The sequence below is a fragment of the Magnolia sinica genome, chromosome 13 (genome assembly GCF_029962835.1).
Source record: "Magnolia sinica isolate HGM2019 chromosome 13, MsV1, whole genome shotgun sequence".
Classification (NCBI taxonomy): Eukaryota; Viridiplantae; Streptophyta; class Magnoliopsida; order Magnoliales; family Magnoliaceae; genus Magnolia; species Magnolia sinica.
Window position 1 is genome coordinate 42,157,363 of NC_080585.1, and position 72,089 is coordinate 42,229,451.

The following is a 72,089-nucleotide window of genomic DNA, read 5'->3' on the forward strand; positions in this document are numbered from 1 at the left end:
ACTTCTTTTAGGCTCCATGGACTCCTTAGCTCCTAGGCTTTCCCTTTGATGGAGGAAGATGAAGATTAAATGGTAGAGATGGGCGATAGAGTGGTAGGGAGTGGGCCACACTTGGCTCCTCTCATGGACGTTTTCTGTCCTCATGGTTGCTTTGAAAAAATGATAAGGAAGAGAGAGAGAGAGAGAGAGAGAGAGAGAGAGAGAGTGGTTGTAAGGGAGAGGGATGGGTGTGATGGGTGAGAGATGGGTGATGGGTGAGAATGTGTACTTGACTCGAGAGTTAACTTTAGCTGAGAGAGGGATGGGTGTTGGTACTTGACTTGATTAATTGATTGATTTAAGATTAGGTTGAGATTCTCTCAGAATCCGCAACGCGATACGTTTCTTCAGAAAATATGTAAGCCCACAATTCCTGGCCTGGTTATCGCATTGGCACGAAAGACATGACATTAGAACCACGGCGATGGCACGATCGCAAGGGTATAAGTCTCGGGTCAAGTCGACTCAGATTGACATGACGCAACTCAGGGTCGCACGCAAATGCTATCTACGCGTCGGGTTACCAAAATTCGACCGGGAGGACTGCGGGAGTCTACGGAATGGTACGATCTAGGATATAGGCATGACACACGACATGGTTTCTCCATGGGGAACAATGTCTTGAAATAGGTGCGAGTAAATCTATTGATAATTGTAACGAACATGTGTTACCTAGAATGGTCAATTTGGTGAATGATGCTTTCGGTCGTTTTCAACCCGATGAGTTAGATGGATGTATAGATGAGGTTAATAATGAAGATGATATTGAACCTCATGATGACTTAGGCGATGAGGCTCAGTATAGGAATTAATGCCATCCATTTACATGCACCCATTTGTTTGTTTTAAAATTTCTTTATGTCGGATGTAACAATCTATAAATTAAAAATGGGTGTATGTAAATCAATGAGAGTGTGCAGAGTTGTTAAACTTGCTCAAGAAAATTTTGCCAAACGAGAACTCTTTTCCAGATAGTACTTATAATGCAAAGAGGTTGATCAGTTCATTGGGTATGAACTATGAGACAATACATGCGTGCCCTAATGATTGTATTTTGTACTGGAAGGACCATGTTGAGAAGCAGTGTTGTCCAAAATGTGGAATAAGCAAATGAAAATTTTGATAGTGTTGTAAGGTCAACCATCCCACGTGTACCTTGTAAGGTGCTAAGGTACTTCCCATTAACGTCGAGATTAAAAAGACTTTATACTATACCAGAGATTGCAAAGAATATGATATGGCATTCAAAGTCGGCTCAAGATGATATACATGCGTCATCCTATGGATTCATCCATGTGGAAGATTATAGATGAAAAGTATGCTAATTTTGCTGCGGAGCCACGTAACGTTCGTTTGGGACTTGCAACGGATGGGAGCAATTCATATAGTTGCTGGCCTATTATGATTGTTACATATAATCTCCTGCCTCATTTATGCATGCGAAAGGAGTTTACCATGTTAACACTTTTGATCCCTGGAAAAAAAGGTCTAGGACATGACATTGACGTTTACTTGCAACCGTTGATTGCAGAGTTGCTTGAATTGTGTGAAGGATCTGTGATATATGACTCACACTGTAAGAATATGTTCACAATGAGGGCAATTTTATTATGGGCAATACACAAATAACATTACTGCCTGAACGAAGAGATCAATCCTTTTTGACTTGCCATACTAGGAGCATTTGCCCATTCGTCACAATTTGGATGTGATGCATGTTGAGAAAAATGTCACCGAGAACCTCATTGCAACAATCATGGATACAAAAGATAAGACTAAGGATGGTTTACAAGCCCGTCAAGATTTTTAAGCTATGAAGATAAAAAAGTTTATGTGGCCTGAAGAAAGGAACAACAGGTTATTCTTACCCAAAGCTCCTTTCACGTTGTCCACATCTGAAAGAAACTTGTTTTGTCTGACACTGAACGATTTGAAAGTCCCGAAAGGATATTATGCAAACTGGACACATCGTGTCAATTTAGAGGATTGTCAGCTAAAGGCCCTCAAGTCGGATGATTATCACATTGTGATGCAACAATTGCTACCAGTTTTATTGATGCACTCGTTTTTAGGAAAGAAGAAGACATTATGCACCGCCATTTGTGAAATGTCAAGATTCCTCAATGTTATATGTTCAAAAGTTATTAATCATGAAGAGCTTCAAAATATAAAAAATAAAATAGTGGAAACATTATGTGTATTTGAAAAATATTTTCCACCATCTTTTTTTTTTTGGTTCTTATGACACAACTAGTGGTGTACTTAGCAAAGGAGGTACAACTTTGTGGACCTATCAGATATCTGTGGATGTATCCTTTTAAGAGGTAACATTAATTAGCAGAATTTATCAACTTTCTTTTTTCCAATTTTTTCTATCGATATCGATATCTAATTTTAATGTGAACAGGATGATGAGAACATACAAAAATTATGTGATGAATCAAACTTATCCAGAGGATTGTATTGCTGAACGCTACATACTAGAAGAATCCATGATGTACTGCATAGACTACATGCCTGATAAGATGTTAGGAAGCCATAAGAGAGTACAAAAGATATTTTATGATGAGGGTGATGAGAATGCCGATAATTTCCAAATTGATAAGAAAGGGAAACGTTATCTTCTTACTAATGTGTAATATCAACAAGCACGTAGATGGGTATTACAATATCACGCTAAAAATGCTCAATGGCTGGGGTATGTTGATAAAAGTCTATGTTTCTATCCTTAATGTTTTTAGATTGTAGCATGTAAAGTAAAATTTTAATTTACATATTATATTATATGTGAATTGTAGAAAGTACAATGCATACATTCATGGCTAAACACGCAGGGGACGAAATCGGAGGGGCAATCTCTCAGTACAAAAAGAAGTAGACTACAATGCTTGGTTAAGGGATCAACTAGAGAATGAAGAATTGTCACAATTTAAGCGAATCGCTACTAGTCCTAGCTATAGTGCCACATCATACAGTACATACTCAGTAAATGGATATGTTTTTTGCACATCAGACTCTGTAAAAAACTTGACAACACAAAATAACGGGGTCTCTATGAAAGCCTTAACTATGTCCAGGGCGAGTGCCAGGGATAAGAACTTGGTAGAATAGGAAGCCACCTACTATGGCATCATTAAACAAATTCTTGAATTAAACTACTTCACCTTCAAGATAATATTGGTCTACTATGATTGGGTGCATATCGAAGATACTTCAAATGGATGTTATGTAGATCCTGAAACAAATTTGATATTTGTTAACCTAGGAAGGTTTAGAAGGAATATTAAGGAAGAGGATGAGCCATTTATTCATGCATCTCAGGCAGGTTAGGTCTTTTATTGCAAGGATCCGACAAGAGATGAATGGCATGTTGTATTAGATGTTCCGAAGCGACTGACAAAAGATGCATATGCATTTAAGGATCCACTAGTGTTTAAGGCCAGGTTGACTATAGGTTCCTTGAGCCCTTCCTTAATAGACGATCTATATGACACAACTAGTGAAGATATACAAGAAGGGTCACATGTAGAAATTGAATCAAGTAACCCACGTCTTCAGAAGTGGATGAGAAACTGATCAAGTTTCATATCAGGTTGGAAGTAAATTTAATATGAGAATTTTTTCTTTTTCAATTTTTTTTCGAATTCAGCAAAAAAATATGTATGTGTATAGTGTCATCTCTTTATAATGTATAACAACGCATTTAATGACTATTAATCTTAATTTTTTTTGTAGGAATTATGTCACATGCAGGGCCTTCTTCTAATTCTGCCCTAGGAAGCACCACAAAGATAAAACTTTTAATCAATTTAAATGGAGAGATTATTGGAGAAAATAAAAATTAATTCTCTTCATTTTTAGGAAATGTGGTCAGAACACACTGTCAAATTTCATACAAAGACTGGCAACTTATACTAAATACCATTAAGGATCATGTTTGGTCTACCGTTTTGGTAAGCATTGAAATACATTATTTTTACTTTCTAATGTTTATAATATAATTGTTGTTGAATAGTTGCCCCATGTAATGAAATATGTAGGCCAAATATGATGTCGATGATAATCAGAGATCTAAAAACTGTATAATTAAGAATGTTAATGATATATAGAAAGATTGGAAGAATAAATTGCGAGTAAATATCTTGGATAAGTATGATCATGATGCAGACAGGCAAAAAATTGTCCTAATGGTGCGAAGCTAGAAGATTGGGTCATATTCGTTGATTACTAATCTATAAAAGGGGCAAAGTCTCGTCGTGGAAAGGGAAAGGTATCCGGAAGAGAGATGAAGTTCTCTCACACGACTGGTAGACGGGGATCTGATAGGACGACAAAGTTGATGGTAAGCTTTTAACATAACTTGAATTTCTTTTAATCCAATTTAAGAATATAGAATAATATTAACATGATTTCTCATTGTAAATTACATCAACCAAAAAATCTAGATACTCCTATCACGAGAACAGAATTGTTTGTGGCAACTCATACTAGATCCGATGGGTCTCACCTTTCATAGGAGCTGAGCATCACAACGAAAAAAATAAAAGAAATAGTTGCCAATGACCCGATTAGTATACATAATGATTTAAATCACTACCCGGTTGCACAAGTTTTTCATTCATCCTCTTCACTTTGACATACTTAGCTTTCTGTACCTTTTTTGTTACTAATATACATGCATTACTATTAATGGTGGATTATCATTTAGGTTTGTGGTTGTGATAAAAGAGGACGTGTTAGGGGGTTGGGTCATATTTCAAAAACTACCATTATTGCTTTAACCCCTTACATTAATGAAATTAGAGAAGGAAAGAGCGAAATTGTTGAGGTTAAAGCATCGATGAATGAACTCAAACAACAAATGGATAACAGGATGAACGAGCAAATCAACATGTGCCAGAACATTTTATCCAACATTGGAGAACGTATGGTTGATTTTCCTAATCAATTAAATAGTCTAGTTCAACCAATGCAATGATCTCCTGGCACTACTAGATCTCAGGTATTTTATCAATTAAAGAAGAATAGATAGTCACTATTTTATCCATGACAATAATAAAAATGATTTCTTGTAGGGGTTTTATCGATCTGGCGATACCGCTACCTCAAGTCATCGTGATGAGTCAGCTCCACCTCCACCTCCACTTCTATGAGTGGAACAAATCTGTCATTTGACAGGTACTTATAGTCGGGTTGTTGCACGTGGGCGTATGATTAGAGATAATGCAGGCATCCCTCTGGATTGCATCAAAGTTATATTGGATGTTGTTGAAGTTCCTAGTGCGAATGTGTTTGGTGACATTGAGAAGACGTTAGCCAATTGCGATGTGGGTGATGTTCTCGTTTGGCCTAGGGTGCTGACGAAAACATAAATATTAAAGGGGTTTACTTAAAACTTTTCTTAAGTTAAGAACATACTTTTTATATTTGGTCCGGACATGTGGATTGTGTTTAAGGTTATTTTAGATATTATTTGACTAAATCTTTATCTTGAATTATTTAATGGTTTTGCTTGACTAATCTATAGAGATTTATGTTGTGATTTGTTTTAGCTTTTCATCTTCTTATGCGTAACATAAGGTACACATATTTCTATTAAGATTTATTTTGACTTTTTCTCTGCTTATGTGTAAAATGTTCTGATTTAAATATTAAGAACTACGTAGTGGCTTAATCCCAATCTTCCGAACATTGGGTAGGTAGGTAGCCGTTCATACTAGACCATATTGGTGCAGCCAAAAATTCTTTTTTTTTTCTCTTCTTGTAGTGTGGATGTATTTTCATTAGGACTACTTGGCAGTAAGAGTGAGGTGGATGTAAGTTCTCGAAACCTTAAATTAATCTTAAATCATTTATATCTTTATCGGTTCATTTATATGCTATTGTCAGGGTGAACTTGTAACTCCTTAGAACCCACTCTGCCGTAAGACATTATGGTGCATGACGGTTCCCAGTAGGTTAAGTTGCAAATTATTATTAAGAGTTGGTTGGATATCTTTTATTTTTTGTAAATGTTGTGAATAGGTGGATGGATGATGAATGTATTTGTGAATGTAAATGAAAATAAAGAACTTATAATATATATGTGTTATCAATGGAGGATACCTTGTTTAGGGGGACATGAAATTCTTGTAGCTTATGGCATGGTGCCCCAATATTGGTTGTATGTTATTAGTATGTAGTAGATAATACTAGGTTCATCTTGGTGTGAAGAATCCTTTGAATGAATTAGATGGTAATATAAATTTGCAAAATGGGCATGCTTCAGGGTTTGCGATTTTGATGGTGGGTCCCACCATTCACATGGCTTGGATGTCCCACGGAAGTGATACTTTTTGGTGAGAGATGGGGTTGCATGCTTGGCATAAAGCCAGCTGTAGGTGGTCAATTCCCATGGAAAATGTTGTTATGTGTATGGAATTAATCAAAGCTCCACTTTTCTTGTTTGTGGGATCGTCTACAAACCTTTCTACATTAAGCTCAAGGTACAAATTGGCGTGTGGGGCCCACCATAATGTTTTAATGTCCATCCATCATTAGTGCCTCCTAATTTTCTACTTGGTTCCTAAAAATCAAGCTGAACCAAAACTCAAGTGGTCCACACCACATGGAATAGTTGCAATGCGGACGTCCCCCCTTAAACAGATTCTAGACTGTATGTGGGGCCTAAGTTCTTTCATACATTTACATTTAAATCCATTTAAAAGATGTATCCTTATAGGATGATAAAAATCAGGCCATTCCAAAACTCATGTTTGCTACTTAAAGGTCTTAGTTATGATTTTATATTATTTAGTGATGTCAGTAAAACATCATGGTGGGCCTCACATATCAATTTGTATCTAAATCTCAATTTAGAATTATTTGAATTGGATCAGGCCCCTTCTTGTTTTCCCAAGATTGCACTCATCTTGATGGGTTGTAAGATCATTATATGGAAATTTCAATGCAGGCATGGTATGGGATCTTTTGTCAGTATGCCCACTTTTAGTGATCCAGGTTCATCATATGGTAGGCCCCATGGTCGATGGATATGCCCTAGAGGTTTTCCCCATCAAATGATCCTACCATCCCATTGAGCCCCTTCAACTTTTGACTGTCGGTTGTAGTTCTCCATCTTTCATCATTAGATGGATAGGATCATCTGATCACCTAGATATAAGAGCATGGTCCATCAGATAATAGGACAACCAGATGAGCAGCATTGAATACGAACATGTCTGCCCAAAGTTATTACTCTGGTTCCTTTGCAAGTGATTCACTTGCATGTAAAAAGTTATTCATCCAGTTGTAAAAAGTTGCTCATCTGCCATCCACCTTGCTTATTTCATTGTAGTGGCATCTACTTTTGCAAAATGTCACTTAGATATTGTATTGGATTCTCGTTGTAGGAGCTATAGGATACAAGCTCCATTAGTGCATTCTTTGACATTACCTAAGTTGAATCATTCCAGTGATTCATGGTTTGTTCATATACTACAATTTGAGCATTGTATCATGGGTATTTCATTTAGGCCATGTTTGGATAAGTGGAATCCAATGCAAGAGAAGGGAAAAATAAATAAATAATTATCCGATGATGATTTCCATGAGAACCATTGAAACATGGATTCCTGCTTTGAGTTCTTGTTTGTGTAGCAAGTGGAAATCCCATATTCCTCTCACAAAATTCATCTAGTTTTTGTGCTAAGAATCCAAATAATGGAAGTGTAATGATTTCTTGGTAGAATCCCACCCTTTTCTTTGCTATTTAAACAACATGAATAGTCACTTCAAAGGAAAATCCGTTTCCACTGTTTGGCATGGAATCCATGGTTTCCAAACATAGCCTTACTCATTCTCTTCATGTTCATCATGATGTTATTGTACTTCGTATTATAACAAAATATAATTTAACGATCTGTCCTTAACTTTCATGCTTCTAGAGTAACAACCTCTTTGCGTTGTTCTTAGATGAAACAATGACCTATTCATGCGCTATATATAAGGTGTGTATCACTACCTTATGAAACCATCTTTATTCAATTTAATCCTTTATTTCTAGTATGTGATTGGTGCAGTTTATAGGATTCTAACTTCCATGTTTGAACCATCTGAAAGAGCGAGGATGAAGATTTAAAGGTCGCACAGCTACGGAAAATCTCTCCTGATTGAAAAGGTGAGGCCCTTAATTATCAGCAACTATTCTATTTAAATAGTATTTGGATGGGTTTCCATCTATTACTTTCTTTTCTGACTTTGTCTGTACTTTTAAAATGATCCAAGCTAGAATCAATGACAGGCATGAAATTCTTGAGATTGGTTGTGGTTGGGGAAGTCTAGCTATAGAGGTTGTCAAGAGAACTGGTTGTAAATACACAAGCATCACATTGTCTGATGAGCAGCTAAAATATGCAGAAAGGAAAGTGACAAAAGCTAGCCTCCAGGTAGTTTATTTTATTCAAAATTCTATTTACAAAATTGTGATCTCAGTGAAAATGGATTACTAACCAAATGCTCAAAGATTTATTAATCCCTTTATTTTTATTTTTTTAGTTGTATTTAAGTGGAATCTAGAGATGAAGAATACTCATGGATACTGTTTTCTTGAAAATCAATCTTCCAAGACTGTAAAACATTTAAAAGTTGGTTTTATAATACATGTTTGGTTAACATTCTAATTTTAATTAATTGTGTTTCCAAGACAAGATAAAATTCCTTCTATGTAACTATCGCCAACTGCCAAGCTTTCAGAAATATGACAGGATTATATCATGTGATTTCCCGGCAACTGCTGAAACTCCATCATCTTTTAATAGGCATAATTAAATTGCATTTCCCAACAAGTGAATTTTTCTTTATTTATTTCTTTATTTATTGCAGTGAGATGATAGGAGTTAGCCATGAATACATGGAAGAGTTCTTTGGTTGTTGTGAGATGATAGGAGTTGGCTGAAGATGGTTTATTTGTCTTACAGGTTACATATTGTCTATTATAATTTTTCTTAATTATGGTTTGATTTAAATTATCTGATCAATTAAAAATCATAAATTAATCATAAATGTCTTAAAACAGCCAATCTAACCCCATTAGCTGAATGGTTCCCAAACATGAACATGCCCTATCTCAAGTCCAAGCCAATCCATTCATTGGGTGGGCCACACATGTTGAATATAGACTACTCATATATTATCTAACTGTCAATCTTTCTCATGCAAGTGTTGGCATGTTGGCATGGTGCCCCTTCCACTCCTTCCAATCTCACTCCTCTTTTAACAAATGACAAATTTAGAATAATGAAAAGAAAGGTGTACCGGTAGTAGTCCATTCAAATGGCCTCACTTAGCCGTTTCCTCTTTATTGAATTGAGTTGTTACCAATTTTGTGAATGGGATTCTTATTAAACAATCATGTGAATTATTTTTTGAATGACTATCAGGTGTAAGATTCAAAAAATAATAATAATAATAAAAATAAAATAAAATCTAACGATATTTTAAAAAAAAATTTACAGATACTTTAGCGACGGGCCAAATTCGTCGTAATTTCTGAACAAGTGGAAAAATCAACGACAGATTTAGTCCGTCGCTCACCTCATATCGACGACGGACCTTATCCATCGGTACTATTTTAATGACGAATTATTCGGGTGGTTTTTTTAGAATTTCAGCGACGGATGAAGATTAAACGACAGATTTTATCCGTTGGGAAAAAATGACCCAGTAAACAGCAATGGACCAATCGACGGACGAAATCCGTCGTTTATTTGGTTTTACGACGGATTTGGTCCGTCGCAAATTCGTGATTTTGGCGTAGTGTGAATGCTCCTCTATTGTTGTGCACTTCTTACATTATGCCTTTGAACTCACCCCCTTGTGATGTTTTGTAGTTCATTCCATAATCGGTGCAACTACTTCTCATGGTACCAGGAGTTTGTGTTGGTTGCCTTTTAGAGTCTCCGTATAAACCTAATAGGAAGCACAAATATGTCGTCAAGTACATTTTGGCATCTCAGGTTAAGAAGCATCACCAGTAGCCTGATGAAGATGATGAAGATCATGACATGGTGTAGACACCCCACCCTAGGTTGATAAACTAATTGAGTTTAAACTGATGAATGGTTAATCAAATTCCAATTCTAAATCTTAAACCCTAGAAGCCTAAACCATAGGAACCCTAATCCCATAACCCAGTCAATCTAATTAGCCTAAACCTAAACCCTAGGAACCTAAAATCATAAAACCTTAAGTCAACTCGATGAGTCGACTCGTTGAGTCGACTCACCTGGTCAGCCTACCCAATCCAACAACCCACTCAACTCACCTAGTTAAGCCCAAAAGCAAACCCAATCGAAGAAATATGCAAAACCTCAAAACAACAACCTTTATAGCAGAACCTCTAAGCGCTCAGAGGAGATTGCCTGCCAAAGTAGGGAGTTCAAGTGGGGACCGGCGACAACAAGCTTGCCGTCGGCCATATGGCACTCCCCTTCTTTGGGGTGGCATCTCTCAAATATGTGGACTCTCCCTTTTTTAGACCCTAAGTGTACAGTTAAGGTATATTTACTCTGATGCTTATTTCCTTACCTAAAATTACCCTTTTACCATATCATCCAACTCATGAGATGATGCCGTGTGGCAATCTCCAATCCTAATCCTTCAAACACCTTTTGCTCATAAGATTACCAACAATTATCAGAAAACTGGGTTTTGAGGCTATAAATACCCCCCTCTCCTTTACTAGTAAATACACCTTAACCGTACACTTCGAGATTATTTTAGTGCATTATCCAAAAAATGAATCATATCCAAAGATCATCCGGACCACACCATAAATAGCAACAATGATAGTGATTTTCACCGTTAAAAAGTTTGTAGGGCCCACCATGACGTTTAGTTTACATCCAATATGTTCATTTGATCCACAAAGACCTGAGTGAAGAGGAATAACAAATTTCTTAATGATCCAATACCTCTGTGACCCCAAAAAGCGTCTCAATGGTAGACGTTCAATCCCCCACTGGCTTTTGTAGTGTGGTCCACTTGATCGTTAGTTCTATGTTATTTCTTGTCTCAAGCCATACGACGAGCACTGCGAAATGGATGGACAGTTTGGATATAACATATACCTCATGATCAGACCCACAGAACTGGCTGACGTCAATAAAGCAGGTACATATGTGGTACACCAACCAATCCACTTCTGTTGTACCTATTAACACCCAAAGATAACGCGCCCATTTCCAAATGCGCGGTGCAGCAATGCATCAGCATTTTCAACCCTACCCGATAATTTCAAATGGATGAAATTCGTAATGATGCCTTCTGACATTACAAAGCATTTCCTTGAGCAAATAATAAATGCTCAGGGAAAAAGCATTTACTAAGGAAATGTAAAAACAAATAGCCCCTAAATGTCAGTGGGCTATAAGATGCAAATCGGTCTATGGGAAGAAAGAAGCATTAACAAAAAAAGTAAGGTGAAAAGTACAAAGCAAGGCTTATAGGGAAGAGGCACTTGCAGAAGGATGGAGTAGATTACAATGAAGTTTTCTATCCGATCGTGAAAATTACCTTAATCAGGGTGCTACTGGTGATGGTAGTAGAATCCAATTTGAAATTGGAGCAGCTCGATATAAAGACGACATTCCTTCATGGGAACTTGGAGGAAGTCATTTACATGAGGTTGCTTGAAGGTTTCTAGTAACTTGGTAAGGAAGGTCACCTATGTAGGCTAAAGAAGTCATCGTATGGGCTTAAGCAGTATCTGAGGCAATGGTACAAGTGGTTTAATTCTTACATGGTTGAGATTGGGTATAACATGTATGAGTATGATTGTTGTGTATAGTACAAGGTACTTGAGGATGGGTCCCACATTCTATTGATACTTTATGTAGATAATATGTTGATTGATGCAAAGGGCAAGATGGAGGTACACTTGCTTAAGTCTCTATTAAGGAGTTTCACATGAAGGATTTAGATGCTGTGAAGAAGATCCTAGGCATAGAGATTAGCATATACAGAGAATCTGAGAAACCGTGGCTTTCTCTTAAGGATTATGTACAGAAGGTGCTAGAGAAGTTCCACATGGAAAGTGTTAATCCAGTTAGCACACCTCTTGTGGGTCATTTTAAGTTGTCAGCCAGGTCATGTCCAAGTACAAAAGAAGAGGTTTTAGAAATGTCACGGGTGTCATACGCTAGTACAATTGAGAGTCTAATGTATGCAATGATTTGCACGAAGCCGGACATCTCACTGGCAGTCAGTGTGGTCAGCAGATACACGACGAATCTAGGGAATGAGCATTGGAATGTTGTTAAGTGGATTCTCAGGTATATCTGAGGGGCATAGTTGACATTGGAATCATGTTTAGTGGACACAGAGCTTCAGGTGGAGTTGTAGGATACGTTGATTTAGATTATGCAGGTGATTTAGACAACCAGAGGTCCACTACGTGATACGTTTTCACATTAGCGGGTAGATCGGTATGTCAGAGATCAATGTTATAATATACGATAGCATTGTATACAACCAAAGCGGAATACATGGCTACGACAGAGGCATCAAAGGAGGCATTATGGCTAAAAGGTCTGATAGGTGAACTCGGGTTGAATTAAGAGGCAATTTGGTTGCATTGTGATAGTCAGAGTGCTATCCATATGGCGATGAATCAAGTGTATCACGCAATCCTAAGCCAAGTCCTACATACCGAAGACGGCTCGACCCGAAACTTGTATCTTAACGATCGCGCCATCGCCACAGTTCCAACACTGCAACTTGTGCACCGAACCGATACCCAGGTCAGAAGATGTGGGCCTGCGTTCAATTCGAAGAAAACGCCGCGCGTTGCAAATATCGAGAGAATCTCTGCGATATGTTCCATCAATCAATGTTAAATACAAGCCTTACCCAAAGTACAACAACTCATCCCCACATTTACAAAAGTCCACTCTCTCTCTCCCCTCACCATTCCTCCTTTTTACAATTTTCAAACATAACCATACTCCTTTTACAAATTTTCAAAACTCACCCATACCCATCCATCTCCCATCCTTACAACACCACTCCATTCATCCTTACACCCATTATTTCTATCTCCCTCTCTCATTCTCTAGCAAATATCAAATCACATGAGAAATTCCACATGTCTAACACTCTCAACTCCAAGTGTGGCCCACCCTCTCATCTCTCATCTCTACCATCAAAACCCCATCAACCACCGTTAAAACTTGAGCATAGGAGCTTAGGAGCCTAGGGGAGTAAGAAGGAGGCCTAGAGGTGGGTGATTCATCGTTTATTTCAACTTTAAGGGCCCACTTGTTGTGGAACGCACTTGATGTATGTGTTGTATCAATAGAGGGCTCATAGTGGCGGGGTCCCTCCTCTCTCTCTCTCTCTCTCTCTCTCTCTCTCTCTCTCTCTCTCTCTCTCTCTCTCTCTCTCTCTCTCTCTCTCTTTGAATGGTGATGATGATAAAGGGGTAAGTGTGGCCCACCATGAATCATATAGTTCATGTGGGACCCATTGGATGAATGTGTTGGATCTACACCATCCAGCCCATTAGCGGGCCAAGATGAAAGAAAAAACCAATATCATGGTGGTCCAAACAGGTGGGCCACGTGCTTGTGGGACCCACCTTAATGTGTGGGCCATGTCCATGTGGGACCCACCACAATGTTGTATAACCATGTCGTCCGGCGTCCTGGACGCTGGACAACAGCTAACAAAAAAATAGGTTCTTTTTTTAAAGTTGGGGTGGACCGCCCATATAGGCCCCACCATGATGCATGTACTTAATCCAAGCCATCTACCCCGTCTCCAAGATCATTTTAGGCGTTGAGCCGAAAAATGAGGTTGATCCATCTTCCTGGCGGGCCATAGTTTGGGTAATAGGAGTTTTCACCAATGAAATACCGTCTGATGTTTCGGTATGCCAAAACCCATCCAATGTTGGGCTCGATTCGTTTGTATTGAGCTATAAAATCCAATGGCTAGGTTGGATTTGTTTGAGGTGGGCCCCACCTACCAAAAACCACTGGACCTACCATTTTCAAAAAAAAAAAGAAAAGGAAGCAAGGCAGCACCTACTGCTGCCGCTGTCAGTGGGCGAGCGGACGGACGGGCTGGCCCTCACGGCCCCAGCTGTGGGCCCCACCGTGATGCGTTTTGAACATCAACACTGTGCATTTAAAGTGTCCCCTTTAAATTATGGGATATCCCAAAAATCAGCCGTATACGGAACTCAGGTGGGCCACACCATCTAAAATCATGTGAAGACATGCCTAAAACATATAAAATCACTTGGTGGGGCCTACCTGAAATTTGGATGCGGCTGAAACTTGGTCTGAACCCTCAGCCAAGTGGGACACACATAATGGGTGGGCTGGATTTGCGAACCACATTACGGTGGGCCCCTGACCGTGACCCTATGAACAGTTTAGGTGGCAAATAAACATTCCAGTGGGCCCCAGTTTTCCCAGGTCCACGTGACCTTTTAAATAGGTTGGATGTCAGATAAATATCACGGTGGGCCTAGGTCACGTGTGACGTTATCAAAGGGTTGGATGGAAAAATAAATATTACGGTGGGCCCCTGGATCCCTGTGACGTATCAACAATTAGATGACGAATTAAAAATTATAGTGGTCCTTGGTGATTTATATATGTATTATATTATAATATGGTATATTATAGTATATTACAGTATATATATACGAAGGGTGGACCACGTGCATGGGACCCACCGCTGATGTATGTGATCCTGTTCCACCATCCAGATGGAACGATGGCTCACCATGATATGTGAGTAACTCCACCATGTACATGTATTTCATCAATGTCGTCCATATGTTTTATATCCACGTTGTCCATCTTATGTGAGGTCTACCTTGATTTGTTTAAGGCCCATCATTGAGGCCCACCTTGATATATATACGAGACCCATGTATGAGGCCCATTTGATGTACTGGGGGCCCATGGGTCAAGGCTCAATATGACGTACATAAGGCCCATTGTAGTGTGATTCCACCATGGTATATGTGTCGACCCTCATAGCGGGCTATGCCTTGGGAGCAATGATGGTTTGATGTCCACATTGCAAGGATGATGTTGGTTAAATGTCCGCATTGTCACTCTCCCTAGGGCCCCTTAATAAGCCCATACCTGTAATGTATAGGCCGTCTAGACCCATCTTCGTTTTGATTAGAGCCCATAACCATATAACATGCTTAGTATAGATCCATGATTCATGATCATACGCATCATATGTATGCCTGATGTGAGGATTGACTGATCATTGCACATGCCTTCGGGTAGATTGTTTATGGACTCCCTGATAGGCGGAGTTGCCCTACATAAGCGCACGGTACGCGCAAGATTGTTGCATGTCTGATAGTATGATTCGTTCACTTGCATTTGTGTGATTGTGATTATTGTATGCCCTAGCGATATCAGGGCCATAGCCTCCACAGACACATCGTGGGTGGCTAGATTGGATACCGAAAATATTGTTACTAAGTATCGGGACGCCATAGATGTCCCTGGGTGAAAATCCCTAAACCCGATGGTAAAAGAGGATGACTCCAACGTCGAGACCGAGTGGATATATGAGCGCACGAGGGCCGAATACCATGAGGCCGCGTCTCCCACTGTGTTAGGGTCGGTTGGAAAGGGGTGTGGCCTTACTCGCCTAAGGGTAGGGGCAATACTAGGCTGAGTTTGACCAGCTAGCGAATGGGTCTGCTATTGGCGTGCCGAATAGGTATTGGCAGACTATTGGCTAAGTGGATAGTGAGGTTTCTTACGCTTACTTGGACTGTGCGGCTGGGAGAGCGACAGTCCCATTTGGAGTGTACTAAACCCCGGTGATTATCCAGAATGAGAACTGTACTGATATATGATGAGGATTGGCATGCTTGAGTTGCATCTCAAATCGCATGGCCGTGTTATGGTCGATAGCATTCATATCTTACACCACATAGCCTTCGTATGGTTGATTACATTCATGTACTCATCACCATGATTCCGCATTACTCTGACCTTGCATTCTGAGCACGCTTATATTACGCACTCACTTACACCACCCTCTAAGCTTTCTATAAGCTTATGCACGATTGATGCGTGCAGGTGATTCTAGGATGCAGCCGTAGCCTCGTCAGAGTTGGAGCGTGCAGTCGAGCTTTTGGTGTTTTTGTTATTATCATCACCTTGTATTTTCCTTTTACATGCATTGTACTTAAAAGTTTTTTTTTATTATAGTGGATTTTGTGATGGTGTTCTTGTGGTTATTGTTCGTGGGTTATGCTTGGTTATGCTCATTACAAATCAAATTGATGATTAGAAATCCTCCTTGTAGTATTCCAGGATCGGAACATGGCGTTTGGGTGCCGAGAGCCGAGAATGACGATAGCATTGTATACAACCAAAGCGGAATACATGGCTACGACAGAGGCATCAAAGGAGGCATTATGGCTAAAAGGTCTGATAGGTGAACTCGGGTTGAATTAAGAGGCAATTTGGTTGCATTGTGATAGTCAGAGTGCTATCCATATGGCGATGAATCAAGTGTATCACGCTCAAACCAAGCATGTCGATGTGGGATTCCACAAGATACGTGAGCTCATTACTTCAGGGGAGATTCTGTTTCAAAAGATTCATACGGACGAGAATGTTGTTGATATGTTGATAAAGCCAGTAACCATAGAGAAGTTCAAGCATTGTGTGGACATGATCAATCTTACTAGCCATTAATGAGATCGGGCATCCTTGAATAAGGGTATAGATGTAGCTCCGTTCTAGGTGGTGGGATGCAGGGAGTGGTCTACGCTCAAGGTAGAGGTTGCATTGGAGGTCTTCGGGTGACTTAGCAGAATGCAAGTCAAGTTGGAGATTGTTGTGCAGATGTCTTGCATTTTATAGGGCACGTTCGATGGTGACTCATTGTGATGTTCACAATCAATTGTGAAATTCCACAGTCAACTGTGACTCGCTGTAATGTTCATGGTCGACTATAGTACAACCATCGGATTTCACGATTCTATGCGAACGGGGTATTTAAGCCGAGAGAGAGAGCGAGAGAGAGAGAAAGAGAGAGAGAGAGAGATTTGGCTTAAGAAGGATTTCTCAAGGGATCTAAGGGTTTCCTAGATGTGCACATCGTAAGGGGCGATCAGGTGTATCTGTAAATGAAGAAAGTGAATCGGTACAACTCTAAGGTTTTGATTATATTGGATCTGTGTCACTTTATGCCATAATTTTTTCCCACAAGAGTTTTTCCACGTAAAATATCATTGTATTTGTGATTGTTTGCTTTTGGTTTAGTTATACTATATTATTATATTGTTTTATTTTTGTTTATTGTGCTTCCGCAAAGCACATAGATTGACAGTAGTGTTAGATATGAATTTCTAACATTTAGGGTATGATCCTGGTGTCTAGTGGCTCAAGTTTACATCATTGCGGTATGATATAGAGCGAGTGGATAAACTATGTCACGCCCCGAACTCGGAAACCGGGCTCACAAAATTCCCGATCGCCGAATCCGGCGCCGACAGCCTCCGTAGAACCCCATTTTCGGATCCCGGCACCCATTCACCAGGTTCCGATCCTGGGATACTACAAGGAGGATTTCAAATCATCAGTCTGATTCATAATGAGCATAACAAAAGCATAACCCACAAATAATAACCACAAGAACACCACCACAAAATCCACTATGATCAAAAACTTTTGAGTACAATGCGACTGAAAGGGAAAATACAATGTAACAAAAGAAACAAAACTCCAGAAGCTCGGCTGCAGGCTCTAACTACAGCGAGACTATGGCTGCGGCTGCGTCCTGGCGTCACTTGCACGCATCAATCGTGCATAAGCTTATAGGAAGCTTAGAGGGTGGTGTAAGTGTGTGCGCAATATAAGCGTGCTCAGAACGCAAGGTCAGAGTAATGCGGAATCATGGTGATGAGTACATGAATGCAATCAGCCGTACCAAGGCTATGCGGTGCAAGATATGAATGCTATCGGCCATAACACGGCCATGCGATGCGAGATGCAACTCAAGCATGCCAAACCTCATCATATATCAGTACAGTTCTCATTCTGGATAATCACCGGGGTTCAATACACTCCAAATGGCACTGTCGCTCTCCTAGCCGCACAGTCCAAGTGAGCGTAAGAAACCTCACTATTCGCCTGACCAATACTCTGCCAATATCTACCAAGCACGTCGATAGCGGACCGATTCCTCAAGCTGGTCAAACTCAACCTAGAAATTGCCCCCTCACTCAGGCGGGTAAGGTCACACCCCTTTCCAACAGACCACAACACAGTGGGAGACGCGGCCTATTGGTATACGGCCCTCGCGTGCTCGTGTATTCACTCGGTCTCCACGTTGGAGTCATCCTCTGGTACCATTAGGTTTAGAGATTTTCACCCAGGGATATCTATGGCGTCCGTATGCTAGAACTAAATATTTTCGGTATCCAATCCTGCCATCCATGATGTGTCTGTGGAGGCATGGCCCTAATGTTGCTAGGGCATAAAGTAGCTACAATCACACAAATGCAAGTGCATGAGTCACACCATCAGTCTTGCAACAGTCCTGCATGTACCATGCACTTATATGGGACAACTCCGCCTATCAGGGAGCCCATAAAGAGTCCGCCCGAAGGCATATGCTATGATCGGTCACTCCTCACATCAGGCATACATATGATGTGAATGATCATGAATCATGGATCTATACTAAACATGTATAAAGAGATGGGCTCTAGACGGCCTACTTACCACAATTATGGGCCTATCAGTGGGCCTTAGAGAGAGTTATAATGCGGACATTTGACCAACATTATCCATTCAATGTGGACATCAAACCAACATTGCTCCCAAGGGATGGCCTTCCATGAATCACACATTGTAATGAGCCTTTTGTACATCTAATTGGGCCTTGACCCAAGGACCCAAATACATCAAATGGGCTACATAACATGAGCCCCGTATCTATATCAAGGTGGGCCTCAATGGGCCTCATAATATGGGCCTAATACAAATCAAGGTGGGCCTCAACAAGGACCACTAATGCATGAAGATGGGCCTCCATAATGGGCCTTAAATTATCTCCAAAACAGTTGGACAGTGGGATGAAACACATACATTATGATGGAGCCCACACTAATAGAGGGTGTGGTTTACAATACTTACATAAGTGGGGCCCACCAAAATGCTCATTTTCCACCCAGCCTAAGGCCCAATATGATGTTTATTTTCCACCCAACTTAAGGCCCATTATAATGTTTATTTTCCAACCAACTGTGCATAGGGTCATGTGGACCAGGGTAGAGCCCACTGTAGTTTTTATTTATCATCCAATCTATCCATAAGGTCACGTGGGCCTGGATAGGGCCCACTGTAATATTTATTTTCCATCCAAAATGGGCCCACTGCTATTTTTATTTTCTGTCCAAAATGGGCCCACAGTAATATTTATTTTCACCCAACCTGTTGATAGGGTGGTGTGGACCAAGGGCCCACTGGGATGTTTAGGTGCACCCAACCCGTTCACAGGGCCATGCAGCCAGGGAGGGGGCCCACCGTAAAATTTATTTGCCATCCAACCTACGTGGGCAGGGAGCCCACCGTGAGGCTGGCAGGGAGCCCACCGTGATGTTCGTTTGACGTCCAACCTGTTTATAAGGTTACCAGAACCTGGGGTGGATGTGGGGCCCACTGAAATGTGGTTCACAAATCCAGCCCATCCATTATGTGGGTCCCACTTAGCTGTCCGTTCAGACTAATTTTCAGCTGCATCCAAAATTCATGTGGGCCCCACCAGCTGGTTTTATATGTTCAGCATGTCTTTACATGATTTTAAATGGTATGGCCTACCTGAGTTCCGTATATGGCTGATTTTTGGGATGGACGGCTGGTCCGTGGGGACCCAGCAAATGCACGGTGCTGATGGTCTAAACACATCAAGGTGGGGCCCAAAGCTGGGGCCGTGAGCCCAGCTCGTCCGTCCGTCAGGCAGCCCAGCGCAGGCGCTGCCTGCCAGTGGCAGCGGCTGCTGCTGCTGGCTTTTCTTTTTTTTTGAAAAGGTTTTTCTGCGGTTTTTCCCAGGCGGGATGAATCCATCCCAGTCATTGGTCCTGTGGCTCGATACAAACCCATAGAGTCCAATATTGGGCTGTTTCAGATATACAGGAGCATCAGGGAGTAAATCAAAGGTAGGAAACTTGTTCGCCATGCTATGGCCCACCAAAAGTTCAGATTGAGATCATTTTTCGGCTCAACGCCTAAAATGATCTGGGAAATAGGATGGTCGGCTTGGATTACATAAAAACATCAAGGTGGGGCCTGCATGAGTCATAAGTTTAAGTTTTTTTTTGTTAGCTTGTCAGTACACACCCATTGCCAGTGCACACACTTCACTCGCCAACGTCCAGCGTCCCCTGGACGCTGGACGACATGCCTAAACACATTGCTATGGTGAGTCCCACGTAGATGTGGCCCACCATCATATATGCATATAATATATATTATATTATATATAGAATATAACATATAAATATATATGTATTATAAAAAAAATGCATTGGGCCATCCAAACAATGGATGGTGTGGATCATCACTTGCAATAGAGTGGGCCACACCGTCTGATGTAGATGGACGGGGTAGATGTAGCACATATTGGTGGGATCCACACCATTTCAAAAAAAGAGAGAGAGATAGAGAGAGATATACGGTGAGATAGAGGAACCCCGCCACTATGGGCCCTCTTGATTAAATCACATACATCCAAATGGGTCCCACCAACAAGTGGGCCCTAAAATTTAAAATAATGGAAAATCACCCACCTTATCTTCCTTCTTCTTGGTCTCTTAGACTCCAATGCTCCTTAGCTTCAACTTTGATGGAGGTTGATGGGGTTTAGATGGTGGGGATGAGAGATGAGAGGGTGGACCACACTTGGGAGGTGGGCCACACTTGAGAGGGAGAGGAAGCTTGGACGTTTGAGGCTTGGGGTTGCTTGGAGATTTTGAGAAATGAGGGAGAGAGAAGATATGGATGGGTGAGGTGAGGTGATGGAGTGATGGGTTGGGTTGAAAAATTGTAAAAGGTGTATGGTTGTTGTTGAAATTTAGAAAAGAGGAGTGGTGAGGTGGAAAGGAGGTGGACTTTTGAAAAAAAGAGAGAATGAGTTGTTGTACTTAAGGTATGGATACATTTAATGGTTGATTGATGGGACTAATTGTAGAGATTCCCTCGAAATCCGTAACGCGCGGTGTTTCTTCGGAATGAACGCAGATCGGCATCTTCTTGCCTGGGTATCGGTTCGGTGCGCAAGTCACGGCATTGGAACCGTGGCGACGACACGATCGCCAAGGCCTAAGTTTCGGATCGAGCCGACGTCGGTGTGCGGGACCTGGCTTAAGATCGCGCGCAAACGTCGGATATGGTGCGAAGGTTGCCGAAATTTGACCGGAAGAACCGCGGAAGCCAACGGAATGGTACGGATTAGGACACGGGTCTTACAGCTCTCCCCTCCAAATAAAAATTTCATCCTCGAAATTTAAACAATCATCACAAGAAAACATAAATCATAATAGAAGAGGAAGTAAGGCATCGCCATATAAATATCAGAGACAACATACAACATAATCTTACAATCAATCATCAAAGAGATGAGGATAGTACTCTCGAATCTCAGCCTCGCGCTCCCAAGATGCCTCATTCACAGAATGGTGACCCCACTGAACCTTCACCAAGGGAATGACCTTGGTTCGGAGGACCTGCTCCTTCCGATCAAGGATACGAACTGGCTGCTCAATGTAAGAAGCGTCCTCACGAACCTCCAACGGCTGCCAATCGATAACAGGAACGATGTCTGACCCACACTTCCTTAACATAGAGACGTGGAAAACGTTGTGGACGCCAGACAACTGAGATGGTAAGGCAAGCCGATAGGCCACAGCGCCAATGCGCTCAGTGATCTCGAAAGGTCCTATGAATCTCGGGGCAAGCTTGCCCTTCGCTCCAAATCGAACTACGCCCTTCATGGGCGAGACCTTGAGATACACATGGTCCCCTACATCAAACTCCAAGGGACGACGCCGGCGATCAGCAACACTCTTCTGCCGGCTCTGAGCTGTGCGCATCCTCTGCCTGATGATATCAATAACCTCTGATGTCTCCTGCACAAGCTCGGGACCTAGGAGACGCCGCTCTCCAACCTCGGTCCAACAACTCGGAGATCTGCACGGTCTGCCATACAATGCCTCAAAAGGAGTCATGCCAATGGTCGCCTGAACTGTTGTTATATGCGAACTCGGCCAATCGCAGATGCTCATCCCACTACCACCGAAGTCAATCACGCAGCTCGAAGCATATCCTCAAGGATCTCGATTGACCCTTTCGATCCGCATCGGCTCTGCGGATGATACGCTGATCGAGCCGCAAATCGTGCCCATAGCTCTCAAAGCTCCTCCGAATCGAGACGTGAACCTCGGGTCTCGGTCGAAATGATCGAGACAGTACGCCGTGCAACCTCACAATCTCCTCAATGAATAACCTCGCAAGCCGGTCCAAAGGCTAAGTCGCACGAATCGTAAGAAAATGTGCCGACTTCTTCGACGATCCACGACAACCCGGATGGCGTCATGACCGCTCCCTGAGTCCTTAGCAAACCCATAATAAAATCGTAGATACGTGCTCCCACTTCCACGTCGGGACACTCAACTGCTGCAATAGACAAGGGGTCTCCGATGATCGGCCTTGACACGCCGGCATGTGTCACACTCGCCACAAAACTGTATCCGGTGCTTCATCCCCACCCAAAAATACCGCCTCCTCATATCACGGTACATCTTTGTCGAGCCGGGTGGATAGAAAACCGCGATCGATGTGCCTCGGTCCATAAGATCTCTACGCAACTCAGGAATATCCGGACACACAATCGGCCTCTAAGCGAAATTCACCATCAGAACCAATCTGCTAATCTGCCCGACTCTGGATGCCGCATCTGCTCGGTAATCCTGTAACGACTCATCTGTCTGCTGAGCCTCAATCACCCTTGCGACAAGAGAGGGTTGAATCGACAGGCTTGATAACTGAACGATAGAAGACTGCAGACCAAAATCAAAGTCGTACTCTGCTATATCCTCAAGCATCTTCCACTCCTGAATCATCATATGTGCCACCAGGCCTCGTGGCTAACGGCTGAAGGCATCTGCCACCACATTCGCCTTGCCTGGGTGGTACTGGAGGTCAAAATCATAATCCTTCAGAAGATCCATCTACCTCTTGTTCAGTTCAGACCGAGAAAATAGATACTTCAAGCTCTTGTAGTCGAGAGAAGAGCTCGAACCTAACCCCATAGAGATAGTGTCTCCACACCTTCGGTGCGAAGAAGCTGCCAACTCTAAGTCATGCGTGGGGTAGTTCAGCTCATGAACCTTGAGCCGGCGCGAGGCATACGCCACTGGTTTCCCGTGCTGCATCAGGACAACACCCAATCCAATACGCGAAGCATCGGTAAATACCACGAATCCATCACTCCCGAGGGAAGAGTGAGGACAGGAGCGGACGTCGACGGTCCTTAAGCTCCATAAATGCTCGCTCACAGCGTCACTCCAAATAAACTCGCGCCCTTCCGAGTCAACCTGGTCAACGGGCCGCAACACGGGAGAAGCCCTCAATGAAACGTCGGTAATATCCCGCTAAACCAAGGAAATTGAGATCTCGACACGTTCGTGGGTTGGCCCCACCGACGCACCGCCTCAACCTTCGAGGGGTCTCTGCGACACCCTCCCTGGTCACCACGTGACCGAGGAATCTCACCTCCTCCCGCCAAAACTCACACTTCTCCGGCTTTGCATATAGCTGATGGGCATGGAGGGTCTGCAAGGCGATCTCTAGATGCGCATATGGTCCTCATGGGTCCTCGAATATATCGAATGTTGTCAATGAATACCACAACAAACTGATCAAGATATGGACGGAAGACCTCGTTTATCAACTGCATGAATACTGCGGGAGCATTGGTCAGTCTGAGGGACGTGACCTGAAACTCAAAATGAACATAACGTGTCTTGAAAGCCGTCTTCGGAATGTCCTCTTCTCAGACCAGAATCTGATGATAACCGGGACGCAGGTTATTCTTCGAAAGAACTGTGAACCCTGCAGCTGATCAAATAAGTCGTCTATCCTTGGGAGCGGGTACTTATTCTTGATCGTGACCCGGTTGAGCTCGCGATAATCTACGCAGAGCCTCAACGAGCCATCCTTCTTCCTGACGAAGAGTACCGGCGCTCCCCAAAGTGAACTGCTTGGACGAATGAATCCCAACTCATGTAACTCGTCCAACTGTCGTTGTAGCTCCCTCAACTCCATCGGTGTCATACAATACGGGGCCTTTGAAATAGGCATTGTACTGGGCATGAGATCAATCTGGAACTCAATATGCCGACGCGGAGGCAATCCCGGAATCTCCTGGAATACATCAGGAAAATCATAAACCACCAGTAACTGATCGATACATGAAGCAACAGGCTCCTTGACTGCGCAGGACATCAAGCAAGACAACGGCTCTCCTCTGGGCTCGGCGATGAACTGGAACTGCGGCAAGCCTGGTATGCAGAATGTGACTGTCCTCGCAGAACAGTCCAAGATAGCGTGGTACTCGGCAAGCCAATCCATGCCCAAGATAACGTCGAAATCTGTCATCGGCAGCACAAACAAGTCAGCAGGCAAAAAGATATCACCGACAAGAACCGGGCAAGATGGACAGAAACGGCCCAATACTGCGGTCCTCCCCAAGGGCGTCGATACGGTCAATCCCTCACTAGTAGACTCTGTCTGCAATCCAGTCGATCGGCAGAAACCCTCGGACATGAATGAGTGAGAAGCGCCAGAATCAAATAATACTCGAGCGATGCATGAAGAGACGGGAAGTATACCCTCGACAACTCCTCCGGATGACTGCGGGTCCTGCTGAGCCGCGTAGAATCTAGCCTGAGCTGGCTGGGGAGGTGCCTGTCCTCTCTGAGGTCCCTGGTGCTGCTGCTGCCTCTGCGGCGGCCTATACTGCTGCCTCTGCTGCTGCTGGGGCCTCGGTGGCTGAGGTGGCTGTGGTCGCTGCTGATGGGGTCGCTGCTGTGCTGGAGGCTGCTGCTGAGGTCGCTGCTGTGCTGGAGGCTGCTGTGGTGCTCTCGGCGGATGTAGGTGAGGCTGCTGTGATCCTCTCGACTGCTGCAGATGAGGGCGAGGGCACTCAGACAAGCGATGCCCTGTCCCACCACATCCAAAACAAGTCCCTGCAAATGGCTGCTGGGGTGGCGCTGGAGGTGCTGCTGGGGCTGCTGGTGCTCTAGCAGGTGGGTGGCTCCTATACCTCTGTGGTCGTCGCTGCTGCTGGGAGCTACTGGAGGGGGTCTGCCTCTTCTGACCCCTCCTCTGATCTCTGTCGGCCTGCGCGCCAGCCCACTCAGTCTCGTAGATCTGAGCCCTCCGCACTACAGCCTGAAAGGTCGGAAGCTCGTGCCCAATCACACGGCCTCGAAGACCGTAACGTAAGCCGCTCTCGAAACGGCGGGCCTTCCGCCCCTCATCATCAACCATATATGGCGCAAACCTCGATAGCGCCACGAAACGAGCCGCGTACTGTGCCACGGTCATGTCTCCCTGCACCAAAGTCTCGAACTCTAGTGCTCTCTGACGTCGAATATGGTCAGGGAAGTACTGCTCCTCGAATCGGTCTACAAAATCATCCCATGTCCAGACGTAGTCGGGTCCTGCGACGCGGGTAACCGAGGTCCACCAGTGCTCGGCCTCGCCCTGAAAAAGAAACACCGCCAACCGAACTCGCTGCTCGGTCGTACATGACATGGTATCAAAAATCTTCTCCACATCGGAGCGCCACCTCTCAGCTGCTGTCGGATCTGGCTCGCCCTGGAATCGTGGAGGATCAAACTGTCGGAACTCTCGAAGTAGGGCACTCGCGCGCTCCTGCTCTGCCTGGGCCGGTGAAACAACCGGATGTCCGTTCGCCGTAGTGCGGTCGTCACGGCTGCAAAGATCATCTGAATCGAGAAGCACTCACGATACGGTCGGATCCGCACCGGTATCTGGTGGAGGTGCAGATCCTCGGGATGGGCGGTATGAATCTCTGGGTAGAGGAGCGACATCCTCAGGCTGGGCGAGGAATCTCTGGTGGTGGACCAGGGTCGTAGGTGGTAGTGCGGGAGCCGCAGGTGGTGGAGCTGAAGTATCCGGTGGTGGTGCGGGAGTCGATCGGGTCACTCTCCTGCGCGCCATGTCCTACAGGAAAGAGCGAAGGCGCCTATCAACTTTGAAAACTCTCGAAGGCACGCTCGTTAAGGGTCGGTAATAAAAGATCGCTAGGCTATCCGAACTTAGGACTTAATCATTCATAGCAGACATGTAATGTTGTTCTTGGTTATTCCCGAGTTATGCTCTGATACCAACTTCTGTCACGCCCCGAACTCGGAAACCGGGCTCACAAAATTCCCGATCGCCGAATCCGGCGCCGACAGCCTCCGTAGAACCCCATTTTCGGATCCCGGCACCCATTCACCAGGTTCCGATCCTGGGATACTACAAGGAGGATTTCAAATCATCAGTCTGATTCATAATGAGCATAACAAAAGCATAACCCACAAATAATAACCACAAGAACACCACCACAAAATCCACTATGATCAAAAACTTTTTAGTACAATGCGACTGAAAGGGGAAAATACAATGTAATAAAAGAAACAAAACTCCAGAAGCTCGGCTGCACGCTCCAACTACGGCGAGACTATGGCTGCGACTGCGTCCTGGCGTCACCTGCACGCATCAATCGTGCATAAGCTTATAGAAAGCTTAGAGGGTGGTGTAAGTGTGTGTGCAATGTAAGTATGCTCAGAACGCAAGGTCAGAGGAATGCGGAATCATGGTGATGAGTACATGAATGCAATCAGCCGTACCAAGGCTATGCGGTGCAAGATATGAATGTTATCGGCCATAACACGGCCATGCGATGCGAGATGCAACTCAAGCATGCCAAACCTCATCATATATCAGTACAGTTCTCATTCTGGATAATCACCGGGGTTCAATACACTCCAAATGGCACTGTCGCTCTCCTAGCCGCACAGTCCAAGTGAGCGTAAGAAACCTCACTATCCGCCTGGCCAATAGTCTGCCAATACCTATCCGGCACGTCGATAGCAGACCCATTCGCGAGCTGGTCAAACTCAGCCTAGTATTGCCCCCTACCCTCGGGCGAGTAAGGCCACACTCCTTTCCAACCGACCACGACACAGTGGGAGACGCGGCCTCCTGGTATTCGGCCCTCGTGCGCTCATATATCCACTCGGTCTCGACGTTGGAGTCATCCTCTGGTACCATCGGGTTTAGGGATTTTCACCCAGGGACGTCTATGGCGCCCGTATGCTAGAACCAAATATTTTCGGTATCCAACCCAGCCATCCACGATGTGTCTATGGAGGCTATGGCCCTGATGTTGCTAGGGCATACAGTAACTACAATCACACAAATGCAAGTGCATGAGTCACACTATCAGTCATGCAACAGTCCTGTATATACCATGCACTTATATGAGGCAACTCCGCCTATCAGGGAGCCCATAAACAGTCTATCTAAAGGTATATGCTATGATCGGTCACTCCTCACATCAGGCATACATATGGTGCGAATGATCATGAATCATGGATCTATACTAAACATGTATAAAGAGATGGGCTCTAGACGGCCTACTTACCACAATTATGGGCCTATCAGTAGGCCTTAGGGAGAGTTATAATGCGGACATTTAACCAACATTATCCATTCAATGTGGACATCAAACCAACATTGCTCCCAAGGGATTGCCTTCCATGAATCACACATTGTAATGGGCCTTTTGTACATCTAATTGGGCCTTGACCCAAGGACCCAAATACATCAAATGGGCTACATAAATGAGCCCCATATCTATATCAAGGTGGGCCTCAATGGGGACCACTAATGCATGAAGATGGGCCTCCATAATGGGCCTTAAATTATCTCCGAAACAGTTGGACAGTTGGATGAAACACATACATTATGATGGAGCCCACACTAATAGAGGGTGTGGTTTACAATACTTACATAAGTGGGGCCCACCAAAATGCTCATTTTCCACCCAGCCTAAGGCCCAATATAATGTTTATTTTCCACCCAACTTAAGGCCCATTATAATGTTTAATTGCCATCCAACCATTCATAAGGTCACTTGGACCAGGGTAGCGCCCACTGTAGTTTTTATTTATCATCCAATCTATCCATAAGGTCACGTGGGCAAAATGGGCCCACTGCAATATTTATTTTCTGTCCAAAATGGGCCCACAGTAATATTTATTTTCACCCAACCTGTTGATAGGGTGGTGTGGACCAAGGGCCCACTGGGATGTTTAGGTGCACCCAACCCGTTCACAGGGCCATGCAGCCAGGGAGGGGCCCACCGTAATATTTATTTGCCATCCAACCTACGTGGGTAGGGAGCCCACCGTGACGCAAGGAGCCCACCGTGATGTTCGTTTGACGTCCAACCTGTTTATAAGGGTAAGTGAACGGGTGGATGTGGGGCCCACCAGAAATGTGGTTCACAAATCCACCCATCCATTATGATGGGTCCCACTTAGTCCGTCGATTGAGACTAATTTTCAGGCATCCAAAATTCATGTGGGCCCCACCATGGTTTTATATATATAACGATGGTTTAAACACATCAAGGTGGGGCCCAAAGCTGGGGCCGTGAGCCCGACTCGTCCGTCCGTCAGGCAGCCTAGCGCAGGCGCTGCCTGTGCGTTCTGCCACTGCCGCTGGCTACCTTTTTTTTTTTTTGAAAAGGTTTTTCTGCGATTTTTCCCAGGCGGGGCCCGCTTCAGTAAGATCCACACTAGCTATTAGTCCCTGTGGTTCGATACAAACCTATAGAGTCCAATATTGAGCTGTTTCAGATATACAGGAGCATCAGGGAGTAAATCAAAAGGTAGGAAACTTGTTCGCCATGCTATGGTCCACCAAAAGTTCAGATTGAGATCATTTTTCGACTCAACGCCTAAAATGATCTGGGAAATAGGATGGTCGGCTTGGATTACATAAAAACATCAAGGTGGGGCCTGCATGAGTGGCCCACCTCTCCCTTCTCTCTTTTTTATTAAAGTACACACCCATTGCCAGTGCACACACTTCACTTGCCAACGTCCAACGTCCCCTGGACGCTGGACAACATACCTAAACACATTGCTTATGGTGGGTCCCACGTAGATGTGGCCCACCATCATATATATGCATATTATGTTATATATATTATATATATTATATAAAATATAACATATATATATGTATGTATATATATATACAAAAAAAATGTATTGGGCCCATCCAAACAGTGGATGGTGTGGATCATCACCTGAAATAGAGTGGGCCATACCGTCTGATGTAGATGGACGGGGTAGATGTAACACATTTTGGTGGGATACACACCATTACAAAGGAAGAGAGAGAGATAGAGAGAGATATACGGTGAGATAGAGGGACCCCGCCACTATGGGTCCTCTTGATTAAATCACATACATCCAAATGGGTCCCACCAACAAGTGGGCCCTAAAATTTAAAATAATGACAAATCACCCACCTTATCTTCCTTCTTCTTGGTCCCTTAGACTCCAATGCTCCTTAGCTTCAACTTTGATGGAGGTTGATGGGGTTTAGATGGTTGAGATGGAAGATGAGAAGGTGTAGATGGAAGATGGAAGGTGGGCCACACTTGAGAGGGAGAGGAAGCTTGGACGTTTGAGGCTTGGGGTTGCTTGGGGATTTTGAGAAATGAGGGAGAGAATGAAGATATGGATGGGTGAGGTGAGGTGATGGAGTGATGGGTTGGGTTGAAAAATTGTAAAAGGTGTATGGTTGTTGTTGAAATTTGGAAAAGAGGAGTGGTGAGGTGGAAAGAAGGTGGACTTTTGAAAAAAAGAGGGAATGGGTTGATGTACTTGAGGTAGGGCTTACATTAATAGTTGATTGATGGGACTAATTGTGTAGAGATTTTCTCGAAATCCGTAACGCGCGGTGTTTCTTCGGAATAAACGCTGATCGGCATCTTCTTGCCTGGGTATCGGTTCGGTGCGCAAGTCATGGCGTTGGAACCGCGGTGACGACGCGATCGCCAAGACATAAGTTTCGGCTCGAGCCGACGTTGGTGTGTGGGACCTGACTTAAGATCGCGTGCAAACGTCGGATATGGTGCGAAGGTTGTCAAAATTTGACCGGAAGAACCGCGGAAGCCAATGGAATGGTACGGATTAGGACACGGGTCTTACAGTTATGTTGGATAGAAAATATATACATCAAGCTAGCCCATGGTAAGGGTCATACCTAATGCTTTGCTTCCCCCACCCGGTAGGAATGGATAGAGGTCGTAAGAGGCCACCAACGCATCTGAATACTTTGCATGTCACAAACATGGATTTTTTTGTATTCGTGTATGGTAATTGGCCCAGAGCATCACTAATGTTGTTAGCATTGCTGGCATTAAATGTAGTATGTGATGATGTGGCCCAATCACATTGCACCAAACAAATTAAAATTTTCTATTTGTGGTAAACGGAGGATCCAAACTCGCTACCTAAACGTATAAGTCATGTTACCGTGTCATTTTTAGAGTACAACTCCAAAAAAGAGGCAGATCCAAGGCTCAAGCAGACCAGTTGGGATTAAGCACCTACTGCTGAAAACTTTTTGAGTGTCACAGAAGTTTTGGATCAAGCTAATATTTGTGATTGATATTTGGGTTTTCCCTTCATCCAGTTCCTTATCATGAACAGGTTGGATGGCAATTAATTAACAATGATGGTGGGCCCTAGGAAGGTTTCAACTGTGGGTGTCATTATCACTGCAGCTTCCTGTGATGTGGTCCACAGGAGCCTTAGATCTACCTCATTTTTGCACTAAAATGATATGGTAAAATAGGCAGACCACTACAAGAAAATATACCTTTACATCACAGAGGCCCCTCCGAGACCCTGGCTATTCCTAGCCAGGGACCAGCATGAAATCGAATTGCATACTGAGTTACTCAGTAGGCTCTTATTGTACTGAGTAAACCCTGTTGGGCCCACTCCATTTTTTCCATATCATTTTAGGAGTTGAGCTCAAAATTAAAATATATCCAAAGCTCAAATGGACCATACCTCAGGAAATAGTGGAAGTAATATTGATTTCCGTGGTTGAAACTTTTATAAGACTCATAGCGATGTTTCTTTTTCATCCAACATGTTCATAAGATCACACAGACACCGATGAAGGGATAACATGTTTCTTTGTCATCCAACCTGTTCATAAGATCACACAGGCATGGATAAAGGGAAAACACAAACATCAACTTGATCTAAAACTTGTGTTCCCAAACAATTTTTCAACTGTAGATGATTAATTCATACTATTTCCTGTGGTGTGGTCCACTTGAGCTTTGGATATGCTTTATTTTTTGACTCAGGACCTAAAATTATCTGGTAAAATGGATTGACAAAGTGAATAAAATGCATGAATGAGAGTGGTCCCACAGAGTTTACTTAGCAAATAAGCTTACCGAATTACTCAGTAGGCAATCGGCTTCACTGTAGCATGCTGAGTAAACTTTGTGGGGCCACTATGGCATGAGCCCAGAATTAAAGCATATCCAAGATACATGTGGACCACACCACATGAAACAGTAGGGATAATGATGTCCACTGTTGAAACCCTCTTAGCCACCACAATGATGTTTATTTGTCATCAACCTGTTCATAAGGTCACACCAACACCAACATGGATGAGAGGCAAACACAAATATCAGCTTGATCCAAAACTTCTGTGTCCCCTAAGAAATTTTCATGGGTAAGCAATCAATTCTCAAGGTTTCATGTGGTGTGGTCCACCTGAGATTTGGATATGCTTCAATTTTGGGCTCATCCCCTAAAATGATATGGAGAAATAGATGGACAGTATGGATAAGAACATACATTACGATGAGCTCCACAGAGTCTACTAATACACCATAGCATGCTAAGTTAGTCAGGCAATCTGCATCCTGGGTGGGGGAGCAGACCATTCATCTAGATGTTGCCTTTAAAATGCAACCGAAACAACACGAAAGCCAGTCAATGCATGGCTACTTAATTTTAAGATCATGCATAACTCCCATTTTAAATCATCATATGGAAGAAAAAAAAATGACCACCTAATAAATCGCAAATGATAATAACTATTTATAATAAGTAAACTAAAATGCATCACATAAAAAAGCATTGTTTATTTCATATTTATAATAAAACCCAGCATAATAGACAATGTTCAGGTGCTCTGGCTCGAGGGAATTCTCTTCACACACAGATATCATTCAGGGAATGTAGCCTTTGCTCTTTAAGTCTTTTACTGCATCCTTGATGATTTCCTCCATGGGGATGAAGTTGACGCCCAAGTCAATTAGCTTTTTGGCTGGATTCTTAGCCCTCAATAAGCCAGGTTGAGTGTCCTTTGGGAAGCTGGAAAACACACACGTAAAAAATCAGTTACCCTTCTTAGATTGAGACAAACTTAGGTGGGCTTACTTAAATTATTAGTTACATTCCGTAGATTTATTTAAACCAGTAAAGATGGTTTGTTTTGATTGGTAGAAAAGAAAATGTGTATACGAAAACAAAAGATCGCATTGGAGAAGAAAATGTGTGAAAAAGAATCCAAGTTCTATTATTTATTTTAGCATGTGTGGTTTCAATGCCCACATTATTTTTGAAGACTCCAACACTTCAAAACAATCTATATTTCTAACTATGCTAGGTAGAAATGGGATCTTGACCATTCATATGCTAGGCCCTTTTATGATCAAATGAAGGATGATCATAGCCATCCAACTGGGGCTATGCATAAATGAGCAATAAATCCTCTAATCAGCTGCTATATGATATGATCTGACTGATGAAATTTTTGGAACATTTCCAGTACCTGAAATTCTTTGAGATGCCCTAAATTGGCTATAACCCTGACTGTGAATAGGCAGAGTTACAGCCATTTCATGATTCAAAAACAGTGTTTCTCCAAGGAAACATGCAAATCTTCTCTTGAATAGCTAGTGCTATTGATGGGGCCAGAAATTCAGCATCTGGACTGTTCATCTGATGGGACCCACCCATGCATGACAGCACTGAAAATGACTCGCCCATGAGACAAACCCAGCAATCTGATAATTGGCCGACAAGCGAGCGGAGTCATGCACAAATCAGGCTGTTGTGATTGCTCACTGGACAAGTTTTCTATTCATAAACAGTGCAGCACGTTGGATGAATGGCCTGGATTACTGATCGCTGGAAGTTGAAAATTAAAACTTGTTGGTTAGTCTTCTGATCTCAAGGATGGAATTTTGATTGATCACAAATGACGGTTCAAATTCATCGTTATAAGGTTTCATATATAACACATCAATGAGCAAGACCAAGTAAAGAGGGGATGGGTTTTTTTTACCTTGGAATATTGTATTCTGGATAAAGTTCAGCAACTTTCGCTGCAAAATCGCTGAAATGGCATATTCCTTCAACACAAAGATGCCTCCCTGATGCCGATGGAACCTCGTATGCTAGAATATGAGCTAATGCAACATCTTTGACATGAACTGATCCCATGTAGTAGTTCTCGTATGGTTCATTGCTTCCTATCACAATCCCAATACTCTGTATCAAGCCTCATTTTTCAATGAAGTTCTCTCTAGTTTTTTTTTTTTTTTTTCACTTGTTTCTTCATTTCAATACCGTAAGAAGCTTAAAAACTCAAATTACTAGACCAATACCAATTTTGTGAAATCAAAACAAATGATTTGAGAGAATCTATGAATCAAAGCCAAATAATTGAATTTGGAGGAAAATGCAAGAAAAGGGATTTTGGTGTTCACGTTTTTCCTATTTACCTTATGTTCAAAATTTTTTGGGCAAATATAGAAGTCCAACACAGACACATATCATATAATTTTGTGCACAGCCAATGTACACCCTCGGATGCACGGCCAAGGTCACAAATGTCAATGCATCAATCCTTTCCATAGAGGGGCCAGAGAGAACATTTTAACGATACATTCATGAGATGGCAAGTTTAGAAGTAGAGAAGGTTAAGTGGTGCTGAAATGGTTATAGCAACCATTAGGACATGTGAAGTACTCGGATGGGCGGGTTAAGGCCATTAATAGCAAAGAAATTCAACAAAGCAAATCGTCTCATTACAACCAAATCAAACCAAATATATCTTTCAATTATCTTTTTAGTCAACCGTCATTTGCATTCCTTAGTGTAACCCTAAACTCTAAAGCCCCAAGTCATATTCGCCTTCATTTCATCCATCTGATTAATAGGCAATGTGATCATCCTCACAGCCACATTCATGTGCTGCATAAACATATTCACATGCATATGCCATTGAAGTTGTTTTTTAAAAATAAAAAAATTTAAAAATATATATATTTAAAAAATAATAATAATAATCGCAACTAACAAGGCCTATCAATCATCTCAGTCGATCGATCGCACATGGAGTGAGTATTGAGAGAAGGGAGATTATTATATTGTGAAGAGTGAAATGTATCAGTAAGAAAGCATTCTATTGCATTGTTTGAATTAGTATTCTGGAGTAGTGCAAGAAAATTACAGTACCTTGAACAAGGCGAATTAGCATGCCCATGCTAGCATTGATAGCAGGAGGAAGGATGGGACCCATGACTGTCCCAGGATTGATCACAACCACATCTAGTCCTTTCTCCTTGGAGAATTCCCATGCAGCTTTTTCCGCCAAAGTCTTTGAAAGAGGATACCATATCTAGACAATAACAAAAAATTAATCATAAATAAATAAATGAATAAAAATCAAGGATCCCAATATCCTTATTAGACATGTTAAAAGACTCCGTGATTTAGATGACCTCATAATGCATGAGCATTTTCATATTGGGCTTGAGTGAGGGGGCATTTGGAATGTAGGGGCACAATCAGGGTGAGCGGCCAGTATGAGGTGAGTGACTTGTGTGAGGTGAGTGGCTCATGTGAGGCAATGTGGGCCCACAAGAGGAGTTTGGCCGACAACCTAATTCATGGAATATGGGGCCTGAGATAAACAGATTGATTCACAACACTACCAATTTGAGCTTTTCGAACAAGAGTGAAATTGACCTGAGTCGACTTGGACAAATTGTATTGGACTCGTCCAAGTCTGAAAATCATGGTATTGAATATTTCAATAATGCCTTATCAGATTGGACTGTCAACGGCACATGTTCAGGTCGCATCCTATGGAACCCATCACTCAGAGTTCGGGCCTTGCTCGGTCTGTGTGTAGTTCTTGTATACCTATAACCGGATCCGATTGAGCTTAGCTACCCATTAGATCTTTGGATGTGTGTTTTTAGTTGGGTTCAGGAAGAAAGTCCTTTCATGGTTGCGCCAATCCAATGGATGGACTAGATTGCATACACGTGTAAATTTAACACGTGGTATGTAAATTGGTTCTCTTACATAGGTTGCTAAAATCATGGATATATATTAATTAATAAGCATACCATCAAACACTAACCGAGGTGTACACGAACTGAGCTAGCTCGGTTAGCTCACTCGACTCGACTCGAAAAAACTCGATTCAACTCGGTTTGAAGCGGAGTTCCCGAGTTGATCTGATTTTTTTTTTTTTTAGCTCGAAAATGAGTTCGAGCTGGCCCCAGCTCGACTCGACTCAAATCAAACCCAGCTCAAATTAAACTCGGATCGAACCAGTTCAGTGACTCGGTTACTTTGATATTGTTGTTGCTCACCAAGTATTTGATGAAATGACTCAAAGAAGTATGACGGGTGGCAAGGAAGGTATGTATATGACACCAACACCCTTTTTTTCTTGATTTTTATATTGCTTAGAAGGTGTTTGATAAAATACTTGTAAAACCATTACTGCTGTCTCAAATACAATGAGATTTTGAAGGTGCAGTCCAGGTGTTTGTAAAAATGCTGCAATGACAAACTTGGCTTGATCTTGGCTCGAACTGGCCCGAACTGCTGACCAAACCGAGACAAGCTGGCCAGTCAAGCTCGAGGACCGAGGCAAGCCGAGTTCGAGCTGTGGTCAGCTAGTGGCCGAGGCAAGTCAAGCTGAGGCCAGCTCGACTCGGTTCAACTCAATGTACACCCCTAATCCTGGACATGACTAGACCCAACTTTAACTGGGTCCATCACATGGTCCACCTAAAATGAGACTAGATCATCTGATTACAGCTGGGTGCAAAAGGTGAGACCCGAATAACAAGTCAAAAACATGTAACCAGGCCCGCCAAAAGTGGGTCTAGTCGGTTGGGTTCCCATGGGTCCGGATACCCTTTGAAAACCATAATACCGGATCCGTATTAGCTGGGTCTGATATACAGTTGTTCTGTATTGCGTTCACCACTCGATGAATGGGCCAGCCTGATTTTTGGGCTTGGGCATCTACAACTGATGGATGGCTTAGATATCGTCACAACTCTACCATATTGGCATGTGTTCAGATATCGGCCGAGGATCTCCAGTCCAATAAATCGGATCCAATAATCAGGTGGGCCACACCATAGAAACAATTGACAACTATTCAGGAACCCCATATTAAAGTGGTAGAAACAATGTGTATGAGTATGGCATCCAACCCGTTCAAAAGGTGTGCCCCACCATGATCATGGGACCCAATTGCTGAAACGGGCTGTACATGTGCAGAGCATGAGATCGTTGACGTGGCAAATACTAACTCAAACTGAGCCTTCCAATTTTATATCAATTGAACGGAAACGGATTGGCTACTCCCCCGCCAACAGGCAATGGCTGATGGTCGGTGCTGTGTAGACACCGCCATGATGTATGTGTTTCATCCATGCTGTCCATCTATTTTTCTAGGTCATTTTATGGTATAAGACCAAAAATGAAGTAAATCCCATTCTCGAGTGGACCACATTACAGGAAACAGTGTTGAGTGAACTTCGACCATTAAAAAAGTTTTGGGGGCCATAAAAGCTTTGGATCAAGCTGATCTTTGTTTTTTCCCTTCATCTGGGTCTGTGTGTCCTAATCAACAAATTGGATGTCAAATAAACAGTACATTGGGGCTTAGGAGGATTTTAACGGTGAAAATCCAATCACTATTATTTTCCTGTGATGTAGTCAACCTGAGATATATATCCCTCTCATTTTCCGGAAAAATGGATGAACGGAATGGATGAAACATATGCATCATGTTGGAGCCCACGGAGCACCACCCACTAGCCACCGGCCTGGTGGCAGGGACTGGGGAGTAGCCAATCTGTTTCCCAATTGAAGGGTCTTGTCTAAATGGGATTTTGTTTTTTGCATTGTTTAAATCAGATTGTTGAAAATCTTTCATTCTAACCGTCCATTAAATATCCACTAATTATCCACAAAACAAAACGAAATCCATCTACTAGTAGTTAGGGCTGAAAGTCCGGCGGTTCAGGTTGGATTAGGTCAAGTTGGTGCTCAACCCTAACCCAACCCAAGGTTCCTATACCTCAACCCTAACCCAACCCAACCCAAACTCACCTCGAGTTGGGAATTCTCAACCCAAGCTCAACCCAAGCGGGCTCGGTCGGGTTGGTCGAGTGTATACTTGTTAAAATTTTTATTATTACATTAGTTTATTATATATTAATATAGGACTTATTTTTTGTATCTATGATTTTATTAATTATATATATGATTATTCATCATAAAGAACTTCATCATTTTCATTAAAAAAGGAAGCTAAAATATAGGATAACTACTCCTTTAAAAGTCATGTAGCATAGCATCCAATCTATTTGGGAGAGAGAAATCTAGCATATTCTGTTAGCTTGAGTCCTTGAAAATGACGTGGACAAATGAGACGTAACATCGTTAGTGTGCCTTTAACACAAATGATCCACACTCAACTATAATTTTTAAGTAACTTATTAGTTGGGTCGAGCAACCCGAGACCTCAACTCGAGTTCAATCCAAGTTTTATCGAGTTGGTGTTTGTATTGCCCAAGCTTGAAATCGACCGATATATCACGCCCGAGCCCAACCTGTTGTCGGGTCGGCCACGGTTTGTTCGGGTTGAACCCGCCCAACTTTCAGCCCTGCCAGTACCTACGTACTGCTCTAACGGTTTGATTTCGATTACAGCATGCCAGCTGTGAAATTCCTGACATGCGTAGGTTAGCAAAAGTAAGGCGATAGAACTAACGAGCGCACATGGTGATGTGGTGAGATTCAAAAACAAGGACTCACCCCGTTCTGCCTACAGTACTCCTCGTCCGTCCAGCAACTCTCATCCTTGATCATGTCAGTGGGCCATTTAGGGCTGGGCGTGATCGAGTTGACGGATGACGTCACCACGACTCGATGTACACCGCACGATTTGGCAGCTTCCAGAACATTCACCGTCCCTTGAACGGCTGGATGGATAAGCTCTTTCTGTAATATTACATATTAAAAAAAATAAAAAATGAGATTAATATTTTAAAAATAGACGTGGAATAATGATGGCCGTTGATTAAGAAGTGGGTAAGGGACCTCGGGATCTTCGACACGACCAATGGTGAGGGGAGATGCCAGGTGTAAGACACCGACGGTTCCTTCGATCGCAGATAGAACGGAGTCGTAATCAAGGAGGTCCATTTGAAACAGATGGAGTCGCGAATCTGCACCTTCCAAGGCCCGCAGATGCTTCGTCTCTTTCTCATTATCTAATAAAAATAAAAATAAAATAATCAGGTATGGCTAACCATAACCATTTTCATCATTATAAGATAGGGCGAGCATTGCCATCGCAGATGCGCACACACTCTCAATAATCACTCTCCTGTGGTGTAGTTCACATTAGATTTGGATATACTTTGTTTTTGGAACCATACTATAAAATTATCTGGGAAAACAGATAGACGGTGTAGATATGCAACACATGCATTGATGTGGGCCCCACGGTCAGGGTGACGGCTAGACTTGGCCTGACAAGGTGGGTGTATCGCTGACTGGGGGGGCACACCTTGATTTATTTTTCTTAAATCCACGCCATCCATCCATTTTGATGGCTCGTACTATGATATTATTCCAAAAATAAAGCAGAACAAAATCTCAGGTGGACCAGACAATGGGAAAATAGTGATTGACCGTTAAAAATTTCTTGTAGGCCACAAGAGTTTTGAATCCATCTGATATTTTTGTGATCCGTTCATCTATGTCTTTGTGATCTTATCAACAGGTTGGTTGGAAAATAAACATTCCGGTGGCCAACAAAAAGTTTTAAAGATTGGATATTCAATAACCGATGTTTCTTATGGTGTGGTCCATCTAAGATTTGGATCTACTTCATTTTTAGAATCTTGAATTAGAAAAAGCTTTCAAAACAGATGGACGGCATGGAATTACGTCACATAAATCAGGTTGGGCGCGCTTCGGTGGATCCGGGAATCCAAAATAATTTCGGGCATGCGAGGAAAAAAGGCACACGTGGCCATGCATGGCCACACCAGGCCATGCGAGGGGCACACGCGGCCACAACGGGCTACACGGTGCCATGTTCTGCCAACTAGGTAGAGTTTTGTAGTCAATGGAGTTTTGTCGAGTTCTTAGCCAGCTATGACAAGATCGAGTTTTTCTCGAGTGCTGGTGAAATATAGCCGAGTTCACCCAACTCGGCAAAGTCTAGTCATTTTTATTTTTTAGTTTATAAACTATAAAATCAACTATCATAAATGTTTTTTTTTTTTTCTTTCTGTTTCTTTTTCACACGCACACACACCGCACCCCACGTGCACTTAACGAAGTATGGTACTGGAACCATTGACCTGGTGTTGAACGGATTTGGCAACAAGTTCATAGACAAGGAAGTTAGGTGGGGCTAAGATAATGTTTGTGAGAAATCCAGCCCATTCATCTGTTTTTTTAGTTCATTTTAAGATATGTGATAATAAAAAAAAGAGTCCCATACAAGATTAAAGTGAGCCACACAAGAGGAAATAATTGGGGTTGAATTGCCACCATTGAAATATTCATATAACCACAAAAGTTGTATCATGATCGGTATTTTGTGTTTTCAATTAGCCTCATATTTAATGACCTTATAAACTGTTTGGATGGCACATAAAAATCAAGGTGTATACCAGGAAGGTTTCAACCGTAGGCATTTCATTTCTCAATTTTTCCTCATGTGGTTCTCTTGAGTTTCGGATCTGTATCATTTTTTGTTGTTTACCCTAATTACTCACAGACATCACGAATGGCAGAAACTATATATATATATATATATAAGCATATTTTATATCAAACAATTTAAAAGTAAGCTCTTTTTAACTAAAACATAGCATCTATAAATCATTGTCTTTGAGGAAAAAAAAAGTGATTTTTATTTTTGATTTCTACAAATCAATTTTTTAAAAAATAGAGTCGACTCTAAAGAGTTACTTCATAGGCACATGTAATCAAGATTATGATTGGCGTGATGAAAGGTCCAAAACAATTATTCGACCATTTTTTTTCTTACAAAAGTGATCACATGGCTAGGATGATGTGATAAAAAGAATTCTCGGGAGACATGCAATTCAAAAGTAAGGCCTGATGAAAGAATATTCATTCTAATGATTGGATACTTTGCCTTAATTATATATTTCCCATTAAACCATCAAAGTGGGACCTATATTGATTCATACAACAAGCAGCAAGCTTTAACCTACAGCTACTAAGCTCAACAAAATCACCCTCTGCAAGAATTTGATTGGATAGTAGATAACTGTCAGAAATGAGGCTAGACATATAGGGATTTAATTAAACATTACATAACTATCAAGATTAGGCCAGTGCAAGTAGGTACTCGACCAAACAACTTGCATACATGCTTAGTAGGAGGACCTTATATCAGATAAATTCTTAACATCAAATCAAATCCCACTAAGTCATGCCTATATTGAGCTCCATAGATTGAAGGTTTGTAATGGATATGACTTCTTCCTAAAATACATCTAGAAACTAGGAGTTCAGTCTGGAACATTTTCTATAAGCCAAACCATTTACACAAGGAGCCTTGGTAAAAGAAAGAAAGAAAGATTTTTATTTATTTATTATTATTTTTTTTTTTTAAAAAAAAAAAAAGAGAAAAAACACATATATTGAAATAGTCCAACCTATCCTATTTAAAAGTTAAGGTTGGAATATTTACGTTAACCTATTGCAATCAGATATGTCCTAATTCTAGCCATTAGACATATTTGATATAGGGATAGGCTCAGATATGGGATGCCACAATTTAAATTTTAAAAAAATAAAAACACTTTCGATTGAAGATTTTGGTGACCCTTAGTGATCGAGAAAGAGAACCAATTATCAAAGGATTGAAATCATCTAATAGAGTTCTTTTATTTGTTGACTTCCGCCATACAGAGTGAGAGTTATCATATGAACGATTTGGATAGTTGAAAGATGATCCGGATTCAAAGACTGAATTCCCTACTTATCATACTGCAATACGTCCCGATGTGTATTAGAGAGAGTGAGAAAAGAGTCAGTGGGGTGATACAAAATTCCTTTATGTCTACGTGGCTAAAACATGCATTTGGCGTCTAACTGGCCACCATGCAGAGATGATCCGATGATCGGAACCGTCCATGTTCTATATAAGAGCATCATAAAACGCCCACGATAATAAGAAACCTAATCTTAAGGATAACTCCGATCATCACTGCACTTACCTGCTTCCGTGGCTCACAATCAAACAGAGAAATGAATGGCCAGGATCATCCTTCAAAACCAAGACAGATCATAGCTCCTTTAGTGTCATGCAGAAGATGTACGATCCAGATCATTGTACCATCTCTGCAGGTGGGGCATGAGACTGCACATGATGGTGATCGCGATCGCAACATACGAAAAAAAGAGAGAGAAGATGATGGACGGTTCCAATCATCGTACCATCTATGCACTTGGGCCCGTGGTACCCACATAGTATGATTGTGATTTGCAAAATGCCAACATAAAAAATAAAAAGAACAGGAGAGAGAGATAGAGAGATAGAGAGAGCTGATGATGATGATGTACGATTTTGATCATCATATCATCTCTGCAGGTGGGCCTATGGGACCCACAGTGACGCAGGGATGAACGTGATGAGGATAACTACTCCGAATCCACGGAGCTTTTCTGGACTCCTCACAGAGACTTCTCGAATCCACAAGGAAAAGAAAGCAGAAAATAGAAATAAATTCTAATAAATTTGAAATTGATTAATTGATGATTAAAAACAAGTTGACAACCCTTTAAATAGGGCTACCAAGCAATGGGAAAGAAATTAGAATTAAACTACAACTCAAACTCTTAGAATCCGCGACTTACTATAAATAGTAAACTTACTATTTATAGACGGTCGTGATGTCTAATAGTGCGCAAGGTTTTCGGCAAAAATAGTAAGTGTCCTATTTAGCTTCACCAAACCGTTCTCCTAATTATTCTACGCTCTTTTCATGTTGGGCGCAACTCCTAAAGCCCGACGGATGAAGAGTTATAATCAAACTAAAACTTACTATTTATAGTAAAAACGAAATTAAAACAGGAAAATGACCATCGATCCAGAGGTATTTTGCAAATCCGGATTGCGCAACCCAGCATAGCAGGGTTGGTTGGATAAAGTAGCTCATTCTACCCCAAAATCATATATTTTACGTCAGATAACTCATTCCGGATTGCAAGATACGCCCGATTTAAGGTTCGATGGTCTGGATCACTTCTGTCGTCGACCGGACCTTTTCTGATCCATCTTGGCTATGTAATTGTCCGCGACCCGCTCTACATCACACAGGTGATGGTGTTTGCCAGCCGCAATATAGGAAAAGAAAGGGGAGAGAGAGAGAGAGAGAGAGAGAGAGAGAGAGAGAGAGAGCTGATGATGATGATGAACGATTCTGATCATCATATCATCTCTGCAGGTAGGCCCATGGTACCCACAGATGATGGTGTTTGCCAGCCGCAATATAGGAAGAGAGAGAGAGAGAGAGAGAGAGTACGGAGATCTTGAACCGTGGCATGGACTGTATATCCTCGATTGAGGAGGAGACGCACTACCCATGAACCGATGTAGCCGCTAGCTCCCGTCACGCACACTCTCCCTCTCTCTGCCATCTCTCTCTCTCTCTCTCTCTCTCTCTCTCTCTCTCTCTCTCTCTCTTTCTCTCTCTCTCTCCTTGTATCTTATAAGCAATCCCTCGACCTCCTTATATAAGATAAGCGGTGTTTTTGATGCTCTGTTAGAGAGCGTTGGTTGATGCACATAAGGGAAGCAGATTGGCTGTTGTACCCTACACCAGCTATATAGCTGCTGTATTGACGTCAGCAAGCTCGGTGGGTCAAAGCATGAGGTATGTGTTAAATCCAAACCTTCCATCAATTTGGCGAGCTCGTCTTAAGAACTGAGCCAAAAAATAATAAGACATCTAAAAATCAATTTTACCACACTACCAAAAACAATGGGAGATTGAACGTCTACCATTGAAACCCTTTTGCGAGTCACATAAGATTGGATGGAAAATAAACATTATGGTGGGCTCTACAAAATTTTTAACTGTGAAAATCATTATCTTCTAGTGGTACATTTGAACTTTAGATATAATTCAATTTTTTTTTTTCTAATGCTCTAAAATCATCTCAAAAAATGGATGAACAGTATAGATATAATAAATATATTATTAAGGGTCCATGTAACTTTGATCTCATTTGAACCGTTCATATAACTCAGAGCTCAAGGAGAGTTGGCGCTCCTCTCCGCACGACACGTATCTACAGCTACACCAGCCAATCCGTCCAAAGATAAGATAGCTGAGCTGTATACACGTAGATAGCTAGATTTGCCTACCTTAGTATAGCAAGTATGGCAAATATGAAGTGGACCGCAACATAAGAAAGATTGGAAATTGAATGCATTTTATCTTAAGTAAAGCAAGTACCGCAAATCTTAAGTGAACCACACTATAAGAAACATAGGGCCCACCGTGATTTATGCATTTTATTCGATAGTTTTGTTTTTATCTTCAAATTGAAGCATATCCACAACTTAAGAGGACTGCACCATAAGAAAGAGTGGGAATTGAATGCTTAAAATTCGTGGGGCTATAGAAGTTTTGGATCAATCTTCTATCTGTATTTTCCCTTTATCCTTATCTTTTATATCTTATGAACAGTCTGGATGACAAAAAACACATCACTGTGGGCCAGGAAGGTTTCCACGGTGGAAATCACTATTTCCACTGTTTCTTGTGGCGTAGTCTTGTGGTGTAGTCCACTTTAGCTTGGGATATGCTTCGTTTTTAGTTACAACCTTTAAAATGAGCTGGAAAAACATATGGATGTCGTGGATAAACTACATACATTCATGGTGGGCCCAACAAGTACGTTAACAGCCGACGGGGATTGGCTACTGACAGGTTGAGTAGCCTAACTCGCGCTACTGCAGCGACTTCACGGTGTTATGTGGTCCCCACCATGATGTATGTTTTGTATCCACACCGCCCATCTATTTGGAGAGACCATTTTTAGGGCATGCGCCAAAGAATGATTCAGATCCAAAGATCGAGTGGACCCCACCATAGGAAACAGTGTGGGCAGAGTGAGGCCCACCATTAAAAACTTGCAAGGCCACAAAAGTTTTCAATCATGCTGATATTTGTGTTTTCCCCTTTTTCATGTCTGCATTAACTTGTGAATAGGTTGGATCTCAAATAAACGTACTGTTTACTATGGTGGGGTCCGCTCGAGCTTTGGATCTGTCTATTCTTTAGCTCATGCCCTAATATAATTTTTCCAAATAGATGGACGGTGTGGATAGAAAATATACGTCATGGGTGGTCATAGAACTTGACCACGTCACTTCAGTAGCGGGTCTCGCTACTCAACAGCGTACTGATGTGCTCAGTACGCAATCCGACTCGAGATGCGATTAATATCTACCTCCGTATTCATGCCAACGCATCTTCTCGCTTGTGTTGAAGGCGGGAGCGGATTAGGTGCAGCCCTGGCCTCACCGAAGATGGTGCCTCCCTTTCCATGGGCCCCACCATTATGTATTTCTTCCATATCAACGCTGTCCATCCGTTTTTCCTTGATCAATTTAGGTAATGAACCGAAAAATGAAGCAGATCCACTCATTTTTTTCATTGTAAGTTGTTTGAATAAACATTACCGAAACATTTCGATGGGGCCTAGGAAGTTTTTAACGGTAGGGCGTTCAATCACCACTATTTCATATCATATGTTCCACCTGAGATTTGGATCTTTGTCCTTTTGAGTTAATATCCTAAAATCTTAGGTGGGAAGCTGATTGGCTAGGGCACCTTACGCCAGCCAAATTCCATGGGTTTGATCATAAGGTATGTGTTATATTCAAACCGGTCATCCATTTGACAAGCTTGTCTTAATGTTTGAGATGAAAAATAAGACAGATCTAACTACCAATTGAACCACACTGCAAAAACGCACCGGGGGATTGAACATCTACCATTGAAACCCTTTTTGGGGTCACAAAGGTTTTGAATAAATATGAAATTTGTTTTTCCTTTTCCTTAAGGTTTATGTGACCTAATGAACGAATTAGATGAAAAAATAAACGTTATGGTGGGCCTTATGAATTGTTTAACGGTGAAAATCATTATCTCCACTGATATATATAGTGTGGTAATCTGATCTTTGGATATGATTAATATTTTGGGTAATGATTTAAAATAATCTCTAAAAATAGATGAACAGTGTAGATATAATAAATACATCACTGTGGGGCCCATGTAACTTTGATCTCCTTTGAACCGTTCATACAACTCGGTGGTAGGACACATACCTAGAGCAGCTATACGGCTGATGTGTGGTACACCAACTAATCCGCTTCTTCTTAGGTGAGCAAGGAAGTGAATTGGCCGGTGTACCACACACCAGTTATATAGTTGTTGTAGGTACGCGTTGTGAGAAGACAGCACCTAGTTGTACTAACTATTCAAAGTTACATGGGCCCCACAGTGATGTATTTATTATATCTACATGGTTCATATATTTTTAAAGATCATTTTAGAGCATTATGCAAAAAACGAATTATAACAAAAAATCATCTAGACCACACCACAAATAATAGTGGAGATAATGATTTCCACCCTTAAAAAATACATAAGGCCCACTATAACATTTACTTTCCATCTAATTTGTTCATAAGGTCAAAAGACCTGAATGAAGATGAAAAACAAATTTCATATTGATCCAAAACTACTGTAACCCCAAAAAGGGTTTCAATGGTAGATGTTCAATCCCCCCACTACTTTTTGCAGTGTGGTCCACTAGATAGTCGGATCTGGGTTTTTTTTTTTTTTTTTTTTTTTATTGTCTCAAGCCTTAAAGCAAGCTAGTCAAGTGGATGGACGGTTTAGATATAACACATACCTCATGACCATATCCATGGAACTTGCTGACGTCGATATCCCAGCCACATGGCTGTGTGAGGTACACTGGCCAATCCGCTTACGGCGAGTCTCATTCAATCGAGGGTACGTGGAAACGGATTGGCTACTCCCCTGCCACCAGCCAATGGCTGGTGTTCTATGGTCTGTGGGACCCACCGTGATGTATGTGTTTCATCCATGCCGTCCATCTATTTTTATAGATAATTTTATGATAATATACAAAAAATTAGATATATCCCAATTTCAAGTGGACCACATTACAGGAAACAGTGTTGAATGAACGTCAACCATTAAAAACTTTTTGGGGGTCATAAAAGTATTGGATCAAGCTGATCTTTGTCTTTTCCCTTCATCTGGGTCTTTATGATCTAATCAACAGATTGGATTTCATAAGAACAGTACAGTGGGCCTTAGGAGGATTTAAATGATGGATATCCAATCACTATTGTTTTCTTGTGGTGTGGTCCACATAAGATCTATATCCCTCTTATTTTTAATATGAAGCTCTAAAATGATCTTTAAAAATGGATGAACGGAATGGATGAAACACATACATCATGGTGGGGCCCACAGACCACCGAACACCAGCCACGGGGCTGGTGTCAGGGGGAGTAGCCAATCCGTTCCCAGGGTACGAAGGAATTCAGCTCCTTACTACACGTCACCAGTGCTGACGTCAACAGAATTTTTTTTTTTTTTTTTTTTTTTTAAAACATACGTAGAAATAAAAGTATTTTCTCGTTGGTGTACATGTTAGATCTTACGTGAGCCCCACCTTGATGTATATGTTAGATCCACGGCGTCTATCCATTTTTCTAGATCAGTCTAGGTGATAGGCCCAGAAACCATATAAATCAAGGGCTCAAGTGGACCACACTACAAAAAGCAGTGGAAAAACATAAATATCAGATGGATAAGCCTTCGGTGGCTCCAAGAAGTTTTCAACTGTGATTGTACAATTATCACTTTTTTCATGTTTTGTGGTCCACTGAATCTTCTGATCTTCCTCTTTTTTTGAGCTTATTCCATAAAATGATCTCGAAATATGGATGGACGGTGTGGATTTAAAATATACATCATGGTGGGGTACACAGAAGTTCCACGCCTCAAAACATGCACATGTTTTCTTCCTTGTCGACGCAATCGGCGTACTATCCCTGGGTACCCTCCGGACGTGGATAGACAGCGAATGCCTTTCACAGTAACGTCCACCTACGGCAAGCTAAGTGGGGCCCACCGTGATATTTGTGAGAAATACAAACCGTTCATCCAGATTTGCCAGATCTGTGTGACCTGATGAACAGCTTAGATGGCAAATAAATTTCTAGGAATGTTTCAACGTTACGCGTTGCTTCCGGTGGAGTGTGGTCCACTTCAGCTCTAGATCTGCCTCGTTTTCAGGCTCGTGCATGGTGGTGACACAGAAGATCCATGCCTAAAAGCTTTCCAAAAAAATCGAAAATACGTATATTTCCATGTATTTCCCGAAAATACTCATTTTTGTTCTCTACTGACGTTAGATGACGTCAGCACCAGTGACGTGGACCAGTAATAAAGAAAGTCACAGGATTCCCGTGCCTTATCTTTACAGCTAATCAAAATTGCAACTACGCTAATCATCATCAATAGCCCATTAATCCTCCACCGTTGGATCATAAGTCCAGTGTAAAAATTCGAATTGTGAGTTGTTACTCGAATGTAATATCGCACACCTGGCGTATGATAGTTTCCATACACATGCGTACGGAGCATTCCACCCTCCGGACGTTTTTGAGTTGATAAGCTCGAGCATACATGCACTTAGAAATAAAATGAATGGTGACGGATGATACTGAGTTTTTGTGAATTGCCATTGGAACGGACCAAAATCCCCTGCAACACCCCAGGCTTTGTGGGGCCATCATGTTGCATATGTAAAATCCACTCCATCCATCCGTTTTTTCTTCTCAATTTGGAACGTGGTACATAAAATAATCCCAATCCATGACTCAGGTGGGTCACACCACAGGGAGCAATGGGATTGGATGCCAATCATAAGTTGTGTGAGGGGGCATATGATAGCGTGTGTTTGATGTACGTGTAGCACCGGTACATTTCTAGCATGGTTGGACCAAAAAAAAGTGGACGGTAACTTGATCATAACTTTCGATCCAAGTATTATTATGGACACACAACTTATCAATCTTTACTGTAATGGGCCATCCGAAGTAAAGGGACTAACAAAGTGAGTTGCGTATGTCTGTTTCTCCAAAAAATGTGTGATTTCCATTTTAAAATGAATATTTAAGAAAAAAAATATTATTTTTAGTAATTTCAATTTTTATAATATTTTGTTTTAAATTTTCTTCATTTTAAAAAATAACTTTTAATTTTGAGAGGACTCTTCTAACAAAAAATTTATTTAAAATTTTTATTTTTAGAAAGTAGACTGTTTTACTAGAATTTTGATGGTATAATAAGAACACACATTAGACAATAATTGATGAAATTTCATATTTCTAAAATTTATTTTTTTTTTATTATTTTTCCTAATAGATTCGAGGCATCTCAATAAGGAGTGCAGAGAAGCTCCATAAATTTGGAGTAGTCATTCCCTTGAGGAAGGTGATCGACCTCATCATGCCCTCTGTCAGTATCTTTCATCAAACCCGTTAATCATGTGCAACTCATCATCTAAAATGCAAAAATAAACCTGATCTAAAACTCAGACAACCTGCACAGCTTAGAGGTTACAGGAGCAATTTTACGTTGTTACTGTAGGAATTCTTTTTAGCTGGATGATATTTTGAATGAGGGTATATATTCATCTGATGGGGCAAAGTGGATTTACATATACAACATGTGGAGCCCACAAAGTTTGGATGTCTTATCCACGTTGTCTTGGAGAATTAGACTCCAATTGCTACAGGCTGTGACGATTTAGTTCACGAGAACAAGCAACTGAATCAAAACTATGGATTTTGAGCGTACTAGCACTGTGGCCAGTCCCAAAAAGCTTTCAATCGTTAATTTCGCCTCCGCCTGGGTGTCCTTTGTGTGCTTACATGAGATTTAGATTGCATGATTTTTAAGATCTAAGTCCTAACATGAGTTGGGGAAACTGATGGACGGAGAAGATGACACACCAACTTTCTTTTTCGGGCCTGGGAACTGCGCCATCCCATGTGCGTTTCCAAATATGAGAGCGTACATGGCCCTGATTGCTCAAATCACCAAAGAATTTTTCAGTATTTGTGGGACCCACTTCAGGGAGGTGACAAGCCCTAGATTGGACTGATTCAATGATCCTATCCTCCAATTAATAGAACGTGTTTCTTTAATTTAGACCATGGACTATTCCTCATAAATTGTCGATCACAAGTCCATTTTGATAAGCTAGCTCGATAGTCTCACCTCTTAACTTTACTCCTTGATGTAGACCTCTCTCTTGGGACGTGGATTGTGTTCAGTAATGTGCTGGACGCACCTCGTCTAGAGTCAATGAAAAAACACACAATCCATGACTTCTCTCAACCTCTCAATCTCATCTCTCAAACGCTCCATGCTCTGATATTTTAAGTAGAATTATATGATATATGGAAAGAGTCTTAATGGTTGATACACATGCACACATAATTTGTACATGCAGCATGACTGCGTCGTGTGTTGTAGTTTGATTTATGGATTCGATCATGTGATAAATGTTATTGTGCCAGAATTAAGTGTGCAACTTAATTCAAACCGAACAACTATGACCCCAAGTGCCAAAATATGCAAATATTAGCATGTGACCAAGATCAAATAAGATCGTACACATATTTAGCTACTCACATAGTATTTTAAAATGATCAGGAGATAGTCAAAGGATAGGATTTGTCCTCTGATTATAGGTTATACATTTGACTCTCACATGAAAGGACTTTTCAATACGGATAGAAAAACAATAAAAAAGGAAATTTGTACAGTCGGCCGTGGAGAACAGGTACAAAGCACCTTCCTGTATGGAGAACTCTACTTGATTCTTGAATTGAATCCAACATATGGGCGTAGATTCGAATTATATCTAAGGTTTAACAACTACTTGATTAGCACTATGGATTATATTAAAGAATGTAAATAACAAGTAAAAGTAAATGATTACACTATGGAGTGTAATTGACTGGTAAAAGTAACACTAAGTAATATAAATGATAGATAATTGAAAGGATAACTAAAAGATAGATTTGGTTTGGTTTGGTTTGATTGGTATGAGATCATTTTTTTGTTGAATTCATTTGCTATTTATATCCTTAACCTAATCACCATATGAAATGTTTCCACATTCTGACAGTTACTATAACCGCTTTCGGCACTATGGATCCTTTGGAACCTTTTCCTCTTAACTTGTTACCTATCCTAGTAACTGCTATAAGCTCTCTTACCGACTCGACCATATTCTACTTGACCATTCGGTAGACCTTTTGGATAACTCTCGGTTCCTTGATTTGCTTTTAAATTTCTTTCAATTGCTCCATATTTTGTCATCTTGTCAATTGTGATTATGTGAAATACATTCCAAGCATTGTTAAAGATCTTTATCATGATATATCTTTCCCTTGATATAATACATGTTCTTTTCAAGAATAATAAAAAATAGGGTACAATAGATTGTACCTCAATTAAACCATGAAAATAGTGGGATGCAGAATAAATGAGCAATGCATCTAAAATTAGATATTGATCCCATAAGCCTCTAGTTAGATTAATGAAAATATGTATCATGAATGTGGATTATCCAATATCTTCCACTTTAACCATCCATTTTAATCATGCAGTTAGGATAAAAAATTTAGTGTAAGTTTTGGGTTGCGATCAATGTAAGTGGACCCCACAGTTTGGAAACTTTAATGTGAGGCACGATCTCATGCCGGATGCCAATTTCTCTATGCATGTCTACCGAAGTTTTTATTATATTTCAACGTTGAGTTAGTTGTACCCTGACAGAGCTTGGTGAATCATATGCATGAACTCATGTGTATATTATACATGTTGCTTATTGTTGGTGGTTGGTTTTGGTTTTCGGCAATTGGAATGCAGGCATGTCAGAATTAAAATTGCGGCTCAATTCAAACCAAACAACTATGACCCCAAGCACCAAGATAGGCAGACACGCAGTGTATGACCAAGACCCGATGAGATCGGTTCCCTGTTTAGCCACTCGTTCAATGTGTAAAAACAAGATCAGGTAATATTCAGAGGGTGAGGTTCGTCCTCTGATGATGGGTTACACCTTTGACTTTCGTACGAAAGGACTTTTCAATATGGATAAAGTAAATGAAAAAGGGATTTTTACAGTCAGTTGTAAAGAATAGTTACAAATCACATTTTTAAGTGAATAAATCCAATGTATGAGCGTAAACTCAAATTACAACTAAAGTCACCATCTACATGATTAGCACTAAGGATTACACTATGGAATGTAAACAGTAAGTTGAAAGTAAAGGATCACACTAAGAAGTGTAATTTTACTTGGCAAAAAAAGTAAACAATTACACTATGGAATGTAATTGATTGATATTTGTTTGGGTTTGATTTGGTTTGTATGAGATGAATTTTTATGTTGAACTCATTTGCTATTTATAGCTTTGATCCGACCATCTAAATATTTCTTACATTTTGACAATTGCTATAAACGTTCAACATTACTTGGCTTCCTCTATTTCTTCTTCCACCATCTGTCCTATAACCAGTCCTTCATGATTTCTCTTTCATTGGTCGCTTAAACAATGACATGGCATCATTTGATATGTTCCAGCTGTATTACTAAGAAATCTTCTCCGTTTATCTCTGCAAATCTTCATATACACCATACAGATTCATATAGATCACACGTAACCTATTCTGATTGGTCCCTAAGAGGAATGGCGATAGTGGGGAAAAACAGTGCCCCGGCCCCACGTCGCTTCGCCTTTAGAAAAAGGTGAAAGTGACGTGCGACCCCTTATTAATGTGGCATTTATTATACACATGTGGTGTCAAGTTGATAACCGCTCTTGGCTAATTCATCGTAACATGTCAGTGCTAATCTCCCTTTATCAAAACAAGATTTAAACCCTATGGCGACATGTGTTCTTCCCATGTTTCCCACAAAATCGCAATGATACCCTAATAAATGCTCCTCTAACTTGGTCAATATAATCATCATTTCAATGCCATTTCCTTTCTACACTTTCCAAATCCTCTGGATTTCCTCTTTCTTTTCATCTTTGACTAATGGTTACTTCATCATCTCCCTCTCCTTCTTTCTATCAAGGCGATCTTATTAATGTGATGGATGCCCTTTTTAAGAAATGTCTTGATAAAACAATATTCAATCACCTATTGAAAACTTCCACTGCCTAAGCCCAACATTTTCTACAACAATGGATGCTGATGAAGTTAGCATAATGGATCCCTTATTCTCCATTTATCCTGGTGAAACTCTATTGATTCAATCCAAATCGATCCCTAATTTTGCTAATGCTCTGAAGAATCCTTGAACGTGGTCGAAGCCACTACCTGAATGGGTTGCTTGGTTTGCCCGTGTTTCCTCTCAATATGAGGCAACATGCAGATAATCGGGCATCTATGAATGTATTAAGCTCTCCATTCATGATTATCCATAAGATCCTGCTCTTCTTACCACAGATTTAACATTTTGGAGTTTATCGACCAACAAGTTCTTCTTCGGCTACGGCCCTATGAGTCCAACTGTCTTGGATGTTACGGCCCTGACTTAGCTTCTTCCCTTTGGTAAAGCTATTTTTTATGGTTTTGTACAAAAAGAGACCAAGCACTTCACAAATAAGGTTGGAAAAGCCTATTCCCACTTCCTAAAGGCTTACGGCGGGTACAATGGACAAGTCAATCATGAAGAACATATGGCTTTTCTAGTGTTATGGATCTGCCGACATTTATTCTGCATGAATGCTCTGGAAATCATGAATGAATATATTCCCTTAGTCGAGGTACTCGCTCAAGGTCGGAAACTTGCTCTAGCACCTTATGTACTTGGCCACTTGTACAGAGGCATGTACGAAGTCACCACCAAAGGTTTATATCACAAAGTAGGACCATTGTGGCTTCTTCAGATGTGGATCTATGAGTATTTCCATCTGTCCCTTGTACACATTATCATCCACTTCGTAGCCTTTTATTCTTCTTACGGTGAACGCGTTATCCACTCTTCTCAAGAAACTCAATCATTTTCTATATATATGAGCACTCTATTCTTTTCTCTAGATAAAGAAAAGCAGAATCAGTCATTTACTTTGTTTCATGATAGAGAATATGGCCCTATCTGGTTCACTGACCTATCCGAGCTAGGACACAATCAAGAGACAACCCAATTGCACTGGCCATGGGAAAGCTATCTCATCTATAGGGACCAACCTTACAGCGTTACAATTGACTCTAGCAAGAATGTTAAGGTCGGGGTTGAACAATATTACTTGAATTTGCTTACTCACTAATTTAGCCTAGTATAGTATATCCCCTGCCCATTCACTCAACCAACATGCAATCAGCCACCTTATAGTCAACTGATCATCGACAACGTCGAGCTTTACCATTCTCTTATCTCCTCCTTTCAAGAACACAACATATTTCTCATACTTCCCTATTATCCAAATCGGCCTCTGGTAATGGAAACCTTCATTGCTTGGTGGGAAAACCATTACCAGAAGTTAATCAATAGATCACAACAAGATATCATCACCCACCTATCCTCCATTATAGAGCCTAAGGTGAGGAAAAGGGCAGCATCCTCGATGCCCATTGTCCCTAACCAAAGAATAAATAAACCATCAACAAGACCGGCCAATGTACCTTCTTTGACTAAGACAACGATCTCTCCACCTAAGCACCAAAAAGCTATTGTGAAAGTACCTTTTGCTTTGACATCTCCACTTCCTCACCAGCTTCAATCAGTATAAAAAAGAACTTCTAACTTGGTGGTTCCTTTTAGTCAACCAGCTACCTAGTTTTAAAGAGCATCGATCCACCTTCCCAATCATCTACTGCAGATCGACCGTTGTCAATTCCACCAAGAGGACGATGTCAATCAGGTACTCCCTCGGCCGAAGTCGTGGCTTCATTTGAAAAATACTTCAAAACAAAATATTGGTCAGGACTCTCTGTTGTAGATTACTATAAGAAATCAAAGAAAGTCTAAAACGTCACCAAGAATTTCATTATAATAAATGTTGGAACAAATGGCGGCAGGATAGGGAAAGACTAAATGATCTAGATCTTCCGTTTAATGAAAAATTCCTCACTTCATATCATCTCAACCCACCATCATTCCCCACTTTAGCACGAACAATGTCGTTAGGATCGTATCGAGTGGCTTGGATTGAACTTGGATTAGCTCAAGAGACTAGTATTAGGGCTAGACCGTGTTAAGCTCTCTTCCTCACTCTCACTCTCCTTGGTGGAGAGATGAAGTGACCAAACTAAGGGCTTAAGGGTGAGTGAAAAGACTTAAAAATGAGAGTGGATTCTTCCTAAAATGTTTATGGGATGGTAAGGAATGAGGAATGAGGGATGCTTGGATTCTTGGGATGCTTAAAATGTGAAGGGAATGGGGTATTTATAACCCTCTAGCCCAAGTTTTTATTAATTCCAACAAAGATTAAGGTTAAAAAAGGTTTGGATGGCCGTGATTTGAGATTGCCATGTGGCAAGATCTCATGTGTTGGTTTGGATAGTATAAGGTGTAATTTTAGCCAAGGGGAGTGATATCAGAGTAACTTCCAAAATTTTACATGCATGAAATAAGTAGGGAGGACAACAGTACATGAGTGGGTAGTTAGCTAAAGTACGGTCGGTGCCACATGGCGAGCGGCACGTTGGGTGTCGTTCATCTTTTCTTTTTTGCTTCAGCTTCGGAGGGTGGTTCCTCTTGTACATGTAGACAACTTTGGCTATCCAAAGTTACCTTGTTGTCTCCTCTCTTCCTCAATTTGGACTTTAGAATGGGCTTGGGCAAAAATGAATTGTGGGCTTAGCTTGACAATGTGAGTCGACTGGTTATGCTATGTGGGTTGACTAGGTGAGTTGACTTAGTGGGTTGACTTGAGGGTTGAATCTATGGTTTGGTTTTTCCTAAAGTTGGCATTTGGGACCAGTTTTAGGATTCTGTTGAGTTATTATGACTCAGTTAACTAGGTTTTAGGGTTTCCAGAGTCCTAGGGTTTGGATTAGGGCTTGGACTGGGTTTTAGGGTTTTGATTGGGGTTTTGGGTATGGATCGGGGTTTAAATCAGTGTTAAGAGTATAGATCAGGGTTAAGGGTATACATCCAAGTTTTTGTTCAATTAAGTTTATCAACCCTAGGTGGGGTATCTACAATTGGGCAGACTTCTTATAAATCAAATGATATCCAAATGAGATGATTCCAAATCTATTTCAAATTTCATCAAATCATCTTTCCAATGAGCATAAGATCACCACAATTAAACTTGTAATGAAAGAGTTATGATCGTATTTTTGGTTATCGCTCTTGCTTTCTTTTCCATGTGCGATATATGCTATAATAGACTTTGAGACTCAAATTTGGGCAATAAAATGGTATCCAAATGATATAATTCTAAATTTATTTAAAATTTTCTCAAATTATCTTTCCAATAAGTATATGATCGCCAAAATCGAATCCGTAACGAGGGAGTTATGACTATTTTCAATGCCTTGGGCAATGTGGATCACACCTGGGACAGTGAGTCTTGGTCGACTAAGCCATAGCTCAGTTAACTGAACACAACTGTGGGTTGCACTTGAGATGTTGTGCGTCGCACCTGGGACACTGGGATCCCATCTAGGACACTTTCCACAAAAACATTCATAACTCCCTCGTTACAAGTCTAATTTAGATGACATATACTCATTGGAAAGATAATTTGATGAAAATTCAAATGGATTTGGAATCATATCATTTGATTATCCAAAATTTAGGCAAAAATTTCATTATAACATAGATCGCACTGGAAAAGAAAGCGAGTGTGATCCCAAAAAACTGGTTATAACTCTCTCATTACAAGTCTAATTGGGGTGATCTTATGTTTATTGGAAAAATATTTTGATTAACTTTAAAATAAATTTGAGATTATCTCATTTAAATATCATTTGATGATTAAAAAAAAAAAAATTGAGTCCAAAATTTACATTTTTATTCGTTCAATTCAACATTCAACATTCACATCCACATTTTCATTCATTAAATTTAACATTCACATTCACACTCACATCCATATCCACATCCACCTCTACCTCCAAATCCCTATTTTCATTCATTAAATTCAATATTTAAAATCACATCTATTTTCATTCATTCAATTCAACATCCACATCTACATCTTCATTCATTCAATTTAAATTCTACATTCACATCCGTATCTTCATTCATTCAAATTAACATTCACATCTATATCAACAACCGCATCCTTATCCACATTTGCATTCATTTAATTCCATATCCACATCCACATTTACATTTTCATTTACTCAATTCATCATTCACACCCACTTCCACATCTAGAAATACTTACTCATTCATCATTCATCCATTTCATCATTCACATCAAATCAAACATCAACATTCACATCCACATTTTTATTCGTATATTTTAGCATTCACATCAAATCTAACATCGAAATTCACATCCATATTTTTATCCATATAGTTTAACATTCACATCAATTTCCACATTTATATTCACTTAGACATTTTCAATCATGCAATTCAACATTCACATCCATTTCCACACTATTTAATTCAAAATTCACAACCGCATCCACATCCATTCATACAGTTCTACATTCATATCCATTCAATTCAAAATTCACAGCCACAAACATTTCCATATCTAAATTCATTGAATTCATCATTCACATATATATCCACATCCACTAACATTCTATTTAACAAGTAAAGAAAAATGATGAGTACGTTCATTTAATTCAATATTAATTATATAAAAAATTATAAGAGTCATACAAAAAAGTGACCACTCGAATGACATATATATATATATATATAAAATTACATATCTCGTGAAAATTGAAAATTGAAATTCTTATACTAAGATAGATTCTTCTTTCTTAAATAAATCTCTTTATCCCCAACTTTTGTGTGGTTTATTTTGATACAGACTACTTTATCTTCTTTGATGTTAAGTCTCCTAGTTTACTTGGCACCACCCGTATCTTATCTTTCACCCACATTCAGTTTAACAATCATTAAAAAATAATAAGTACATTTATTCAATTCATTATTCGTTCTAAAAAAATTCACAAATCTCTTACAAATAATTTTCCACAAGAATGACACATACAAATAATTACATAAGTCCTAAAAACTGAAATTCCTATATTAAAATGGTTTTTTCTATTTTTAAAATAAAATCTCCTTGTTGCCAGTGTGCTTATGTGTGGTTTTGAGACATGCTTCTTTGTTTTCTTTGAAGATGGGCCCCTAGTCTGCTATCAAGGATTGGTGTTATGCATGAACATTCATGGAGAAGTGCACCTACAAAACGCATAAGAAGTATTCATGAAAATATGAATGTAAATCAGGTTTTGAATTATGTGAATTAAAATATGAAAATGCATATGCAATGCAGCAATAGATATTGTTGATGCAAAAATATAGCTTCTCCAACCGTGCCTTGATGGCTAGCTCTGAGTCCTATGAGCCTGCACAAGAGAAGGACAAAGGGGACCCTGGCTCGAGCAAGGGACCTTCTAATGCCAAAGTCAGGCTAGGAATCTGGGTCAAAGTAATGTAGCTGGGGGTTTAGAGTGCCAAATGTTGCGTATCTGTTTCAATGGATTCATCTCCTATTTATACCTGTGGATCAAAGGGGACGTGGTCGTCAATCTTGGCACGATATCTTCCATCTAGCAGGCGTTGCGCGTGCGCTGATGTCAACCATTATCCTTAGATCGTGCACCAGGAAACTCTCCAGCATGCCTTATTGGGGGTTGTTTCTTTAGCATGATCATCAGCCACGTGTGCATCCGAGCCGATCTTAGCCATGGCCCTCGAAGCCCATGAGCATGTTAGTCTTGGTCGGATCTCGGATGACTCATATCAACACCGAGCACTAGTTTTTCGACTCTTACCTACGAGTTGGACATATGACACCATATTCTCATCTAACCCAGGCCTTGCTTACGATCCTTCAAGCCACTAATCAAAGTAGACGGGTCGGGCCCATTCTGGTTTCTTCCAGGTTCCAGGCCAGTGTCAAAGCTCAGACACACGATTCAGGGCCATAGTTATTTGGATGTGAGTTCTAGACGTCGATGTGGCTCAATCTTCCTCTCTTTCATACCCTAGTTTTGGAATAGTAGTTCGGAAGTGTGGTCGGTTCGAATATAATGAGGCTCTGCTCATCAATTTCTCCAAATCAACCTTTATTGGGCTCGGCTCAGATTTTCCCATAACAGAAGCCCCCTACTCTCTGAGTCTAAGCTCGGACTCAGGGAGTAAATGTTTGGAAAAATGAACCGTCGCCTTACTCATGATGACGGGTCGGCTAAGTTGAAACGAATTGCCGTGACGATTACGCTTTGGGATCCGCATGTTGTACGGCGATTGCAGCTTTTCAAGTTCTAACCGCTGGATGGCAAACGCGTGGTGTCGGTTAAGGATTCAAATCGGCTGGATGAATAGGACGTTGCCACGTGTCCATCAGAAGGCAAGGGGCCATCTATGCAATAAATGTTGTTCAGTACTGACAACGTTCGTCTCGGAGAGTATCGGCCCAGATGAATTGCTTGCTTCCACGTGTTCGATCAGGTCCGGGACCCAGCCGTTTCAGCTTCGGAGATAGTTGTCTGTCATGATTGCGCCTGGCTGGCTGCTCTATATAAACCCCTCTCAGTCCTCATTTAAGCTCTCCTACTTCTTCATCTGCATTTCTTGTGCTCCACTTTCTTTAAGAGTTTGCACAACGAGAAACTTTCTGGAGGGCCGTTCTTTGTGATTTTTCCTTCTCAAACTCTTTTTCCATTTCTTTTTAGAACACTATGTCGAAGACTCGTATGACGTCCAAGAGGTCCGAGCAATGAATGAGGATTCCGAGCATAAGACCACAGACTCGGAGCGCACAGACTCCAAAGGTCCCTTGGAAGCAATACTGCTCTATCCTCCAGTCAAGAAAACTGCGGGCCCGAAAGCCAAAAGCCGAGGCACGGGATCGAAGAGGATACTCTGGGATCCGACGGGAAGGGCTAAGGCCCGGCCTTATGGAGGCCGATCCGAAGCGGTAATCCCCGGGGGCTTGGTTCTGATCAAGTCTCAGATGACTCAGCTCCGTGCCGAATAGCAGATTCCCAACTCAGTGCATATCATAGCTCCTTCTACCCTTGACGCTCCAGGTGACCTTGCTGATGGGGACGTCGTTATATTCATCTACGCCCTTCAATGTGGGCTTCAATTTCTCATTCATCTATTTTTGTGCCTGACGACAGCACATCTGAAGCTGGCTCCGGGCCAGTTGGTTTCGAATGCCTGGCGGATCCTGGTCTCCTCTTACATTCTTTGGCATCAACTAAAGAAATAGCACTTGACGTCGGACGAGTTCCTAGCTATGTACTAGGCTAAACATGACAAATCCAAGCCATGCTAGTACTATTTCTTAGCTAAGCCCCAGTGTACCCCGGGCCTAATAACCAGACCCCCTACCTCCAACAAGGATTGGAAATGCAAGTGGTTTTGGGCCTCGGGGGAGTGAGAGGCACTTACTACTGAACTCGACAACCTATGGGTCTGAGTCCCCACCAAAATTTCCAATCAAGGTTGAATCCACTTTGATTTATCCTGTGTCTTATAATTCTGGTTCGTTCCTCATTCTAACTTAATTCTTTGTTTGCAGTTTACCCGAAAGGGCTGCCCGACCTCTCTCCCTTCTTCCGAGCCCATATTGCTAGGGCTTGGGTACTCAAGGAAGACCAACGCATCTGAACGACATCATCAGTCCGGATAATCTCCTCCATCTGAATTTTGTAGATTCAAACCTCTCCCCATTGCTCTGGGTAAGTTATGACTCTTCATACAATGAACCTCTTTGTAGGTATGTTCCTTAGCCGATTTCTTTTTGAGCAGGTATGGCTGAGGCGTCGTGCTCCAAGAGGAAAAGGTCGGTAATGCCGCTTCCTCCTCTGAGCGTGATGATGGCTGCTAAGCCAAGAGTAAGATCATGGAGAAGAAGAAAAAGACAACTTTTACTGTGGAGACTACCCCAGTTGCGGTCGTGCCTGTAACAATTCCAGCCCCAGCCCTCGAAGCACACCGGGCCGCTTCCTCTCATCCGCTTGGGATCAAGGAGGTCGTCGCAAAGACTATCGGCATAAGTTCCCCCCGGGTAGGGACGTTTATGACAACCCCACCAACATCAACCTTACTGCTGTTGAGGTAGATTTCCTAGTCGACAGGACAGACTCCTAGTCGGGAACGCCGCCGCAGCCGAGCCTCGGGCCTCCGAGGCTAGGGGTGTTGGAAGGGCAACTGATTTGACTCCTCCCTCAGAACTCTTGGCATTTCTTCCTGATTACCATATGTCACTATTGAATGATTGGGCGCCCAAACATCCGACCGAAGCATCCATTGTCAACACTCTCTCTCGTCTTCCTGAGTCGTTCGTAACCAACTTCGCCTCCGTCTGCTACACGATAAGCTTTTAACATTATTTGTGAACTCAGATCGTCGTTGCTGATGTTTGTCCAGATCCAAGAAAGGCTAAGGGCGATGACTCGAATCGAGGGGGAGAAGGCCGAGTTTTTTTTTTTAACCGAGTTAAAATTCATTAATAGAAACAAGAGATTTACAACCCTTTGGGTAGGGCCCAACCCGAACAAGAAGGAGCCCGCCTATCATATCAACAAAAGAAAACCAACCTAGGAGAGAAACCGCCAGCAGGAACCCCAGGAGCGCAACAGCCATAAAAAAACCAGCCTAGCACCCTGACTTGAACGGACCCACGCAACGCTCCCCTATACAAAATCCAAAGAACAAAACCAGAAGGCCCATTAGGTAGGCCCCGGCACGACCCAGGTGGCTCCCAGGCCAATCCTATCCAGGAACACCAAACCTCTAATAGGCCCAAGACGATCACACACCCGGTCAACAACAAGCAAAGTTTGACTACCACTACCCTTTCGGGCCAGCCCGTCTGCCGAACCGTTGCCTTCTCTCAGAATTAGCCTAACCAAAACCAAGCCACCTTTCATAAGGGATTTAATTCTGGACACTCAGTGCCTCCAATGCCATGAGAAAGACGATTGTCCCGAGATTGAATCCATCATGAACTTGGAGTCTAACTCTATCTCGATGCAGTTGTACCCCTTACTAATGTAAGACTGAGCCCATCATGGACAAGCCTCATCTCTGCCTTGTTGTTGGACGTAGACCCATATCCTAACACAAAAGCAAACAGAAAATCCCCCATGTGGATTCTAGCAATACCGCCCCCTCCATCCATGCCAGGATTGCCCAAAGAGGAGCCATCAACGTTAATTTTCACCTAGTCTATGGCGGGCCTGGACCACCTGACCGATTCCACTTTAACCCGAGCACGCGCAGGAGGGGACAGCCCCAGATCTCCCCAAAAATCCAGCCCTGTTAGAAGAGGACTGAGAGCGGGGAATGGCGGGCGTGAACAGGAAGAACAGCCATCCCTCAATTTTTACTATACAAACACTAGTCGCTGCCGATTTCTGGTTAAATTTGGCGGCATTCCTTGCATGCCAAATTTCCCACAAGATAATGCAGGGAGTGACCTTGCAAATGGATTTGGAGATGGTTCCCCCTGCCATGACGACCCACCACTGCCTAATCCTTCCTTCAACGAATTGCTCCGGGAGAAAGAAGACACTGAAAATGATGCCAAAATGGTCCCAGATGGACCTCGCCAAAGCTCCATAAAGGAAAAGATGGCTAAGAAATTTCGAGTTGGACCTGAACCCGAGCTCCTCAACGCAGCAGTAGCACATGGAGACGGTGGGAATCCCCTTAGCTTGAATGCATACATCGACTAGGACAGTGTCCTGGAGCACTCTCCATGTGAACACCAAACTCCATGTGAACACCAAAAATTTTGGCAGCACTTTCTGGTGCCACACCCATTATGACCAACCGGGAAGGCTATAAACAGGCCTACTCATCTTCCAGGCAGATTTAATAGTAAACTTACCTGAACGATCCAGAGGCCAAAAACAGGAATCATTTTCATCTGACGTGGCGAAGCCTTCCTGGAAAATGAAATCCACAACACCATGTGGAAGGAGGGAGAACACTGCCGAGGTCGGGAAAGGCCCCAAGGGCCTGAGAAAGTCCTTGATCTGTAAAGAGAGGAGCTCGCTTAGGATCAGGGAGGAAACCAAGCTCACAAGGGGGCCTAGCCCAGTCCAATTAACATCCCAAAGATTTCTAGCTCCGTGACCCACCTGCCATTGGACGCTTCCCTCAAGTAGGGCCATCTGCTCCCTGATTTTTCTCCATAAAGGAGAGCCGCCTCTAGCTGAGGACAACGCAGAACTAGAATCCAGATCCACCCCATGCTTGGCTCTCATGAGAACTGCCCATAGTCCACTAAACTCGCTGAATTTCACCTCCCACTCTAGTTTCATCCTCAAAGCATTCAAGAATTCAGCTAGTTTCCTGATCCCCAAACCACCTCCTTCAAAGGGCCTTGAGATCTTTTTCCAGGATATCCAGTGGAGCTTACTCTTTCCATCAGCCCAGCCCAAAAGAACCTTGCAAAGTGTTGTTCCAAGCTGGAAGTGACCTTGAGCGGGACCACCGCAGTCGATATAACATGCAATGGAATGCTGCTCAAAACATGCCTAATTAGGTTGGCTCTACTAGCTTGAGACAACAATTTGGATTTCTAACTGCTGACCTTGCTTTGGACCTTGTCCAAGAGGAATTGGAAATCTGAGCATTTCACCTTACCTGAGGCTAGGGGGACGCCCAAGTAACGTAGACCCGCTCTCAACTTAACAATCCCAAGAATACACTTGATACTTCTAATTCTAGTGGCGGAGAGCTTCCCCGAGTAGATAAAACAGCTCTTGATAAAGTTAATCCTCTGCCCAGAGGCCTCTTGGAACACATCCAGGAACGTCTTCACTGCCTGCAACGAAGACTTGCTGCCATTCAGGAAAAGCAGGGTATCGTCGGTGAATAGCATGTGCGTGGCAATTGGCCGACCTCTACCAATCGCATAAGGGTGACTCCACCCTCTCACCATGAGGTTCCTGAAATTTCTAGAGAAAGCTTCCACTGCAATAATGAATAAACTAGGGGAAAGGGGGTCACCCTAGCGGAGGCCCCGAGAGGACTGAAAGAACCCCACAACCTCACCGTTCACAAGGATCGAAAACCAGCAATTACTCCAGCATTTTTCCAAAAGGGATACCCATTTGTCGCTGAAACCAAAAGCTCTCAGAACCAGCTTGAGAAAACCCCAGTCTACCCTGTCATAGGCTTTTTCGAGGTCAAGTTTGACCATGATGTTTCCGCCTCTGACCTTCCTGTTGATGTCTCTGACAATCTCCTAAGCGAATGCAATATTTTTTGTAATGGGCCTACCTTGCACAAATGCACCTTGCTCCAATGAGATCATCTTGGGCAGGAGCTTGCTGAGCCTTGAAGCCAAGATTTTTATGAAAATTTTGTAGATCACGTTACATAGACTGATAGGCTTAAAGTCAGAGAATGTTGCGGCAGTCTTGGCATTAGGAACCAAGCAAATTAATGACGTTGTGAAAGCTCTAGGGAGATCACCCCCTCAAAAAGGTACTCAGTTGCCTTTAGAAGATCTTCGCCCATAAATGGCTAGCATTCAGCAAAAAAAGCTCCCGTGAAAATGTCCGAGCCCGAAGCCCCATCTTTGGAGATGGCGCTAACTGCATCCTGCACTTCCTGCAGAGAGGGCTTGAGGAGGAGATCGGTATTTTCTTCTTCTTAGATGAGTTGAGGAATGGCTTGGAAATGTCCATGGAGAGAGAGACATGAGACGTTGTAAAGAGGCTAGAGAAATGGGAGATGACCGCAGCTTTGATGGCCCCAGGTTCGTGGAGGATGTGGCCTACCTTGTCAAGGATAGTTGAAATGGAAGTTCTCCTGATCCGCTCAGAGGCAACAGAGTGGGAGTACCTCGTATTCCCGTCTCCTTCATGAAGCCACTCATTTCTAACCTTCTGCTTTTAAAACTCTTCTTCCATTTGCTCTAGCTGAGAGAGATTCTGCCTGGCCACCGCACTTTCCTGCTGGTGGTTTTCTGAGACAGACAGCTGCATTCTACTTTCAATACGCAGGAGGTCTTCTTCTGCTTGCTTCACCCGTTGGAAGATATTGCCAAATACATCCTTGTTCCATACTCTCAGAACTTGTTTCACTCTCTTTAACTTCAGCAGCACATTAATCATTGGATTTGAGGAGAGATGCCCCTACCACGCCTCCTGCACTACCTGTAAAAATGAAGCATGCAGGGTCCACATCCTTAAGAATCTGAAGGGCTTAAGTGACGAGGCGTTGCAAGTAGCGAAGTATAGAAGGAGGGGAGCATGATCAGAGTTGGATATGGGCAGTTGTTCCATGCCAAAGGAAGGAAAAATCAAGGCCCGATGGATGTTGTGTAACACCCTGTTAAGTCTCGCCCACACCCGCGCTAATCTTGCTCTATTATTGCTCCAAGTGAAGTTACTTCCTGAGAATCCTGCATCAATGAGGCCCGCACTTTGGACAGCAAAAATAAAATTAGCGAAACTGGCCTGGTCAACAAATCTCAATCCAATTCTCTTGTCTGCTGAGCAGACTGCGTTGAAGTCGCCTGCTACAACCCACGACCCCTGGACGATATTGCTAGTGGACTGCAGCTCGTCCCAAAGAGCTCGACGCTGGATCCTGCAACATCAAGCATATATGACCGACAATATAATAGGTTCCCTGAGGCAATTAGAACAAACAGACATCGAGACCATCTGGTTAGAAATAGAGATAACCGAGATGCTGAGATTGGTTTGGAAAAAGATCTAGATTTTTCCCCCAGCATCAATATTAGAGAGGGAAGAGTGGAATCAAAGTTTCAGGCTGATTCCCACTCTTCTATCGTCTCTGAGCATCAGCTCCAAGATCGCAACAATCATCGGATTATGTTTTCTAATTAACTTAGAAAGAGTAGCCTGAGTGGCACGATTACCCACTCCCCGGGCGTTCCATACGAGGATGTTATCCATCCGTAACACAACCCAAGTTCGCAGCCCATCTCTTCAGTCGTCATATCCCCGGGCGATATGACCCTGGCTTAGCCGAGCCGGCTACATGATAGGATCTCTCCCAGTTCAGACCCAAGGACCCTACCCCAAGTTCTATAGTATTTTAGAACAGGCGACAAAGGACTAGATCTCTTCATCGGAACCGCCTTATCTTGACTCTAGAGAAGGCCGACCTTGAAGAGCTTTTGAAGGCCTTAGTTGCAGAACAGGAGAAGTTGAAAAGCGTAGCAGGAGAAGGCCATCTGAGGGAGCTAATGTTCCAAGGCGAGATCAACGGGCTCCAATCTTACTTAGATGTAGCCGAGTCCGAGCTGGCGTGCGTGAAGGCCCTCACTAAGCGCATGGAGGAGGAAAACACATGCCTCTCAACTCAGGTCGAGGTGACAAGGCGTGAAGCGGCCGAGGAGTTGGCCAAACAGGGAGCCGAACTTGAAGCCATGACTGTATCACAGGTTGTTGCGGCTGTCGAAGAGTTCAAGTCGTCATCAAAGAGATCCACCGAGCTGGACAGGGTATACTACTATGCCTACAATGCATGTCTGGTCGACGTTAGAGGTCTCCATCCCAACATTAATCTCGAATCCTTGGCAACGGATGACGCCGAGGAGGCTCCAACAGTTGAAGCCGAAGAGGCTCCTGCCACCGCCGAGGTCGAGGAGGCTGTTAATGCTCCACCCCCCAGCTTAGCAGCTAACCCTTCTTCTCGGAGGGAATGATATGTTTTCCCTTCTTCTTTTTTTTTCTTTTTTTTTTTTAACGTCAAGACAATGGATGCTTTTAACTTTTAATTTTTGAATGATGATTTCATTGCATGATTATGGTGGGTTACTTTTGTTGAATTTGTCAAATTGTCGAATGACGAGCCGACCTCTTCTTTAAGGGGTCGGTTCGTAGGACTTTATTTTTGCACATGAGAAATGATCCTCTGTAGCGTACTCGGATGGTGAGGCGATCATTTAGTAGACAATCTAAAGGAAAAAATAAGCGATCTTTTATTAAGAGTTGAAATAACAAGTAAGTCCTACCCAATCTTCAAGTACTCGGCATTCCAGGAGTGGGGTAACGGACGTCCCTCCAAGTCTTCCAGGTGATATGACCCTAGCTTAGCCGAGCCGGCTACCCAATAGGGTCCCTCCCAGTTCAGACCCAAGGACCCTACCCCGGGTTCTGTAGTATTCTGGAACACATGGCGAAGGATTAGATCTCCTTGTCAGAACCGCCTCATCCTAACTCTGGAGTTGTACAAACGAGTGACTTGCTAATACCGAGCTGCGACTCGGAGTTTGGTGATGTCTCGCACCTCTTCAAGTAAATCAAGGTTTGCTGCGATCTAGTCGGCATTTTGCTCTTCCTGATAGTTGCTTACTCGCGTAGTGGGGAGCCCTATCTCGACTGGGACGACTGCCTCCGAGCCATAGGGCAGAGAGAAGGGGGTTTCCCCTGTGGATGAGTGAGCCATGATCATGTAGGCACAAAGCACGAACGGGAGCTCGTCGGCCCAGTTGACCTTGGCTTTCTCCAATTTTATCTTGAGATGGTGCTTGATAACTTTATTCACTGCTTCGCCGTGTCCATTGAACTGCGGATGATGAGGCGATGAGTATGCGTTGGAAATGCTAAGCCTCTAACACATACCTCTGAACCTATCGTTGTCGAACTGCTTCCCATTATTGGATACGATAGTGCGCGGGATTCTGAACTAACATATGATGTTTTTCCACGCAAAGTCTGTCACCTTCTGTTTAGTAATCTTTGTCACGGGCTCGGCTTCGGGCCATTTAGTGAAGTAGTCTATAACCACAATTACAAATTTGGTCTGCCCCTTTCCGTGGGGCAGAGGCCCAAGATGTCAATCCCCTAATGAGTGAATGACTATGGTCCGCTCATGGGGGTCAGCTCTTCCGCTGGCTGCCTTAGGACGACAGCGAATCTCTAGCATTTATCGCACCTCTGGACAAAGTTTTTGGAGTATTCTCAAATCGTTGGCTAGAAATACCCTTGGTGGAGTACTTTCTGAGCCAAGGCATGACCCCTGGAATGATTTCGCAAATTCCTTCATGGATTTCTCAGATCACGTACTTCGCTTCATCCAGTCAGAGACATCAGAGGTAGGGCTGGGAGTATCCTTTCTTGTACAACGTGTCGTTTAGGATCACATATCGTGCTGCCCTGACCTTCAAACGCTGAGCCTTCAACCCGTCTTGAGAGACCTTGCCGGTGGTGAGGTATTTGACGATAGGATCCATCCAACTTGAAGTTGTATGCATGGGGTTAATCATTTCTTGTTTGGCTCGGTCTACACTTAGATTATCAAGAAACTATACTGGAACGACCCTTGGGATCTTCCCCTCAGTTGTTGAGGCAAACTTTACGAGGGCGTCGGACCAAGAGTTCTTAGCCCTTGGTATTTGACTAATGATGCAGTCCCTAAATTTCTCTGACAACTTCCGAACTTCGGCCAAGTAAGCTATCATCCTTGCTTACATGGCTCATACTCGGCAGATACTTGGTTCACAACAAGCCGGGAATCGCACCGCACATTAAGGAGCTGAACTCCCAGACTAGTAGCTAGTTTGAGTTTAGCCAATAGGGCTTCATACTCTACCTCATTGTTAGATGCCTTGAAACCGAGCCTGATCGCGTGCTAAATGGTGGTTGCATCAGGCATGACCAGAACGATCCTTGCTCCTCCTCGTTTTGAATTAGGTGACCCATCTACGAATAGGGTCCATCTATCACCTGCCTCTACCTCGATACTCTTAAGGAGAGGAAGGGTTGGGGGAATAACAGATGCTGCTTCCAAATTTGATGATGCCTCTGGATTGGTATCTCTGATCCTGCAACTTGGAGCAGTGAATTCAGCTATGAAGTCAGCCACATCTTGGCCTTTGATCGTTATCTTCGGTTAATATTGAATATCGAACACTCTGAGTCCCACCGCCCACTTGGTCAGACGTACGGACACTTCCGGCTTCTGGAGCACCTGTCGGGGAGGTGAATCTATAACGACGATGATGGAATGTGTTTGGAAGTATGGGCGCAACCTCCAAGTGGAGACAACCAGACTCAAGGCTAGTTTCTCCATACTCGGGTATCTGGCCTCAGCTGAAACCATAGCCTTGCTAGTGTAGTAAACATGGCGTTGTTTGCCCTTGGCTTCTGAGATAAGTGTCAAACTAACAGCTGAGGCGGAAACCGCCAACTAGAGAAACAAGGGCTCCCCCTCTTTGGGTTTAGACAGCAATGGTGGTGACCCCGGGTATTACTTCAACCGCTAAAAGGCCTGCTAGCAATCGGAGGTCCATTCTGCCTTCTTGTGGCCCTTGAGTTCTTAGAAGAAGGGGAGACACTTATCAGTGGCACTGGATATGAAGTGACTAAGTGCGGCGACTCTTCAGTAAGGCACTGGATCTCCTTCATCTTCCGAGGCAAGCTCATGTCGAGCAGAGCTCTAATCTTGTCGAGATTTACCTCAATACCCCTCTTACTAACCTGAAAACTGAGAAATTTATTTGATCCCATACCAAAGGCACACATGGCCAGGTTCAGCTTCATTTGATACTCTCGCAGGATCGAGAAAGTCTCTCCGAGTCCGCTATATGGTCGGATGCTTTGACGCTCTTTATGAACATGTCGCCGACATAGGCCTCCATGGTCTAACCAATTTGTCGGGCAAACATCTAGTTGACTAGCCTTTGGTATGTTACACCAGCATTCTTCAAGCCGAAGGGCATGACCCAGTAATAGTAGAGCCCCTTGTCAGTGACAAAGCTCGTCTTCTATCTGTCTGGAGGATATATCGCTATCTGGTTGTAACCAGAGTATGTGTCCATAAAAGTGAGAAGCTCGAGCCCGGCCATGCTATCGACCAGCTGGTCGATCCACGGTAGGGGGAAGCTATCCTTGGGGCACACCTTATTCAGGTTTGAGTAATCCACGCAAACCTGCCATTTTCTATTGGCTTTCTTGATAAGGACCACATTTGCGATCCAGTCCGGGTAATGGACCTCTACGATGAAACCAGTGTCAAGAGAAACCTTGTCGGCTATTGCCGCGTACCATTCAGGCTCGAAAGCCCTCCTTTTTTTATTCACTGGCTTGTGTTCTGGGTCCACATTTAGCTTATAGACCATGACCTCCAGAGAGATACCTGGCATGTCTTGGTGGGAACATGCAAAGACGTCTTTATACTATTGTAGGAAGGTCAGCATCTGGCTTTGCTACTTGGCATTCAACGACAATCCGAGTTGAACTATTTTACTCGGGTTGGAGTCATCAAGTGGAACAGTCACTAGATCCTTAGTGGGGGAACCCTCTGCAGAAGTGTCTTCTCTGGGATCGAGTACATTTATTATGAGGGCCTGCTTCGCTGAGCCCTTCCTAATTGCTATCGAATAGCACATCTAAGCTTCTCACTGATCTCCTCGGACATATCCAACTCCTCCTTCAGCAAGAAACTTCATCATCAAATGATATGTGGACATGACTGCTCTCATGGCGTTAAGGGACAGTCGCCCAATGATGGCGTTGTGGGCTGATGGTACATTTACCACCAGGAAATCCATCAACAGGGTCACCTAGTTCTGCCCTTCTCCTGCTGTGACTGGGAGAGAAATCGTGCCCTCAGAGATCACCTTATGGCGAGCGAATACGTGCGGCGATGTCTTCACAGGTCGGAGACGCGACTGTCTATCCCCAATTTATCGAACACCTCCGAATACAATACATCGGCTGAGCTCCCTGTAACATCCAAAATTTTCACTGTTTTGGATTACCAAAAAATCCTTAAAATTTTTTCAATTAATTAACTTATAATATCACTTAATGACCATTAGCACTCAATGTTAGTTTATACGCGGGTGGAACCAGTAAAGAACCGCACAGGTCCGATTAATCAACCATAAGAAGCCAACGAATCTACCCGATCACTTGAACATCAAGTGTAGCCGCATAATTTACTCACATAAGACCCAAATCTAACCGACCTATCGCTAACTAATCAAGACAATCATGACTAAATTAAATATCTAACCGGAGCCAAGTCAAATAAGGCCCGGATCTTGAATAATATACTAAATCAACCCCGTAACTCTTTTAGCCTAAAACCGACGGCTTAGAGTAATCATGACCAAATCTCCACTTTCACTAGTTATAAATAGGCCACACTATGAACATAGTTAACTCAAACCCTAATCACTACCCACGAAAAATCTCAATACCTAATTCATTCCAGAAATGCCTCAATTTTTCGAACAAGCTTTAGACCACTCGTTGGTGGGCCACTAGTTCCAAAATTATAAAGTAATGTCTGTTTTAGTGGGTTTGACGTCCATCACGGGAGTCAAACCTGGGTAGTGTCCAGAACCGCTCAACTTGAGCCGAAGGATGAGTGTATGAGAAGTGCAAATGCCCTAAAAAAAGGAGCTGGAACTTAAGTGAATTGGGTCATTCACTCTTATGCAAAGTTGAGGATTTCGGACCGTCGGTTTACGACTAAACTTTACCCGTGGAGTATGGATATTTTTCTACTCAAATCCATATAGCCACGGCCCTGATCGACCATCAGCGACCGTTGAACAGACTTCTCATCATATCTGTCGATCGACGCATCCAAATGGCGGGCTGATCATATCCATACATAGATCATCATTAGGGTGAACTATCCAACGGTGGATGTCAACACCTACACCCCATAGTGGCCCCCAAATGGTAGAAAAACAAACCCTAGGGTAGTATAGTAAAAACCCAACACTTGGGGCCATTTGCACCAAATCTTGCATTATAAAAGGGGCTCCTTTGGGGCACCCCTCTCCCCATACGAATTTGCCCTAGAGGAGGAAAGAGAGAAGAGAAAAAAAGAGAAAAAGAAGAAAGGAAGAAGAGAGGAAGGGAGAGTGAAGGAGGGAGAGAAAGTGGGCCATAGTTGAAGGTGGGGCCCAAGAGAAGTCGATCCTAACAACTCCTTCCTTCTTCCTCAAGGGATCCCACACCCACCACTCTAAGTTTGAATTCCAACCGATTGGAGAAGTAAGCACCAACTTCTTAAGATCCTTTGTGTTGAGTTAGATGTTGCATGTAATTCTAATATGTAAATGTGTGCTTTAGGGATTCCGGCCGATCGACCTCAAATCCACACTCCTAGGTCATTTTACAAGTCTTCAACAATCCATAGGTGCGGACTATTATCTTTAGGTGGCCTAGTACCAATTATATTATGAGTCTAATGATTGGGATTGCTTGGATGATGTATTTGAAGAATCTAGAGAAAA

The 72,089-nt window shown here is 42.4% G+C and overlaps 2 protein-coding genes across 2 annotated transcripts; both read right to left on the reverse strand.

The window, feature by feature from the left end:
• Window positions 1-32,287: 32,287 nt before the first annotated feature.
• On the reverse strand, window positions 32,288-43,291 carry LOC131223665 (phenylacetaldehyde reductase-like). The gene is made up of 6 exons (XM_058219119.1): window positions 43,114-43,291; window positions 38,636-38,808; window positions 38,351-38,536; window positions 34,733-34,895; window positions 33,558-33,744; window positions 32,288-32,581 (listed from the first exon to the last, which is right to left on the reverse strand). Exons 1-6 carry the CDS (start codon window positions 43,226-43,228, stop codon window positions 32,437-32,439), a joined length of 969 nt encoding a protein of 322 aa, XP_058075102.1. The 5' UTR covers window positions 43,229-43,291; the 3' UTR covers window positions 32,288-32,436.
• A 19,373-nt stretch (window positions 43,292-62,664) lies between these two features.
• LOC131224247 (uncharacterized) lies at window positions 62,665-64,052 on the reverse strand. The gene is made up of 3 exons (XM_058219782.1): window positions 63,905-64,052; window positions 63,441-63,823; window positions 62,665-63,369 (listed from the first exon to the last, which is right to left on the reverse strand). The coding sequence occupies exons 1-3, from the start codon at window positions 64,050-64,052 to the stop codon at window positions 62,665-62,667; spliced, it is 1,236 nt and encodes a 411-aa protein (XP_058075765.1).
• Window positions 64,053-72,089: the final 8,037 nt, after the last annotated feature.

Coding starts and splice junctions, on each gene's coding strand:
- LOC131223665 (XM_058219119.1), bottom strand. CDS start 43,228: ATGGCAGAGAGAGGGAGAGTGTGCGTGACGGGAGCTAGCGGCTACATC. Junction 33,745..34,732: donor GCTAATTCGCCTTGTTCAAG/GTACTGTAATTT, acceptor GGATTGTGATAG/GAAGCAATGAACCATACGAG. Junction 32,582..33,557: donor CCAGAATACAATATTCCAAG/GTAAAAAAAACC, acceptor TGTGTTTTCCAG/CTTCCCAAAGGACACTCAAC.
- LOC131224247 (XM_058219782.1), bottom strand. CDS start 64,052: ATGGTCAAACTTGACCTCGAAAAAGCCTATGACAGGGTAGACTGGGGT. Junction 63,824..63,904: donor GTTTTCGATCCTTGTGAACG/GTGAGGTTGTGG, acceptor TCATTATTGCAG/TGGAAGCTTTCTCTAGAAAT. Junction 63,370..63,440: donor TGGACAAGGTCCAAAGCAAG/GTCAGCAGTTAG, acceptor TGTTTTGAGCAG/CATTCCATTGCATGTTATAT.